Source organism: Gallinula chloropus (assembly GCF_964237585.1).
Source record: "Gallinula chloropus genome assembly, contig: HAP1_SCAFFOLD_153, whole genome shotgun sequence".
Classification (NCBI taxonomy): domain Eukaryota; kingdom Metazoa; phylum Chordata; class Aves; order Gruiformes; family Rallidae; genus Gallinula; species Gallinula chloropus.
In genome coordinates, this window is record NW_028168167.1 from 5,620 (window position 1) to 66,567 (window position 60,948).

The 60,948-nt window shown below is 38.3% G+C and overlaps 1 pseudogene across 1 annotated transcript; it reads left to right on the top strand.

Annotated features, from left to right (window-relative positions):
• The first annotated feature begins 10,280 nt into the window (after nt 1–10,280).
• LOC311204737 lies at nt 10,281–44,661 on the top strand (annotated as a pseudogene). Its single transcript has 3 exons — nt 10,281–10,536; nt 11,340–11,408; nt 44,033–44,661. The product of its transcript is annotated as an uncharacterized misc_RNA (transcript).
• The last annotated feature ends 16,287 nt before the right edge of the window (nt 44,662–60,948 follow it).

Here is a 60,948-nt window from a genome sequence, read left to right on the forward strand (position 1 = left end):
GAATGTATTAGAATTTTGGTCTTCCAACGCTGAATTAAAACTCAAAGTCACAAACCAAACTTAAAACTAGTACTAATTTATTATTTATGGTGCCTGAATTTTCCAAGATATATTCTGGTTTTGCACTGAGTTCAGCTGGAGACTGGAGAAGACTGGATGGGGAGAGGCATTACTTAAAGTTTCCTTTTCAGCACAGAGAACTACACTAAATTCAATAGCTTCATTTTTGCTTCCTATTTCCTTGAGACTAAGGAAACTGGAGCAAGAACAATTTGGAATAACAACTCAAAGCAATGCATACAAAGGTAATCTCTTCAGTCCAAGACCACAAAAACCAGAATTTTATGCTGATTCTTAATTTGATACGAAAGGGGACATATCATACTAATGAAATTGATTTATAGGTTTTCTTAACTCATATAAGCAGAAACTGTCATGTTTCCACTCAGGGTACACATTCTTTGTACAATTTTTGTTTTGGCAAAGATAGAATTAATTTTCTTCTTAGCAGTTGGTATAGTGTTGTGTTTTGGAATTAGGACGATAATGACGTTGGTAATAACTGATGTTTTAGTTGTTGCTGAACAGTGCAAAAAAGTAAAGGACTTTCCAGCTTCTTAGTGCCCTGCCTGAGAGGAGGTTGGCTGGTGCACAAGAAGGTATGAGGGACACCATTAAGACAGCCTACCTGAACTGGCCAAAGGGGTATTCCATACCATATGATGTCATAATGAAAAATAAAACTGGGGGGAATAGACTGGCAGGCAGCACCCACTGGTAGTAGTCTGGCTGGGCATCAATCAGCAGGTGGTGAACAACTTGTTTTCCAAGGTGTATCATATGTTTTGCATATTCTTTTACCATTGTTATAATCATTATCATTATAATTATTGATATTACTGGTTTCTTGCTGCTGTTGTTATCATTATTTCCCCCTTCTTTTCTGTCCTATCAAGCTGTCTTTATCTCAATACTTCAATTGTGCATGACTAACACATACCATTATACCAATTATGTGGTATAATATATATATACACATATATATGACCAACACATGGCAACATTGCAGACAGAAGACATATCCCTAATTTACAAAAGCTTACAGTGCCTGGATTGTACTGTTGCAGTGATTGTGCAATCCCTGATCCTTCAGTGACCCTCTTGTGGTTTACCAAAAACACATTAGGACATGGATGGCATTTTAAAAACACAGAAGGAACATAAATGTGATTGACAGTGAAGAGACAATGGTTCTAAATTGAAAGAAAGTAGGATTAGATTTGACACAGGAAAAAATTCTTAATGAGGGCGTTACGAGACTGGGAGCAGATCCCCAGAGAAACTGTGTATTCCCCATCCCTGGAAGTGTTCAAGGTTGGACAGGGCTTTAAGCAATGTAATCCAATGGAAAATGTCCCTGCTGTAGCAGGAGGATATGACTAGATGATCTTTAAAGGTCCCTTCCAACCCAAATCATTCTATGATTCTATAAAACTTCTTTTTAAGAAGAGAAAATTGGTTAAAATAGCTGAAAATTATACCAAGGAAACAGAAGGAAAGTATCTTCCACTCTGAAAAACGTTTTTTTCATTATATTACGATCTGTCATCATGTCATGAGCTTCCTCATGCATTGTTATCCTCTGTTTCAGCTCCAACCAAAACAATATTTAGCGTATAGCTAATGTTAGAGAAATTACAGTATTTTAATTAATGACACAATTCTATCTATTCTATTCCCCAACTCCCAAATGTACCTGTATTTCTTCCCCACACTTCTGGTCTTAAGCAAAGTTTTGTGGGGTCTATGTGCTATAACTCACAACATTACATCAAGTTTCGTACCCAGTTTTTCACACAAAGACAGAACTACTAAACGTATTCACATGCACGTGTCTTACTCTCTTTGCAGTTCCTTATTGTTCTGAATTGCGTGATTTATAAATATTTACAAGAAAAAAGAATATCTACTAATAACAAAGACATGCTAAACTTTGAAAGATTGCCTCTCAGATTCCAAACGTTACATCCACAGAAGATTTATTGGGATTTAGGTCTGACTTTTCATATGCTTATTAAAGATTTTTAGTTAAAGAAAAAAAAAAGCTAAACTTGCAAACTAGCAGATGCTCAAATAATTGTGAAATATTTTGCTATGAATAAAAGATTGCTACCACCTGTTTCAACATTTACATTTGCTTATAAGTAGAACGTCGTCTTTAACAACAGTTGGTAATATGTTAGGAGCAAGACTCCATGTCATCATATTTTTCCATAGGTGGTTGCCAGCCAACAAGACTAAACCAGCAAGCACTGCAAAGGTCAAAAACCAGTCTGCACTCATGTTGTACTTGATAATGTATTCAGTTTTGATAAAGCAGACAGAAGTGTTCAATAAGTACAGACCTCCAAAAAGATCTTAACGCCATGTGCTGCTAGTTGAAGACAGAATTTCCACTGTTCAACTAAAAACTTTGTAAACAAGAACAGGTTTTTTAATGAATAACTTGAAACCTAAAACCCAAACACTGAAACATAAGAACATTCTTACTAGTCTCTGTGTTTAGTTTAGTAATGGCCCAGCAAAACAATTGCTGCCAGCCTTGTTAATTATAACTACGTTACTAAACTTCAAGAACTTGACTATGAAGTGTATATCCTCTGATATACACATATGCATATAAATTCCTATGAGCCAGATAGAGCAAAGAGAAAATCTGAATTGCACAAAAATAATATAATAGAGGGTATTAATAAAACACAAAAGTAACTAAACATTGGCTAGCTTCTTTCTGTGTTCAAAAGCATAAAATTTATGAATGGTGCAATTGGGAAAAACGTGGAAAATATGTTTAGTAATCTTCTTAAATTTTACTAAAATGTTGTACATTTTATAAAAAATGAAGTCTTTTGCAGTATCTTTTTTATTTCTTAGTAAATTATCTTTAATGAATGCAGCAAACAGTAGTAAATGTTTTCAATGTAAGTTACTGTTTCCATCTACAGTTACGTAGGGAAATTTAAAGTACTTTAACTTCCCGAAATAAAGAACATTTTGTATGCAGAGCTGTTACTGAAATTACTGAACTCTTCCTCTTACAAAAGCTAGTTTCATATATAACTTTGTGAGGCAAAAGCCATTTAGAATGAAGATTTCCAATTTGCATTAAAGTCTCCAGACGAATTTATTAGGAATAAAAAAAAGGAGGGGGATAAATTATCAACATTTGTAAGCAGAATTTAATTAATTTTCACTGAAGATCTTAATGCCTGATGACAGGGAAGAGGGTGCATTCAATTACCAGTGACATATTTTCTGTATTCTACCCATTAATGTATGTAATTTTTGACAAATTGAAAATATTGTGATAAGCTTTTGAGTTTTCAGTGAAGATTTACTTCATTTTTTGGCAGATAAACATCCTAAAGATTGCATCTGCAGTACTCACATGTTAACCCTTCACAATTCTTATTTGCTATTTAAAGGATGTGTGAGAGATTAAAAAAAAGCAGACAAGCCTACTTGACCAAAAAAGGACTAAGGATTTTCTTTCCAAACAGCATCTGCATTGATCATAAAACCATACAAGGAAAAGCAGTTGAGGTATTCTTTCCTAACTATCCTTTCTGATGGTCCCAGACTAAAGATTAAAAATCCTGAATGAAACGGAATGGGAGTACTAAGCAAGGAAGACAGTACCTTCTTAGAGTAAGCTTCTATTATTTACAGAATTTAATGGTTACTGGGAAGGCATGGAAGAAAGGAGAGAGTGGGGGTTACAACCAAGTGCTGGGCAGGAGAAGAAAGTGCAGAGAGTGAGGAGGACAAAATGTTTTGGAGTGTTATTTAGCATAGGCAGAGCTTAGTGTTAGGAAAAAGACAATGGAAAAAGCTACCTGGCAACACAAGGTTCAAAGTGTGTATAATTATGACAGCAGTAAGCATTGATTGTTTTCCTCAGAATCAAAAAAACCTACTGATTTTTGCAATGGATGAAAATAATAAAAGCAAGCAAGTTCCTCCCTACAGATGAGCGAAAAGGTGTCACTTTTATCTGGAAGCTACTCCAGGTACTATTATTTCCTACTACCACTGGTTTCTGAGATCTTGAGGAGTTAACGTGTTGCAATTCTTACTTTCCAAGTCCTACCACTAGTGGATTTTTTTTTTCCCCTCTTGTGAATTCGTTTTGGTTTTTAAACTGGGAAAGGCTGGGAGCTCTGGATCTTTTCAGCCTGGAGAAGACAGAGGGGATCTGACTAATGCTTGTAACTATCTAAAGGGTTGATGTCTAGAGGATGGGGCTAGACTCTTCTTGGTGATATGCAGTGACAGGACAAGGGGCAGTAATGGGCACAAATGGGAACATAGGAAATCCTGTCTGAACAGGAGAAAATAATTCTCTACTTTGAGGGTAACAAAGCATTGGAACAGGAAATTCAAGACCCACCTGGACACAATCCTGTAAGTTCCATGATGAAATAGAGCACTTGTGACAATCTGAATTCTTCATATTATTTATATAATGCATTTATTATAGTGTATAGGTAAATATAAAATAAATTTATTTACTGAATTGGTTTGATTTTTGCTTTTTTGTTGGGGGGGGTGGGGAGGGGCAGGGAGAGGGTGGACTGAAATTCCAGAAGCTAATGACAATTGATTATTCTGTAGTCAGAAATTCATACACTGCTAAGGCCTTTTATCACAAGCTGAATACTATTAACATAATCGCAGTAAGTCGTTGTTATTCAGACAGTACCACATGCCCCAAAACAATGAGACATATAGTTCCCATGCTGATAGTTTCCTCCAACTCAGGAAAAGCTGACTTTATAAGAAAGATATTAAATTATATTCAATGACAACGTATACTGGATTGGGGCAGGTTGAAGACTGCAGTAAATGAATGGAAATCCAAAGTGAGGAAATAATTCCAAGTAGCTCCTAAAAGACAAAAAAAGGCTGACTAGCAGGGGTAGGAAAATGAAGTGAAAAATACAAGGTCCTGACATGACAGCACTGATTAGCTTCAAACAGCAAGGAACAGCAGAAACTAAGGGCAAAACAAAAAGAGAACCTGGGAAGTATTTCACAATGTAATGAATTGTTGCTTACCTGTATCCCCACATTTGCTGTAAATTAACACATTCTGTACTTGTTCATAATAACATTATGAACAGGATACGAGACATAAAGTGTCCACATATTTGTGTTTTAAAATGTCACAATAAGCCAGGACATCTTGTCTCTACATATAAGGAACCTCTGCCGCATGCTGGTGGTAAACAGCACTAAGTTTGGTGATTTTAAGTCAGCAGTACTCACTAAACGCACTTTCATATACAGTCAATGGAACAAAAGAGTCACCACCTGAATCTGTTAAATGAATATATAGATGCTCACCTGAAATTAATATGAATCACCATCTGGAGATGGATTTTTCTCTTCCAAACCTACACAGGAGATAAGTTCACTGGCTTCAGGTGTATAAATTGTAGCTGCTTACTTAGTGAATGTGAAACTTACTTACACCTTGCTAACAAGGAAAGATGGTAAAACCATGATCCACTGGTGTCACGTCCCACCAGCTGGGCACACCATAGAGATTTAGACCTGCCTGTCCCATCCCAGCAGATGGGTATGTGTAGAGTTAAACTCTTCTACCTGCCCATGGGGTAGTCTGTTAAAAGCCCATGGTGTGGCTGTTAAAAGCTAGTCTCTTTTAACAGCCACACCAGCAAGATTAGATTAGCTCCTGTCATCCTCTGTGTGGTACTCAGGGGTAACAACAATTATCCAGGAGCTCCAAGAAAAACACAACTTTACCTAAAAGTGAGTACAATTACAATGCTTTGCCAACAAAACTGCACTACATATTTGGAGTAAGGGATTACAGTTAGCTGAACTTCACAAAACTGGAAGCAGCATTTCTGTTATGTGCTGAGAATACGGTTATAAATTGAGAGAGGTGAGAGAGCTTGATAAAGTGAATGAAAGAAGATATCAGGACCCAGGGGCAGATCACCTACAAAGCTGTAGTCCTTGGGTGCAGGTGTCCCAAATCTGCATCTTTTACCCTCCCTGGCCCCACCCTTCTGGGGAGGCAGAGCATCTCTTGGGCAGACTCAGTGCTGAGCTGCAGACTGTTCTGGAAAGGAGTTGGTGGGGAAGGGAGGTCCCAAGTGGTTATCTGTCCCCCCCAACCGGACTGATGGAGTAATAACCCTATTCAGGGGCCTCACACTGGTTTTTGTAAGAAGGCTCGACGAGAATGCTGGATATTAAATTGACTGAATTCCAAAGAGCTTTTAAAAAGATGAGGAAACCAAAGCAGGAAGAAATACAGAAGTTTGACTGCTTGTGTCTGACTATGCTTTTTTTTTTTTTTAAACTTGTCCAAGGGCAATGATGTCAATGATTCACCTAACAGAACAGGTGGTCTGTAAGAACAGAGCACCTGGAAGTTTTTAGTACTAGAAAAACTGGGAGTCAATACAGACAAGGCCGTATCTCTTGTTAAAATGGGACAATCACAGGCTGGCTCACATCAGTAGATGAGAAACAGCTTAAATCATCAGCAATGATAGACAGTTGTGGGTGAATATTGGCAATTGAACTTCTGAGCTCTCAAGTACTAGCCTGCCACCTGCAACCAGGAAGGCTGTTGACTATGACTGGGTAAGCAACTGAGAAATTGTGTGAGAATCAGGTAAGTGAAAGCTCTACCCTCTTCTTTTTTTTTTTTTTTTTTTTAAATAAACCTGAGTATACAGATCCACTATAGCTTGTCATTACTTCTCATCTTTGAACTTGCATCCACGCTGCTTAGGACTACCTGCTTCTGGGCAAAATTTGGATAGAAAAGCAGTGGTTAATGCCATCCAAATTGGAGCCAAAGAGTATATCAACTCCTGAAGCTCAATTCCTGGTTGCTTTTCATTTAACAGTCTAAACATGCCCACCGGAACCACTTCCATACAATTATAAGAGGCTGACCTCTGATCTGCATGCAGACCTAGAAAGCCTGCTTGAATTCAGCAGATTATTCTTTTCTATCCCAGAACTATGCAACTCAACAGAACAACCTAATGAGTTTCTATTCAAGCATCTCCAAGAGGGCTGCAACAAATCCCATTACAGTTTGCAAACAGAATCTACATATTATCATGTTTGAAACATTTTGCTCATACCTTGTTCAGATAATACAAACCAGAGTCTTACACCTGCTGATAGCACACCTTCTTGTCCCATGTTTACAAGGTAGAGAAGAGCAAAATACCTGATTTGGAATACAGTTGTTTTATTTTACAATTACATGTTTATGCTTTGACACTGTATTATTTCAGGGCCAAAATAGAGTCTTGCCTGATAAGTCTGTTATATGTCCTTTCTTCTTGCAACAGAGGAAATCTGGAATAAAGCAATTGCCTTCATTGGAGACACACAGTTTTAAAATAGAATTTCATTGACAGCTTTGGACATTATAGGTCTGGAGGGAGGACTGAATGAATTACTAGTAGTTGAAAAAAAAAATACTTTTTCTTTCCTATAATAGCATCTAATCAGCATTTCTTATTATCTTAGGGTAGGATTTTTCATTTTAAAATGTAATTTTATTTCCTCCTTCTCACTCATTTCACAATATAAGCTGTCACAAAACATACTGTCCAGGCAAGTATGGGGTTGGGAGGAATAATTTCTCTTTAAGGTGGGGGGAATAGTATTTCCAGTTAGTATAATATAAACCATGCTGGGTTTTGATGAGCTTGCTGCTTTTCTATAAATGTATTTACCCATAAATGCTACTGCATGTAAACAAATTAAAACAAGCCTTATCTATTAATCAAGCTGAAATTCTACCACGTAGGCAGACATTTGATTCATAATGCAGAAGACATTCACTGTCCTCCCTTACCACATTTCCACTTACTAATGAAATACCACAGATGCAGTATCTCATACTGAATAGCCTCAAACTTATTTAAATTCCAATTTTTAATTTGTCAGCAATATTCCACGTTGAATTTACACTAATTTCCAAGAGCACTATGAAACTTAAATTAGATGAAACCAACCTACACCATTTTTTTCCCCTTGGAAACACGCTAGTAGGAAATTATGCTCTTTGTATATGACCCCAAGCATGGCAGGTTATATATTCCAACATACACCGTGAAATTCATTAATATGGGGAGTGTGTGAGGATTAATTTATCTTCTTATATTTTCTATCATTCCCAGTGGTATAATACTGTATCTTTTTTCATTCATGGGATTAAAAAAAAAATTGTAACCATCCTGTACAGTTTTATAACAGAAAGTTGAATGTAGAGACAAGTTGCACAGATAGCTTGAACTTAAAGTAAATACCGACAGCTAGGGAATGTCTTCTATCTAATTTTTCATTTATCTAATTGAAATGGCATCTCAAACTTTTTATATATAGCTGATATTGCTGTAATAAAAAAAAGTTTTCTTCAAAATATAATTTTGCAGTCAGGGAATGAATTTCCTCGATTTTAGTCCTGTCACATAATTTAAAAAATAAAGATAACCTATTTCCATTTTCCCCTAAGATTGCATAAGGTTTAAATGAAGCTGTCATGACAGAAATGTAAAATGTGAAGAATAGTCTAAAAGATTACAAAAAACTTTCACTTATGCTATGGCTCTGCTATCAAAGGCTATTTGTTCCAATTTTCATACTAGCAGATGATGCAGTGTATGTCACCATGACTAGAAAAAGAACAAAATAGATAGAGTGTATAGAAGAGGGAGAGGGAAAATATTGTACGAATGATCTAAAAAAAAAAACCCCAAACAAACCAACAAATAAACTATTAAAATATAATAGCCTCCCTAAAAAATTTACTTTGGTAGCTGCCCCCATATTTAAACAAATACAATAGCAGGGGAAGGGTGTGGTTCGACAGTTTATGAAATTTATTTCTCTCAAAACACAAGATTATATGTCTGACGTGTTTGGATTTGGGATGTTGTAATGATGGACAAATAGTACTGCTTATATTGTATTTTATATATTTTATATTGAAAATATATAAAATACCCGTGCACATTGTAGTAGATTTTGTTTTCAGGATGGACTATTGAGGTGTTTTAGCCCCGGCTAGAAGCCAAATGCCCACCAAAGGCGCTCTAGCTCTACCACCCCCCTTTTCAGCCGAAAAGGGGAGAAAAATATATATTGGGAGGCTTAGGATTCAGGATAAGGACAGAGAGGGATCACCCTGCAATTACTGTCACGGGCAAAACAGACTCAGCACAGAATAAAGCAAACTAATTTATTACGTTACCACTACACACCCAGTGAAACCAGAGTCGGGTAATGAGAAGTGCGGTCAGATCTTAAAGCACTTTCCCCCCATCCCTTCCCTTCTTAGCAGACTTAAACTTCATTCCCGATTTTACTCCCTTCTTCGCCCGCAACATGGCGCGGGGAGGGGCAGGGAATGGGGAGTGGGGTTCCAGTCAGTTCCTCACAAGCTACTTTCTTTCTCCAGATCTTAACACACCCTTCCCCTGCTGCATCGTGGGGTCCCACCCACGGAAGACAGTCCTCCACGAACTTCTCCAGCGTGAATCCTCTCTATCGGGGAGTCATCTCCTCACCCCTTGCCTCAGCGCAGCTCCCTTCCATGGGGGGCTGACTTTCGGGCCCAGACTCCTCCGGCCTGGTACCCAGGGAGTCACAAGTTCCCCGGCAAACCTGCTGCGGCATGGATCGATCTCTCCGCAGGCTCTGGATGATCTCTGCTCCCCCTCATTATCCATGGGCTGCAGGGAGACAGCCTGCTTCACCATGGTCTTATCCATGGGATGCAGGGGAATGTCTCTCTGGCGCCTCATTCTTCCCCTCCCCCCCCTCGCTTCTTCCCTGGCCTTGGTGTCTGTGCAGCTTCTTACATCTCCTCACTCCATTGTCTGGTGGCAAAATGCACCTGCTTTAAGTTTTTTTTTCTCTCCTAAATGTGATTCCCAGAGGTGCTGTGACCATCGCCGATGGGCTCGACCCTGGTCAGCACGGACTCTGGCCTTGAATCGAGGGCCTCCAGAGACCTTATGGCTGCTTTTAGCTTCTAGCACCCAGCTACGCAAAACTGCGACAACTATCTCAGCAAGGACTGCCAATCCCTGATGCCACTGTTGTTACAGGAAGACAACGGACAGCGGGGGGTTAGCGGCAAATATATATATATATACATATTTAAAACCCACGTGTAGATTCAATACGTTACTGCTGCAGGTTTCATGGATAAAATGGAGAAATGCACTACTACAGTTCACAAGCACGACTACGCTTATCACAACCGCAAGAGACTCAACACAATGCACTGCTGCCCACACAGCAGAGTCACGCCACGCGGTATCACCGCCCGCGGGCAAGTCACAAGGTTCCGCATTACAACCACTGCAGGTTCGTGGAACTCGCTACTACAACTCACAAGCGCACTAAGTACAGTCACCCCAGACTACAATCTTAAAGCATATCAAATTTTCACTTACCCCTCTGCAGGTAAGGGTTCTCGTTAGCCGAGCCAGAATACTGGCCAAGGGGGAAGAGTCTCCTCCCAGATTTGGAGAAGCCGCTCCCGCTTTAAAGACGGAATCTGAGGGGTTTTATTTGCTTTTACGTCTTTGCCCACGTGACAGTAGGCAGGACTGTTCCAGGACTGGACAGTAGCACCTTCTATGTTTGTCATTAGCAGTGTTCCCCCTTATCTTATGCCCTATCTTTTTGCATATCTTTGTATTGTCTGGGCCCATTGAAGCCAAATGGAGGCCCCCTGGCTTGCCTTTATATTACTGGTAGGCAGCTGAATAGCGGTGTGATTGCTACTCAGGGTTTACTGTTTGTTGAAGGCATTCGAGGCTCAACCCAGGTTTCAGGTTTTGCATTATGCAGCGCTGCCCTGTTTAGTCTCTGTAAGCAGAGTTGTTTAGTCTCTATAAGTTGTTTAGTCTCTGTAAGCAGAGACTGAACTACAGCAGAGACTAAACAACTCAAGTTTGAGCTATTTACACAACTGCAGAGATGGGGTCTCAAGGCAACCCAAGGCTGAGCCGCTTGAACACCCCCCACCCCCACCACCACTCCCCCACCCGAGTGTCCTGGTGCACTAGACATTACAGAAACCTGTTTGTGGACCTCTGAGCCAGACGTTACCACAGTACTGACACATGTGGCAGATGCAGCTGGTCCACAGGTCACAGCATTGCCCTAAATTTGTGAAATAACTTCAAGCAGTCTGTAACGCATACTCTTTATTGTGTACCTACCAGAACATTCCCAAGCCTAAGCTATCCTCTTTCTTACAGAGCCATTCTCCAAACTGAAGCCGTGCTTGAAGAAATCAAAACTCAATAACCAGGTTGGTTATGAAGCAGGTATTCTTTATTGCATTGCTGGGCACACAGGGGATCACTCCTCCTAATGTGTGCACCGTTCAAGGCAAAACTTCCTAATTTTATACAAAGTAGCTTTACATATTCATTACATTTCTTTAGAAAAGGTTTGGTTATACAAATTATTTCCAGTAAGTCCTTTACATTAAGTCCTCCCAAACAGAACATGCACAGTGACATTCAGGTGGTCTTCTGGTGATCTTCAGGGATGAAGGCTGGATGTCTTCCTCTCACTTAACTTTTTACCTCTTCTTTCAGGGCATGCTCTTTGTGTTTTTCTTCATGGTCTTACAAGCATCATCTTGTTAAAACTAGTTTCAACCTCAAGCAGGATGCACGTAAACAATTACAACATATTACCCTTTCTCCGATTGGTTACTAAATTACAATGGAGTTATCAGAAACATGCTATTCTACCAAGTTATGTTAGCTCATTACTTCCTTATCTCTAAGGTTGTTCCGCTTCTGCAGTTCAACTATGCAGCTCTTTTTATTAAAATTACACTAAGGATATATAAAATCACTTAATTTTATGCCAATTTCTTTATCTCAAAGCAACTCAGATAGTTTTCCAGGAAAACATTCTGGATCATGAAGTTGTTCTGAATCAGAAGTTCAAAGAGCAACAGCTGTCTCCTGAACTGTTACAGGCATGATTTAGCTACCCAAGTATTGCATACTGCACCATGTAAGAGTTTCTGGAGCATCTTGGTCATTGATATGAGACAGGTGGACACAGTACCTCAACTACAGCTTTGTGTCCTCCTGAGGCAGCATCTGTCATGGCAAATGAATCCTGTCTTTGGTATCTGAAGAGTGATTGTCCTGGTTCTAGCCAGGCCAGTGTTAACCTCCCCGGTCTTACAATTTATATAAAAACTACTTTTGTTTGTTTTTTTCTCCAATATACAGACATGAAACAGTAACTGAAGGCATAATTGTGGTTACTGTATAAGTGAAATTATTAAGTATTTACTTAGTCCAACTTTCAGGGGACTGTGTCTTCAGACAGTTCCTTAAGTTGTGTCTCTCTTGCCTGGGAGTTCAACAGCTGTAATTTACAGGAATACCTTACCTGAACTGTTGCATTATTAATTTCAGGTAGTTTATTAGAGCTGGTGTTCCCATGGAGACAGGGTTTTGATATTCATTGCACATTATACTGCTACTATTCTATGAACTCTGTGAAAATAATCAGTATTAATTATATGCATTTTCTATTCAAATTGCTTGATAAATGTGATATGATGGTGACACTATTCAATTTACAAGCAAGTATTAGCTACCTTTTTCCAGACTATGTTGCAATGACTACTTTCAAGCATTTAATATGTTGATCCATGAAGATCTTCAGGAAAAGAGGGAAAAATATGACCTTTGGAAGAAGGGGGAGGTGTCTTGGGCCGACTATAGGAATTTCGTGAGATCATGTAGGGAGAAAGTCAGAAGGACTAAAGCTGAACTGGAACTCAGACTGGCCAGTTCTGTAAAAGATAATAAAAAATCCTTCAATAGGTACATTAACAGTAAGAGAGTCAAGGAGAATCTCCAGCCCTTATTGGATGCTGAGGGAACGTTAGTGACAAGGGATAAGGACAAGGCTGAGGTCCTTAATTCCTTCTTTATCTCAGTCTTTAATAATACAGTTGGATATTCCCTGAGTACTCATCCTCAGGAACTGGCTGGCAGAGAGGGGAGGAATAGCAAAATTCCCATGGTTAAGGAGGAAATGATTAGCGACCTACTTGGCCAGTTAGATACCCACAAGTCAATGGAGCCAGTTGGGATTCACCCGAGGGTGCTGAGAGAACTGACAGATGTGCTTGCCAAACCCCTTTCCATCATCTATCAGCAATCCTGGCAGACTGGGGAAGTTCCACTCGACTGGAGGCTGGCAGATGTTACCCCCATATATAAGAACAGCCGGAAGGAGGATCCGGGGAACTACAGGCCTGTCAGTCTGACCTCAGTCCCGGGGAAGATCATGGAGAGGGTCATCTTGGGAGCTATCATGCAGCACATGTGTGATGGCCAGGGGATCAGGCCCAGTCAACATGGGTTTACAAAAGGTAGATCCTGTCAAACTAACCTGATCACCTTCTATGACAAGGTGACCCGCTTAATGGACAAGGGGAAGGCTGTGGATGTGGTCTACCTGGACTTCAGTAAAGCCCTTGACACGGTTTCTCACAGCATTGTGATTGAGAAACTGGCTGCCACGGGCCTTGACAGGTGGACCCTCAATTGGATTAAAAGCTGGCTGGCTGGATGGGCCCAAAGGGTGGTGGTGAATAGAACAAAATCCAGCTGGGGGTTGGTCACAAGTGGCGTCGCCCAGGGCTCAGTCCTGGGTCCAGTCTTGTTCAACATCTTTATCAATGACCTTGATGAAGGGATTGAATGCTCCCTCAGTAAGTTTGCAGATGACACTAAACTAGGAGGAAGTGTTGATCTGCCTGAGGGTAGGAAGGCTCTTCACAACGAGCTGAACAGACTGGACAAACGGGATGAAGTTTAACAAGGCCAAGTGTAGAGTGCTGCACATGGGACATAACAACCCCATGCAGCGCTACAGGCTTGGGGGAGACTGGCTGGAGAGCTGTCAGGCAGAGAAGGACCTGGGGGTGTTGGTCGACTGCAGGCTGAATATGAGCCAGCAGTGTGCCCGGGCAGCCAAGAAGGCCAATGGCATCTTGGCTTGTATCAAAACCAGTGTGGCCAGTAGGTGTAGGGAGGTAATTGTGCCCCTGTACTCGGCACTGGTGAGGCCACACCTTGAGTACTGTGTGCAGTTCTGGGCTCCTCACCATAAGAAGGACATTGAGGTCCTCAAGCGAGTGCAGAGAAGGGCAACGAGGCTGGTGAAGGTGCTGGAGGGGAAATCCTATGAGGAATGGTTGAGGGAGCTGGGGATGTTTAGCCTGGAGAAGAGGAGGCTGAGGGGAGACCTTATCACCACCTACAACTACATGAAGGCAGGTTGTAGAGCGGTGGGCGATGGTCTCTTCAGCCAGGTGACAGGAGATAGAACAAGGGGAAATGGCATGAAGTTGTGCCAGGGCAGGTTTAGATTGGATATTCGAAAAAACATTTTTGCTGAAAGAGTTGTCAGGGCCTGGAACAGACTGCCCAGGGAGGTGGTTGAGTCACCTTTCCTGGATGTGTTCAGAAAAAGGGTTGATGAGGTACTTAGGGATATGGTTAAGCATAGGATGGGAATGGTTGGACTTGATGATCTTCAAAGGTCTCTTCTGACCTTGTGATTCTGTGATTCTTTTGCTTTCTAAATGGCATAGTTAGTGTAAGAAAAGTTAATGTAGGAATACAACAGAAGTTCAAAAAATAAGAATGACCTCTCTACTGGCTATGTCTAAAACTACTTGTACTACAATGTTAATTTTCAGAGTTAAAATTTGCAATTACTTGATAACATCCAGAGGAGCAACAAATGCTTTAAATTGTTTGGGCTTTATTGAGGCTGTGAACTCCATGAACTATGAACTTCATGAAGAATGTCAGATTCATCTCTGCCTAAATGGAATTCGGCCATCAGGTTTCAATGGATGGAAATGCATAGGACATTACGTCAGTGACAACTTGAAATACAGAAAGAAAGGCACCACTGTTTTCCTTTTATTTATTTTGGTTTGGTTTTGATATATAGAGAAAACTCTTAATATATTAGAAAGTCAAAGCTTCACAGGCCTTCACTTGATATTTCTAGTAAAATACAGGACGTAAACATAGTGTTGGATAAAATTAGGCATCCTCATTCTGTAAAGATATTTCTTTGCATTCTTATATATACTAAGTTCTACCTTATTCTGTAACCAAGTAACCATATGAAAGTGGCCAAGACAGAAATCTTAAAAAGGAAGGTTGTTTTTCTAATTTGTTTAGGTACCACCTAACATGTTGCAGGTGCTATCGTGAAGGAAATACGTCTCGAACTGTGGTACAATTGACACTTCTAGCCAAGGGCTCAGAGGACATTAATCTCACATCTCTTCTTAAATTTATACAAAAGAAAATGCTAAAAGAAAAAAGAAAACAAATAATGTAGTACATAGAATGTTAGTATTGCCATCAGCTGAGGAACACGTTGCCATCATCAGGCCTTGCAAAGGGATGTGCTATTTCCTCTGTTGTATCATTCTTTTCTAGCTACATTTCCTGGACTGAGCAATGAAAGACTAAATAACACTGAAATTCATCGGTACTTTCATTCCATAAACATTAGTAACCAGTAAAGTCAGCTTAGAAATATGATTTATTCAGCAGTGACATTACTAAGGAGACTACAAACATTACTGTGAGTGAGAGGTTTTATGAAATGTTTTTCCATTGAACGCCAATCTCATTATGACTTCTGAAATTCAGTCAAAAATTACATTCTTCAGCACAAAGATGAAAATTTCCATCAGGATGCATCTTAAGCTGAGCAAAAGAAAATGTGGCTGGATTTCCCTTATGCTATAAAAATACACTCAATATTTTATTTACTTTTAAAAGGGAATTGGGAGAAAATCTCTTTCCCAGCATGAGTATTGCATTGGATAGGTTTCATAGAAATTAACTGGTAGCGTACCTAAAAAAAAAAATCATTATCAGTGTGTTTAGTATTAGCAATGAGAACTGCCTGCTTTAAATAGGCTGATATGCAGCTAAACAAGTTTATATTTTGATATCTGAAACAGGATTTACTCCCCCATAAGAAATACTTGCAAAAAACAATGAAAGCAAGAAACCCTAAAACTTCTGCAGAAATTACAACTGAAATATATCTGGAGGAAAAATGGATACCCTATTTTCACAGCACAGACCCAAACACCTACAATTTTCTTAGTTTTCATGGACGGGTAGTTTTTGCTCATTCAAAATCTTAAAAGGTTTTTTTAATATATGCATGTGTGTGTATATATATCACAGAATCAAAGAATCACAAGGTCGGAAGAGACCTTTGAAGATCATCAAGTCCAACCATTCCCATCCCTAAGTACCTCATCTCCCCTCTTTTGAAGCACATCCAGGGAAGGTGACTCCACCACCTCCCTGGATAGCCTGTTCCAGGCCCTGAAAAGTCTTTCAGCAAAAAATTTTTTTCTAATATCTAATCTAAACCTGCCCTGGCACAGCTTCATGCCATTTCCCCTTGTTCTATCTCCTGTCACCTGGCTGAAGAGACCATTGCCCAACTCTCTACAACCTGCCTTCATGTAGTTGTAGGTGGTGATAAGGTCTCCCCTCAGCCTCCTCTTCTCCAGGCTAAACATCCCCAGCTCCCTCAACCATTCCTCATAGGATTTTCCCTCCAGCCCCTTCACCAGCCTGGTTGCTCTTCTCTGCACTTACTTAACAACCTCAATGTCCTTCTTATGGTGAGGAGCCCAGACATACTTGTATGTGTGTGTGTCTGTGTGTGTGTGTGTGTGTGTGTGTGTGTGTGTGTATATATATATGTCTTTGCAACCACAAAAGTAGACATAAAGAAGAAAGACCATTAGACATCAGATCAGTGACGTTTTACCCACAGTGTCTCTGTTTCCTGTATATAGTATTTAATAGTATTTTTGGTATCACCTTCTACTGGGTAGAATAACACAAAGTTTGCCTGCTGCTTTTGTCTAAAAGGAGATTACTAAAAATATTTTTTTTTTAAATGAATATCTATTCCAGACATTATATTGAATAATTACAACTTAAATTAGTCTTGATTATCCTCAGCTTATAAATTAAAAATTGGCCTTGTCAAAAGAGCATTTGTAAAATTTAAGGTAACATTTCAAATTGCTTTGTTGAACTCTAAATCACCTAGTGAGACTTACTGAGATGTTTGCAGTCTAAATCTATGTGTGCCTAAGAGTCTGTGTGCATGTGTGTACAGACAGTGTTTATATCACTGATAAAATATTATATATGTACTTATTTAACTGCTAAAATACAGATGTAGACATCTGGCTTCTAACAAAAATTCTTTTATAGGTACAGAGCCTAAGGAGTAGAATATTACTCATTCGGCATCCACAATTGCTGGATATATTTACAGCTTGTGTATAGGATTAACTACTGCAGCATTTATGGTTAATGGCAGCGATTAAATTTAAGTCTTCTAAATGCAGAAAATCAAAGAACCAGTATAAACTATAAACAAACTCTTTCATCCTGGATGCCTCCACATATGGAGACTTTGCTTCTACTTCAGAATTTTCAGTACACTCATGTAAGAATTACACATTAATCAGAAGCCAACACAACTCAAATCTAAAATTTGATCATCAGGAATTTCAAATGTGTTTCAGCTCCAAATCATAAACAAATAGATTTAGTTCTGAAGTACATGTGTGTATGTCGGAGAAAGACAGGTATTGACCTATAACAGTCAGTTGATACCTAGGGAAGCATTTGACTGCACAGTTAACCACTCTCCAGAAGTAGTTCCTTCTTTTTCTCACCAGCTCCCTTTCTCAGTACTTAATATGGGTGAACTTTATGAATATTTGGTAGCTAAACTTCAGTTGAGTTTAATCATGAGCACACAGAAAATAAGCACGGTGAAGTAACATCTACATTGTCTGTGTCTTAACTTTAAGTGTTTTCTTCATTTGCCATAAGGTTAACTTTTATGTGATATTTTCAGAGCATTTGAATTTTTGTTTTGTTTTTCTTCAACTGAAAGTCTTTAAGCCAAAATGAAACCTCAACTTTATTTAAAATATATTGTTTCAGAGGACAAGTTTCTTGTATATCAGAAAATAGACAAATTATATATTTTCTTTCAAGCAACTTTTTTAGGAGACATTGCTGTTACTGAGATCTTTTATAAAAACTGAAAATACTGTGGTCCAATGAAAATCTATTCATCATTTCATCTGTAATTTTCTTTTTTTTTTGTGAATTCTGCTAAAAGGAATGCAATAGATGATGTAATTTTTTTCTTGTTTCAGTGATTTCCTCCATGTGCCACATTCACTAACTCCTTCTATGCTTCCTTATGTGGAAAATGCTGGGAAATGTTGCTTTTGCAAATTGAAAAGGGTTATTGCATTGATGACTTGAAAGGTGAAGGACTCAGGCTGCCTCATCATCAATCCTTTGTAGAGGAATTTAGGAAGATACGGAAGTTTTGCTGTTAATTGTGTTAAAAGAATTATGGCGCAACCTATCTCTCAATTAGAATACACAGCCCTGTTAATGGATGCAGATGAAATTTGTATCCATACATCGGACAATTCTATAAGTGGTTGAATTGTGACTCAGGTAATGAGGTGGAATGTAAGTTATCTGGCTCCACAAACAGGTTTCTGCCATGTTCAGGTTATCAGGTGATTTATTGGGGGGGGGGGGGGGGGTGGTGTGTGGTTTGACTCAATTTTGTATTACTTTGGGGCCTTGTTCCAGAGGAGATAGCTCATGGGAAAGGTGCTGCTGCATAATTAAAACTGAAGCCTGGATGGGGACTCTGGATTCCTTCAACAAACTTTAGGTCCTAATTAAGCCCCACTATTCAGACAACAAACGTGTGTCCCGGACAAAAGGAATATTTATAACTTGGTACCCTGACAGACATGAAAGCGCCTAAGTTGAGCTCATAAATTTTGAAAAACTTAATCCATAGGGAAACAGGGGAGGGAAACTTTTACTTCACGTGTTCTTGTGATACCTATGGTGTTAATTAATGTTCATCAAATGTTAACAGTTATTATTGATTATTGGAAATGTCAATTGTTTGAATGTTTTGATTGTAGCTATTGGACTATTGTGCACACACTTTTCTTTTCCTTCCTCCTTACTTTACCCCTGTCCTCTACCCATCATGGAGCACCATCTATAAGATGGCAATATTGAGCCACGGGGTGGTATGAAAAACTGTGTCCCTCAACAAATGCCTGTAGCAGTGGACTTATGACTCAACATTGCTGAAATATTGCACCTCTTGCTATTACTGCTATTTGTGATAAAGGGGGCTTGCTAATAAGATGCTTGTAAAGGGTTGAGGAGGACTCGCTAACAGGATGGTTTGAAGTGCCATAGTGGTTATGTCAGAGGTGACCACAAATAAACAATGTCTCAGTTGAACAACTCTAGTGTTTCTAGTGTAGTTAGTCCGGAGTGATTAGTGTTCTTGGAATAATTTAATGTGGACCAAGGACTGATAAGAAGGAAACATCCCAATTATAGTTGCCCACCTGGAACAACCACAACTACACATGTGCCAGGGGAAGGAGGTGAAAAGTTCAACCTGATGAAGACTTTGAGCCTTCATCACTGAGACCCCCAATGACCACTACCATGAGGCAGTGTGCAGATGCAATTGGGAGGAGTTTATGGAAATCACCTCTTGGAACTCATTTTAACACGAAGCGGGACAGGTTATGAATATGTATAGGTGTATGAGGTAACCTAATGATTTCGGACGGGGATATAGTATAAAAATGCTACAAACTCTGACCAAAGGGGTGTCTACTTTGTTAGGTCCCCTGCTCTTGCAAGAACGTATAATAAATTACTGCTTCACTAACGTGTCTACCACAAGTCCTTTCTTAGGACCACTGGCATTTCTAACACTTACCACTATTTTTTTTACATGAAAAATGCATAGGGCATGTTCTAATAAGGTCTTAAGTTTCGTGGAGAAGAGCACTGGAATAGGCTGCCCAGGGAGGTGGTAGAGTCTCCTTCACTGGAGATATTCAAGTCTCGTCTGGATGCCTATCTGAGTGATATGAGCTAGGGAGCTGCTTTGGCAGGGGGGTTGGACCCAATGATCTCTTGAGGTCCCTTCCAACCCCTACGATTCTGTGATTCTGTGATTTGAATGAACAACCTGTGAGTTACCTTGACTTCATTTGTTCCAGGATAAATCTATTGACTTGTGATTGTCAATCACAATTCTTCCACAACAAAATGTTTTCTAAAATTCTAAATATTTCCAATTAAAAAAACCCCAAACAGCCCTCAGTGTCTGTTTCAGACTCTGCTGGCTATTATTGTGCCTAAGTTTCTATATCTTAATACACTCTTCTATATTAGTTCCTATATTTTATTCTGGATTATTTTTTCCTCAAGAGAAAGCAAGCTGACTATTTTATCCTCCTGACTGACTATCTTATGGTTATGCTATAGTCCATTTAAAGCATGGATTTTAAGCCACACTAATGTGCAATTGCATAAATGCAAACACATGGAAATACTACCTCAAGAGCAATTTCAACTATTAATGCAAGGGAAGATTAAACACAGGGTATTTGGGTATGCAGTACTACAAGCCCAATTGAACAGACAATTGCCAATGAACCTTTAAAAGTAGTTCTAGCACACATATAAAATAATTGCATATACAATTTGGCTTTGTCTTGCATTGTGCTTCATGGATTTATTTTTAAATAATAATTTACTTCTTACAGTATTGCTTCTTTCTGAGAAAATCATAATTCTTTTGGGTTTTATTTGTTTCCATGTAATTGGATTTATGATTTCTTTCTTTTCAGTTCTAACATGACAGCATTTTTTTTCCCCAGATAAGAAAAAAAATACTACTAGGGAAGAATTTACTAAATAACTTTTATGTGTGTTTGTATTCATCAGTAACATTCTTGCAGTCTTCCAAAAAGAGTATATTTAGATAAAATTTCATAACTGGTCCATAAATAAATATATTTTTTAAACTTCTGTATTTTTTCTAAATATGTATTTTGTTTCTATCAGAACACATATGCAAAGGCATAGGAGTAAGAGAAACTAGAAGACTTTTGATACAAAATAATTTTGAAAACATACAGGTATCATCACTAGACAGTGTGGGCTCTTGACAACAAGTACTTTTGGTCCTAAAGCACTGAGCAAGCTGGGGAAAGCAGTTTCAACAAGTGTCTTTTTGTGCTTGACAAGAGAAAGGCACTAATCTGTACCCAACTTTCTATTTTGCCCAATCCACTGCCTAATGGAGGTGTATGAGCGGTTACAGAGCTGGTAGACTAAATTTAGCTCTTCAGAGTTGGCCTTAATTTGAAATTTTCCATGGCCTGAGCTTGCCTTTAACAAATACCAGTGAGTGACTCAAATTACACTACTTTGATCTTTTAATTTAGCGGATACACCTTGGATAGATGCATATGTAGCTCACTCAATATGCATTAAACAATGCAGGGAAAAATAATGACTGAGCATTCTTCACCCCTCTCTCTTTCATCCATGGCTCTCACAGCATGTCTGCCAATGTCGGATGATAGAAGTGAGGCTTCAGATCTATTCAGCCTTCCAGTTAGATCAGGACTGTGTCTATTCCAGGTTGTGCAATCTGAAAAAAAACAATGCATCCTGAGGTCTTGTTTAAACACGAACAAATTAATCACCTACCTCTTTAAGTAGGAAATGTTCCATTCAAAATTGCCACTGACAAATGGGTTTCGGGAAGCTTGATGGTAGTTTGTGTTGTTTTTTATTTCTTGCTATTTGTGGTAAAGGAAGACAGGGTGAGTTAATTTGGGAAAGAATGGATGGGAGAGATGAGATGCAGCTAATTTAGAAGCTCTGTAAAACTGTTTCTTTTCCTTGTACCACTTATGACAGGAAAGCAAATGCATACTTATAATAACTCTGTTGGCATCAGAGGAATTATACTGTGGAATAATTTGACCTTCAAAAACCAGATTTCCATCTCCTTACACCTTTCTGAAGTCACAGAAATACACTCTGAATAAACACAATAATTCTGGTATTTTTTTGGCTTGTATCTAATTCCCATGTAGAATTAAGTTATTAATTGGTGAAGTTATTAAAATGTGTGATGACCGTACTACCTCAAATCAATCCCCTCATTACTACATCACAATGAATAGTGTTTAAAATATTGTACCTCTTTGATATTGATTAAATATTGGCAAGGCATTATATGAGATTAAATAAATGCACTTTAAAGGCATTTGTCACATTGTCATGTGGTTAGTTCCACTTTTATTAAAATACAAGTTTCAAATATGCATAAAGATGTTTCAATTTGCCTTTATTATTATTTATTTATTGTTATTTATTACAATTTACTTGGTTGAAATGTAACATTTTATTTGGATTATTGTTTACTTTACATTAAGGTCAAAAAGTTCTTGGAGGCCATGTAGGATATTGCTATCTTTTTTCAGGCACCAATAGATACCTGTTATTCCTCAGCTGAATCCCAGCCTGACACTAGTGCTGATATTCCCAGAGGAACCCAGCTAGCTTTTCAGTTGAAGAGTCAGTAGGATGTCAATTCAACTACCTACACACCAGTGTCTAGTGTTATTCGAGACTCCTCTATAAACCTCCTGTGACCTCCAGGAGTTGCATCAGTAAGGTAAAAATCTCTCCAGGGCCCTGCATTCTCTCTGCCACTTCCATGCCAATGTGTGGGATTAGCTCTAGAGCACCTTGAATGTCACTGAAGAAAAGATTGTTTACAAGGCTAAAGATCTAGTTCAAGGTTTGAAATCCCAGTGGTTTCTGAGCAGCCTCAACTATTCGGTGACAACCACTTACCATTTAACTAAAAAATTCTCTGGTCAAGTAGGGAACCTCTATTTGATGTTTATTGAGACAACAAACTACATATTGTGCTCTAAACTTGATATAGTGGCAGATATTTGGCATTTCTCTTCTTCTGTCGTCCGTCTAGGTTCTTCTCTGTTTAATCTCTTGGGGTGATTCCATTTAGTGTCATCAGAGACTGCCTAACATGCATTGACAAGTTGGATACAATTTATTTGCCTCTCTGTAGGTATTTAGAGCAATATAAGATACTCTGATGTATCGTGGTATTTCACCTGACTGCCAGCTTCCACTCTGGTAGTTTTTAGTCTTTCATATGTCTGGGATGGTATCAAAACAGTTCCTTTTGTATAATAAAACAAATTCCAGAAAAAATGGGGATTTCATATCTACCTGAGTTCTGGATTTTTTTTTTTCCCCCTGCTGCCTAAGACTGCAGCATAGCCAGGGTTTTTTTTTTCAGTTGTCTATGGAAACAGGACAAGGGCCAATGGCTTCAAGTTGAAGCATAGGAAGTTCCGTGCCAATATGTGGAAGAACTTTTTCACAGTGAGAGTGACAGAGCCCTGGAATAGGCTGCCCGGGGGGTTGTGGAGTCTCCATCTCTGGAGATATTCAAGACCCATCTGGACGCCTACGTGTGCAATATGCCCTAGGGAGCTGCTTTGGCAGGGGGGTTGAACCCGACGATCTCTGGAGGATCCTTACAACCCCTACCATTCTGGTACTAGATAGTACATATCAGGGACTAGATAGTGATAATAAAGTCTACCATTGTGATCCACTCACTTTTTACACTAATTGTTCACAGTAGGTAAATATCTGGGCTGCAAATTATGAAAACAGCATAAGACATTAATATTTTGTTTAGTAGCTTTTGATTCTTGGGGGTTGCTAACAGAAGACTTACCTATGTAAAATATTTTACAATATTTAAAAAAAAATCTACCTGTAAGAAAATTTTAGTTATTCACTTTTCTGAACCCTCCAAAATAGTAAATTGAGGAATTAAAATAAGCATGGAAGGAATAGATGTCCAAAATTCTGACTAAAGGTCATGTCTTATTCAGCCACTCTGAAATAACAAGAATAAATGCATTATGCAATTTGTAGATAATATGTCTTTACATTTCTTGCATTACATGAAAGTTATATTACAAAGTATTCATATTTTGGCAAAACGCATCCAAATGATGGATAGAAACGATTTCTCACCAATTAGTGATTCTGCTTTGCAGCCACTGTTCCAGTGATCTGCCTTCCAAAGTTATTTTGGAGGAATATAAAGATTAAAAACCCCAAACTCAAACTATTAAAATGTAAGCTATTTATTTATTCCTGTCCTTTGTAAAATTAAGATAATGCAGCTATATAAATATCTATCACTTGAACAGAAGAAATTGTTGTGCAAGGCTATTTATAAGCAATGAATCCAGTGCATTCACAGAGCTACATAATATTATAGATTCATGCTACTACACGGCTATTTTGATTTTGCAAATTATTATTTAATTTTTCCTCAAAAGTGTCAAAACCCACATCTTTTATACCTCGAAAGCATATTTAGAATGTGAGGCATTCCACTGCATTTAAGCACTTCACAATTCCGTACCACGGTACGAGAAAATCTCTGCTTAATTATCCCATTTAACTTGTGTAGTAATTGCATTTTACAGTATGTGTAGCACACTCATTGTTAACATGAAAAAAAAATAGTCACCAAACTCTAAATAAGTTCTGTTAAACGTTTAAGCTTACATTGGGTATTCAGATGATTGGTAAGTTATCCAGATGTTTATATTTCAGTCATAATTGCGGCCACATGGGCTGTGTTTGGTTTTTAGGGAACTAGCAGCCCAGAATCCATATCCAGTACAAACTACAAATGAAGTCAAGCTATATCCTGATGTTTTAGGAGGTTTTATGGGGTTTCTTCTATATCTAATTCCTTTAAGATCATTGCCCAGAGGCAAATGGACCCTTATCATGCTTTTTGTGCTATACCATAATTTTAAAAGCATTAAATAGGGGTGGGAAAAAAAGTGCATTTATTTTTACTGCATGCATCATTGCTTAATACATTTTCATTCTTAGGGACCTATAAAATGCTAGGCTGCTGTAAACAAATATAATAACAGTTTGAAGAGGAAAGCAGATTCATGTTATTTTATGCTGTTTCATTTACAAGTGCACAGATTCTGTGTATATGTATACATCACACATTTTAATACATTCAAGGAGACAATTGACTCAGTGAGGCAGCATCATGAGACAACTTTTAGCTGCTAAAAGGAATAATAGCTGACAAGGACTGCTACTGAAAGATCCAATAGGTCAAACAATTTTAAAAAAGTAATATAAATATATTTTTTGAAAAATAATATATATATAAAAAGAAAAAAATCAGACACCAAAGAACATGTTGTAAATAATAATAGTTGATAAAAGACAGCTTCTGGCCTTTTGGGAAGAATGGAAGGGGAATGGAGGAAGATAAAGGCATTCACTGCTTATGCTTCTGATAACAGCAGAGAGTAAAGTGAGACTGTCAGTACACTGTTTGCAGTAAATAAATATAACCATGTTGGCAGCAGTCAGGCTAAGTTTGATATGTTAAGTCATTTTAGAGGAGACTGCCACTGAGATTTCCAACCTGCTCTTATGCTTTAAATGGCTGATATAACATTTGTTAACATATTCAAACTTTGGCAGGCTTTTCCAAACCAAAGAAAGCTTGTGAAACTTTAGAATATTACCTGTCACTGCTTGAATGCATTTCACTGCTTGAATGCATTCCACAGATTTTTAAACTTCTTTATGTTAATTCCATGTCTGCAACTCAAGATTATTTCACAAGGCAAAGCAGGGGAACAATTACACGTAGTCATATAACACCACTGAAATGACTGAAATGTGCTTAACACACCTGTGGGACTGGCAGATATGACACAAGACCTGCAGGACAACTGGGCCATCTGTGGGTGGCAAGTATCTGCCACATGTGTTAACATGCCGTATCTCAAGTATCACCATGTTCAGCCACTGTAATTACACAACTGCACTCTTAGTAAGAATCAGGTAGGTAGCAGATGTTACTCTAAGATAGACCCTGAAATCTCCCTAAAGATTACGTTTTTCTATCCACACAAATAGTGACTATGCTGGGTTGGCTCTGTGTTTGTACCTTATGTGCACAAGCAGAGCCAGAAGTTAAGCATGCTGAAGTGTAGCACTAAGAGCTGGTTATGCCCAGACAAGGTGTTTTCTGTCTACAAGGACCTCATAGGAAGATGTTTCTTTAAAAAACTCTTTGGACTTTGGCTCTAAAGCCTGTAAGGCACCCTTTCAGACAGGGACAAGGTACTGATGAAGGTGTGACTTATTCCATTGCACTGTTATTTAGGGGTGATATCACTGAAGGTTGTAAGGTTACACAAATCCAAACCATTGGCAGAAGAAAAAAAGAAATAGGTCAAATGAATTGTGTAAAAGTAGTAGTTTTATTGTAATTACCTTTCTTCCATTTTCTGAGTTAAATATTTCTTAAAAAATTGCACATGGATGATTTCAGCAAGACTGCATTCATTCCCATGTACTCCTTCACTGAAGGAGTAAATGAATTTATTACTATTTTTTTCCATGTTCAGAACTATATTGATCAGGTTATGTAAAAGGAAAAATATGACCCCAAAATAACTAATTGGTTATATATTGTGTCACTCTGATAACTAATATTTTCAAGAAAAAAGTACTCACATATCAACAGAATGTATAACATTTTCAACTGGCAGTAGACCTATTTTGGGATCCAAGCACTTTCTGTCATCTAGATAATGTTATAATTCAGTCTTGATAATCAGACGTAGTCTATTCTTCCCCAGATACTAATGTCATCAATTTGGTATCTCCTAGTTTTCCCAGGAGAGTTAGAGTAATGGCTTTGAAGATTGAATTTGACTGAGAAGTTTAGAGTAACAAAAAGAACACAAAGAAAATCAGAAGTTTGGAGATATGTTTTATAGCTATCCTAAATGAGTTAATGATATTTTTATCCTTCGAGGGGGGGCATTATTTACACTAACCTAAGCCAGGACCAATCTCAAAAATTATCACGCAGTTCCCACTTAGTAAATCATAAGGAAAACTTCTTTAAGAGCAGGACCTCAGTCTGAAAGAATAAGGAAAACAACTCTTCAGTAGAGTATTATACCATTCTTTGTCATAACTTAACTTTTGCCTAGCTGCAAAGTCTCAAGTCACAAGAGACATTGGCATGGAGTTGAATTTACAAATCTGTGTCATTCACTTTGCAGCCCTGTAATATAAAACGAAAAAAGTTGATACCTATTGTAATCCATAAAGTCTAACTCGATGAGTTTGAAACCAAAACAAAACACAGGGAATATTTTAAGAACCTATCCTCAAGTGAATGTTAGTACTCAAGGAAACTCTTAGTTGCACCTGTGATAGCAAACTAAGCTAGCCTCAAGGCAATGTAGCATAGAACAACCTATGTTGGTAGTCTTAAACTCTCTGATTTTCCAAAACGAGAACTAATGCTGAAGTTGTTCCGTGCCCCATGTCTACTTCTGAAATAGGCCCATGATCAAAATCCATGTGAAAGACCCTTCTAAAAGTACCTCAGGAGAGATGATCAAATTTCAGCGCTTGAATTAATTCCTTGCTACTGTTTAATTAATGATTACAGAAATACCATAGTTACTAAAATACTAAAGTTCAATGCTTTTAGTTTCAATACAAGGTAATAGTATGAACTCATCTATAACAGTGCATCCTTCCTGGTCTGGAAATAAGCACGTTGTATTTTTGCATGGCTGGATTCTGGTGAGGAAGGGGGGCTGCAGGGGTGTCTTCTGCAAGAAGCACCTAGAAGCTCTCTGCAGGCCCGACAGAGCAAACACCAGCCGGCTCAAGGCCGAAGTCATTATTGATCAAGGCAGAACCAATAAACGATAGTCATAGTGCCACTGTGAATCACATTTAAGAAATAAAAAAACACTAGCAGCTGCTTTTTGCCACCAAAGAAGGGAGTGAGAAGATGTAAGAAACTGTGCAGACGCCAAGGCCAGTGAAGTGGGGGTGGGAGAAGGCGCCTAAAGATCTGGTTGTACTACTCATTATCTGGTTTCACCTCGTGTGTAGTGCAGTGTAATAAATTAGATAGTTTTGTTTCCTTTATTCCATGTTGAGTCTGTTTTGTCCTTGACACTAACTGCGGAATGATCTCTCCCTGTCCTTATCCTGACTCCTAAGCCTCTCAATATATGTATTTTCTCACCTGTTCAGCTGAAAAGGGGAGTGATAGAGCGACTCTCATGTGTGTTTGGCCTCCAGCCAGGGTCAAACCACCACAGGCATCATGCTTTTTTCAGTCCTTTCTCACAGTGTAATGACTGAGGCTGCTGCAGCCCCTGTTGTTGCCAGCACCTTGGGCACCTGCACTGGTGCAGTAGTAAGCACCCGTTCCTCCACTTCCAGTGCACACACAGCAATGCACTAGTGCATGTGACAGAATGGTATATGAGATGATCCTTCACAGGAAAGGGCTGCAAACATATTAGGCCTATAGGAGTGGACAGAGGAAACACACAGGAACATTTTAAATGCAGACTATGTTTTCCATAATTGTAAAATAAATAAAAAAAAAAAAGGTGTGTAAGAACAAAACATCCCAAAAGTTCATATTAGCTGTTTCATCTTTCTCTCCTATGAGACATGCTGGGTGGCTGGCAATATCCTCAGAAATATCCCACTGAATATACTTAAGCATCCCAGAGACAGAGGAAACAGTCTGTTGTGGTTGTGAGCCTGACACAGGAGCAGGAAAAGAAAAGAAGCAGAATTTGTATGGTCTTTTCATTTTCACGTTTCATTGCATTACACTTCCTGCTATAGTTAAATCACATTCCCAGCCAAACAGAATTGACTGATGGCCCTGCCTGTGGCAGGGGTTGGAAATCTGTGATCCTTGGGCTCGTTTTCAACCCAGACCATTTCTATGATTCTGTGATTCTATGATTGTATGTGAAGCATCTGAACACATACACAGTTACTTGTTCTGCACTTTTAAAAAACAATATAAACAATTCTGGAAACCAAGTTGTTTTAATAATATCCTCACACTTCAGAAGGTTTTTGTATGTAGCATCTGTATGTTTCTAAAATTTCCAATACAAACTACAGATTTAGTAATGTATCTGTGTTGTTATTAACCGCTTAAAACTCTTTTCAAAAATGACCTAAAGCCTTTCTTAGATATTTGTTATTATATTGAAGCTGTGTTGTTTATTCAGGAGTAGACTTCTTAGATGCCTACAGCCCTTAACACATTAGGACAACTAAAGAAGTGCTCTAGAACACAACGCTTGCTAAAGGTTGCCTTCTCTTCAGCAGCAATAAAGAGAAACTGTATAAAAAATACAAAGGACTCAGGAGAATAAAGGTGACAGGTTAGCTATTAAATTATTTAGATGTACAGCTCTGACTTGTCCAAGTATACAGTTGCAGACCTGAAAAAATAAATCAGTACAGAAAAAAAATCTCAAAAAGGTAAGTCCTTTATAACAAAGAGTAAGTAAGAACTAGATTTTTTTTTTTTTGAGTGCTATGGAAGAAGAGACCCTTAACTAAAGGAAAGGGGCCTTGCATGTTTTTCTTTGATTTTGTTTGTTTATCAAGGAAGGAAACAGGAATAGAGAAGGTCCACTTCAATGATTTCAGGGTCCAAAAGTACTTTCAAAATGTACAAGTCATAGAATGTCAATGGTACTGAAAGATTTTGCAAAATCCTGACAGCTCATAAATTGCTGCTGGTTTTAATATAAAGCAACCTACCTTATGGAGGGATTCAATACTACTTTTCCTATAATTTTATTTGAAGTATTGATAAATTAGAAGGTCCAGTTTCAAGACTAAACTTTCTGTGCTTTAAATAGTTTGAATTGTAAGCCAGCCATTTCCCTATGTTTCATCAAATTAAAAAACTTCTCTTTTTTTTTTTTTTTTTGTAGAAAACCTTCATCCACAAACTTTCTACTGTATACTGTCTTTATACAGGATATAAATTTGGTGTCCTGTATACAACCAAGTCTGTATTTTCTTGGTCCCATGACTAAGTGTCATCTGAAGAAATGTTCAGTGAAAGACTCATTTCAGCAAGCAGAAAGTCTGATACTGATTTTTATACCAAGTAGAGGAGAACATTCTGGACAGTTAGGGCAAGATTCCAAGCATATGCCTAAAAATGAGCATGTCAGTTCAGGCTTACATATTCAAAGGTGAACAATTAATGAGGAACAATTGGTGCAGTCTAATTCAGATGCCAAATTTTAGATTAAATTAATTACATCTTGTAAATACTCATTTTATTGTAATAGGATTCTGCATGTAACTGATCCAAATGTAGGGTATCTATCTGACTTCAAGTTCTGTCATGCTGTTTGCTTGGGAAGAAAGAAGCAAATTAAGAAATACTTCCCGCTCTAAGTGTGGAAAACTGTTAATGATTCCTAGAAAACTTATGTGTCTTGTTAAGGAAGGATTATTAAGTGAGGATTTTGATTTCAGGTGCATATTTGAGCGCAGGATCTTATGCTATTACTAAGAATGATGAGGAGAGTTACAGTTGCAGCCTGTCACTGATTGAACAGGTAGGAGTGGAGGCATGACATGCTTCAGGATGTTAATTCTTCCATCATATTTATGTCGGATCAAGTTAGGAAGAGGCTGTAAAAATGTCTTTTCTCTGTCAGTTGCTGATTTGGTATGTTCCAGCAAATTAGGTCTTTTTTCTCTTAAATGACCTGTGTGCCCATGCCTATGAATTTCACAAAGTCATTTTCAAAGGAAATGAAAAATGCTATCAACACTTAATTTCTTGATCTTTTATTACATTTCATCTTATAGAAAAGATGTAATAAAAGAAACTTTTACATTTGAGATGGATGTGGAGATGTTCTCTGGCAGCTGCTTTCCACCTTAGTCTTACATGATGCTGGATTCAAACTACTTCTTTTACCTGGAAAAGAGATACCTGAATCTTAGCTAGTCAGCTTTGACTAATGAACAAAAGTAAGAACATCTAGATGACAGTAGTGATTCATTTTATTTCTCCTAGATGCCTATATTAATAGCAGATGTACCTCCCCCTGGATATATGTGTTTCCCTAAAGTGACTATGAAGAAAGTCTGAAGTTACTTATTTGTATTTAAATGCCTAGCTATTAGACATCAGAATTTAGGTGGGATGAATTTCGCCCCATGTATAATGAAAACAAAAAACATCTGACATAAACCCACCTAATTTGTCATCTATAATCATGTCTATATAATACATGGTATGTACATATAGTCTGTATATATACAATAGTATATATACAAATATAGTATATATATATACAAATAGTATATATATATAGTATATATAATACAAATAGTATATATACAATAGTATATATGCAAACATATATATATGGTTATTTGATATATAGTTTACAGTTAGCAACTAGGAAGATAGATTTATTATCTGTTATTATTTAGGAATTTTATGAAGATAAATAGATCTTTTCAATAATTAGTCATGTTAAAGCACAGCTAAATTCTTGTAATATTCCTTGCTCTAAAACAGATGCCATGATGTGGTTTTCCAACAGATTAACACCTGTCCCATATATCCAGTGGCTTTAAAATACCTGTTTTTTACAGCTGTGATTACTCATGGTTGCATTCATGTAGTTAGTGTTTTTCAATGGAGAAAATTGGCTTGTAGAAGGAGACACTACTGAACAGACTCTGAGGATGTGCTGGCATATATAGGTGTTAGCTTATGTGGTAAGGTCTTGTCTGCATGCCTTCAATAGAGGACAGAAAGACAATAGAGCAGGGGAGTTCAAATAATACTCTGCCCTGGCTACTCTCTGCTCCATCACAGAAGCTATCAGCTCATCATCGCCATGGTGTACAGCAGCACCATGGCATGAACCCAATTTAAGGACTCAGAGGAAGGAACACCTTGTCTGACCCTGTCCTGGGGCTGTCCCAGGAGACCCTCAGGCTCTGAGTTCATGTGTGAAACCTACCAAGATTAGATGATGTTGGAGCTCCTTTTGGACTGTGGTGGTTTTCTGCCCTGGGAGTCTGGGACACATTATGCCTGTGGGGTAAAAGGAGTGCACAGAACTTGTTTGGGGAAGTTTTGAGGAGGAACCAAAGGAAGGAAAATGGATTTAGGTGATTTGGGGAAGAACAATGCATAAGGGCCCAATCATGTCAATAGTTTGTTAGCCAGTGCACTTATTTGACCACGCTCTGTGCCCTGACAGTTCAGTCTGCAGGGAGGGAGGGAGGGAAGGAGGGAGGAAGAAACTTTCAACAATGCATTAGACTGTTATTTCTTTTACTGCTGTTAATATTGTCCATGGTTTGTTCTCTTAGAACAGTCTTTTTAGGAAGCCATTGCCACCATTGTTTGAAATATCTTAATTGCTTTCAGCACCTGAAATAAAATTCTGTGTTTCTTCCTCCATCTCATGCAGCTGAGAAGGCATGGGATGAAAACTCCATAGTTATTGCCAGTGGAGTCACTGATCTCCAATGTCATGTTTCAAGGGAGGAAAAACAGTACTGAATGAAGCAATGCACTATTAGAAAATGAATCAGCATTCAGGAACACTCCTCACCACTATAAACTCAAATAACTGATATCCATAAAAAAGAGAATGAACAAGATCTGTATTTCTAGTGTTTCTAAACAAAACACAAGCAAAATAGCTGATTGGAGATTTAATTTTGAATTTACAAACTGTGGTCACTAAATATTTCACATTTTTATGGTTTACAGCTGTGTTTAAATAAATCTATCTAATTATGTTGAAAGCTGCATTGTAATCACAGGCTAATCCCATTTGCCTGCCCAGAACATGATAACAACAAACTCCATTGGGTTATTAAGATTTACAAATGAAATGAGTTTTGCATTTATCCTAAGGTTCCTTTTTTTTTTCTTTTTTTTTCCTAAATGCAATTGGGTTTCTGCTTCAAAAAAAATCATGTTTATGACCTTAAAGCAAAAGTAAGAAAGACAGATAAGTCAATTCTTGACACTTTCCCACAAAGACCAGACCATCTGGACACTTAGTATTTGTAACAGGTGCTTCTGGGACTTAGAGCCTAATTCTGGCCCAAATTCTGTTCTGTATGGGTGACTCCATCACTGTGTGCAACTGCACATTGCATTAATTGAAGAGACTCAAAAAGGCCAAGTACAGTAATTAGTCAGTTGGTCATGCAGAAAAGAGACTAGTGGCTTAGTGCCACCAAATGTTGAGTGCACAGATGTACAGCACCATCAACTTTTGCTCTCTGCGGTACTCTGCTAATCTCTGGCAGGTAGAGCAAAGATCTATCTTAGTCCAGGTTTTCAGTCTCCTGGAAGTAACAACATACATTTTATATCCACTTGGGAGAGAAAATCATGAGTTTGAATGACCTAAAAAAGAAGCCACATCAGCATAAAATTGTCAGAATACTTAAAGTGCCAGATGGGCCAAATATGCTAGTTAGCTATTAGGTTCCAGTCTGAGTTTTTAGGTTTATCCAACAGCAACTGGCATATGTAATAGAAGCTGTGAAATGTGTGTGATCTCAGTTTTAGAAGCTCACTATGCTGTTTCTCTTTGCATGTACCTAATTTTTTGTAACCCTAGCTGTTCTAAGGTAGCAGTCAGAGATTGATCAGAATTGTTAGATAGTGTCACTTGTAAAGTCAAGAATATGCCTACTGTGCTACTGATTTCTACCAAGCAGTATAGATAAGTGTGAGTAGTGGGGGCACTCAAAAAGCATAATAAGTGAAACTGGTTTGTATTTGAGGTTTTGCCTGTCTTACAGCAGGAACATAAATGGTTTGTCAGCATCGTTCATGGATTCCATGTATGCTATTGTCCTATACATCCACTCAGAGAGGGTTTCATAAAAACTCTGGATTATTGCATTTCATTGTAATGTAAAATTTCTAGAATAAACCTTTAGATTGAGAAACATAATTCTTACTTTCTCTTCAGAACAACCAGAACTAAGAACAAGTGAATTGTAATCATAGCTTGCTTAGGACATTATTTTCACTATTATATTAGGTCTTGCACACGTTATTCCCTTAAAATCAGCATCTACACCTTACATTGAAGTGATATGCTACCATTGCCTTCATACACACTGCTTTCTACAAGAATTACATAGAAGTGTAAAATATAGTGTCTGAAATATTATTTTTTAAAATGGTGTTTTTTAATGGAGTAAATTATTATTGGTGTAATTATTGTTGCATTGCTTTGCCCCCATCTATGGACTAGGTTCATAAAATCCTCTTTTCCGAGCTCACGTTATCCTTTCTGCTCCTATGCAGGGTCCTGAGAAATCAAGGGTGTAAGACCCATTAGATCTTAAGGAGGAAATATTGCCTTCTTCTTTGTTATTCATGGAAATTAACAGCTTTTTGCTGCTACTTACATTCCTAAATTAGGAAAATAAGTGACCTACATGTTAAAATAACCAATGCTACTTAAAACTTTACATTCTAGCACAAAACCACCTACAACAGGTGCTGACCTACCTGAACGATTTTTACTTAATCACAATGACATTTTTAAAGAAGCAGAAGGGAAAATTAACCGGCCTGTAATGTTTAGACTTATAGTGGTGACAAGCATGGAAGAAATAAGATTTAGATTGTTTCTAAGGAACTGAAGTGAGAAAAAGGACTGGGAAAGATACGTGAACCCAAGATACTGATCTTGTTTGATATTATCAATTTCAGTATTACTCATCTGCTTTGCTTATTTAATTTGCGTGAGCAGACAGGGGAATCAAATATCCTGGAGAAAACGATTCAGAGGGCTGATCATCCTGCAAAATTTTCAGTGGGAGTTGTGTATATTCATCTCTTGGGCTTACTGAGCATTTAATATGCCATGTCTCAGCTCCCTATCTAATTAACATACAGAACAGAGCTGAGAGACAGCACAAAGAGATTATGTGATGTGTTCAGTGATTTAAACAAAACTACCAAATCTCATTTTAAGCTCACTGGACTTGCAAGTGCCTCGTCCACCTATTGTTTTTAATAACCTGAGGATGTAGTGTATGACTAAAATAAACATATTGGTGTTTTTGATCGGATCACAAATATTTGAAACAGATTTATACTTTAGCTGGAACACAGTAGACTTCTGCCCCCAAAATATTCATAAAGAGTGCACAAGTTTATGGTCTAATCTAAGATGTGGATGTGCATTATGTAACTAATTATTTCATTCAAAACAAAGCAAAATTGTTGCCATAGAATGCATGGATTTTCTTTGAGTCGGGAAACAGGAATGCTGTCTGTGGCACAATGAAGATTGCAGGCTGCCTACCATCATCTTCTTTTTATAATATAATTCTGATTTTCCATGTGCATTTGCTAGATTTATTCAAACATTAGTAATTCCAAATACTAATCCTTGTTCAATTTTAATAGTATAGAGACCATGTATTGTTTCGCCTATATAATCATAGAATCATAGAATTGTAGGGGTTGGAAGGGACCTCAAGAGATCATCGGGTCCAACCCCCCTGCCAAAGCAGCTCCCTAGGACATATCACTCAGATAGGCGTCCAGACGGGTCTTGAATATCTCCAGAGATGGAGACTCCACCACCTCCCTGGGCAGCCTATTCCAGGGCATTGTCACCCTCACTGTGAAAAAGTTCTTCCGCATGTTGGTGCGGAGCTTCCTGTGCTCCAACTTGCAGTCATTGCCCCTTGTCCTATCCCCACAGACCACTGAAAAGGGGCTGGCTGATTCCCCCTGCATCCCCTGCTTAAGATAATTATAGACTTTAATTAGGTCCCCCCTTAGTCTTCTCTTCTCAAGGCTGAAGAGTCCCAACTTACTCAGCCTATCCTATGTAATTCAGAAATAACTCCAAATATGGTTACCTCAAATTTGCATGGAGTTACTTAGGAGTAAAAGTTCACTTTCACAGTCTATGCAAGAAAATATTTCATGGCAGCCATCAATACCAGCACTGTGATTCGTTCAGCCATCTGTACAGCGATGTTTTGAATGAACATGATGGATGAAGAAACATGGAAAAAATGTTGAGCAATGCAAAGATCATCTTGCTAGAGAATCCTAACCCTACCAGTAACTATGCTTACCAATTTCAACTTTTCTCATCGCCATAACCATTCATGGTTATGTCACTGCTGCTATGCATTTTGCAGATGGCATTGTAATAAGTAATTGTTCTCAAACCTTCTATGACTGTAAATAAGCAACTAGGGCAAAGGGGAACCATTGTTCCATCACTAGTAACACCCTGAAAGAACTTCAGATCTTGCTGAGTTGGTGCCTGTGGTAGACTATGGCTGTGAATAGGTAACCAGGTCAAAAGGGGAACCATTGTTTTATCACTAGCAACATCCTGATAGGATTAAATGAGTTAACCAAATAAGACACAGAACACAACGTAGAGGAAGACTACGGGGGACCAGGACGACCCCCACTACCAGCTTACACAGCTACAGAAAAACACCGGAATATGCCACGTGTACCCGGAACTACGGGACTATAAAAAGGGGACTCCAGAAGGGTGAGGTGCGTGCCGTTTGCAGGAGCAAGGGTCTCCTCCGGACGCCCAGCGCTGATATTTGCCTATATCTTGCGGGCTTGCTTAATTAATAAATTGTTGTTTGGCTTTATCAACTGGAGTATGTCTCAAATTTATAACAATTTGGTGCCGTGACTCGGATGCAACTCACGAGATGGGACTCTTGGTCTTATCAGGGAGGCGCCCCGCCTGTTGTTTGGCGGCCTTGGTAGCCCATTTCCCATCTCAATTGCACCGACGAACCCAAATTCCAAGATATTAGGCAAGGGAGGCCGGCAGACCCTATAAACTTTGTGCACAAAGGTCCGGACGAAGACGCAGGACGCGTGAGTATCTGGGGGGGAAATCCGTTCGGTCTGGGTCGGGGATCCTGGAAGCGCGGCGAGTGTGTGTGTGCATGAGAGGGGGACCGGCAGCTCGCATTCCCCAGGCGAGTGCGGACCCTCAGTAGTGCGGTTCTCATTGCCCGCGAGGGCGTGAGCCACGAACCAGGGGAAGCGAGTGAATATATTGTTGACTGAGTGCGCTCCAGACGATGGGACAGAAGAGCAAGCTGTCTGATCCCATGGGTAGCCCAAGGGTAGTGCTACACGGTAAGCCGCCAGACAGTCCTTTGGGGTTAATGATTGCCCACTGAGGGGACTAGCTGTCTAGGCGATGAAAGAATAAAGAGTGTATGATATGGGTAACGTAAACTGTGTAACTACAGTGTGACCTCCTGAGAGTGAATAGGGGAAATTTGGATACTACAGTGTGGCCCTCTCAGGATGTATTGCCCCTGTGAAGTTTGTACGTAATTACAGGATGGCCGCCTCTAAGGCAGTCAGTATCTCTAATGATGCTTCTTCCCTGGCCTGGGGGATAGATAAGTTTTGCAATCTTGAGATGCACTGATCTTGTCCCTTACCCCAGGGACAGGATTGGGTGAAAAACTGCTGGCTCCATTAAATTATCTGGGCTGGCAGAATCAGTGCAAAAAGGCTGTGTGTATTCAAGCATGTATGAGCCATGGGGGCAGGGCATTCCCCTTGCTGCTCCGGTATATCCGGTCCACCTTAAAACACTGATTAGGGGTCTTCCTGATAGCTTGAAAATCTATGTGCAAAGCCTAAAGGAAAAGATTCTGCGAGCAATTGATCACAATACTTGCTACCCCAACTAGCAGAAACAGCCTGTTTTAACATGGGAGATTTAAGAAACCTAATCATAGAAGGTATAAAGGAGGCTGCTCCTAAGTCTCAAAACTTTACTAAAGCCTTTGAGATTGATCAGGAAAAAGATGAGACACCCTCAGTGTTTTTACAGCAACTGAGAGATCAAATGAGAAAATATTCGGGTATGAATCCTGAAGATCCTGTAGCACAAGGTCTTCTGAAAGTTTATTTTGTGACTAAAGCATGACCTGATATTAGGCGAAAGGTACAGAAGATAGATGGTTGGAGTGAAAGATCTTTGGAAGATTTACTAAGAGAGGCTCAGAAAGTGTTTGTGAAAAGAGAGTAAGAAAAGCAGAAGCAGAAAGCAAAAATGATGGTATCTGCTGTTGATGAGGTAGTAAAGAAAAGAACAGAGCCAGTCTCACCTAGAGATAGAGGGAAAAGCTGGACAAAAGGAAGTGGGAGGGGTGTGAGAAACATGAATGAAGGAGGAATTGGCGGAGGTAGGAGAAAACTTTGGCAATCCCTATGGGCTGGTTTTCTCTCAGCAGGATGTTACGGGTGTAGCAAACAGGGACATCTTAAGTGAGAATGTCCTGAGCTAAGAAAAGAAGAAAGGGTAATTCCCTTCATGTCCTTTGAACATGAATAAGGAAGTCAGGAGTTTATTAATTTAAGGTCCTACCAAGAATCCTTGATAAAATTGAAGGTGGGACCCCAGGAGGAGGACGTTGTCTCCCTGGTTGAGCTTCTAGGACTTCCTTAAATTTTATACAGACCAAAGTATAACTGTATCAGGGTAAAAGGGAAAGGATTCCCAGTCCCCATGTTTGAAAATACCACTTTAAGATTAGGTGATGAGAAAATTTGTGGGCAGTTTATATATCCCTGATTCCGGAACTAATTTATTGGGAAGAGATTCGATAATACAATTAGGATTGGAATTGAAAACCCAGGATGACCAAATTGTGGTATCCATGACTTTACTAACAGAGGAAGATGAAAACCAAATTGATCCAATAGCATGGGTGCGAGAGGGTAATCGAGGTGGATTAAACATTACCACTTTAAAGATTAAACTTAAAAGGGACAATGACATTATTTGCCAAAACCAGTATGCTATTTCATTGGAAGGCTGTAAAAGTCTCCAACCATTTATAGAGAGTTTAATTAAGGATAAGCTTCTGAAACCATGTATGTCTCCTTTTAATACCCCAATCTTATCAGTAAAAAAAAAAAACAAAAACCACCCAAAAACAAACAAACAAACAAAACCCCCGATGGGTCATATCCTTTGGTACAGGATTTAAGACAGTTAAACCAAATAGTTCAAGTGCGTCACCCAGTAGTTCCTAAACCTTACACTCTATTGAGTAAAACACCAGATGACCACAGATGGTTTAGTATGATTGATTTAAAGGATGCTTTCTGGACCTGTCCACTGGACCCTGATAGTAGAGACATGTTTGCTTTTGAATGGGAAGATCCTTTCACAGGACAAAAGCAACAATTTATTTAGATGGACAGTTTTACCTCAGGGATTCACTGAATCACCAAATTTATTTGGACAAGCATTGAAACAAGTATTAGAAAAGTTTAAAGTCCCAACTGAAGTCACCCTTCTACAATATGTAGATGATCTTTTAATCTCAGGGAAAAATAAGAGAATCGTAAAGGAAACAGCAAATGCTTTGCTAAATTTCCTAGGGAAACAGGGACTAAAAGTATCAAAAAAACCAAACTGCAGTACATGGAAAAGAAAGTTAAATATTTAGGACATCTAATCAGTGAAGGGAGACAGAAAATAAACCCTGAGAAGATGAGTAGTTGAGTTACTTCTCCCGAAAACTAAGAAAGAGCTGTGAAAATTTTTGGGATTGACAGACTATTGTCGCCTATGGATTGAATCATTTGTACTAAAAACAAAGGGATTATATTTTAAATTGTTAGAAGAGCCTAATGACTTGGTATGGAGTAATGAAGAAAAAGAATTAATACAAGGATTAAAACAAAACTTGATCACTACTCCTGTGTTGGCACTGCCCTCCCTTAACAAACCATTCCACTTGTTTGCTACCATAGATAAGGAAACAGCCCTGGGGGGGAGGTTACTCAAAAGTGGGGAGGCAAACGACAGCTAATTGCCTATTTATCTAAACTGCTGGACCCAATATCCCGAGGGTGACCTGAATGTGTACAGGCAATAGCAGCCACAGCCCTCTTGGTGGTAGAAAGCAGAAAGCTAACTTTTGGAAGAGCACTTATAGTAAGCACTCCACATCAAGTAAGGACAATTCTGACTCAAAAGGCAGGAAGAGGTCTCACTGATTCTAGGATTTTAAAGTATGAGGCAATTTTAATGGAAAAAGATGATTTAGTTATAACTGCTGAATCATGCCTCAATCCTGCCACCTTTTTATCAAAAGGGGAGACTAATAACCAAGAACTTGAGCATAACTGCTTAGACATAATAGAATATCATACTAAAGTGTGACCTGACTTGAGGGACATGCCCTTGCCAACAGGTCTCCGTTTATTTACCCACTGGGTAGTACAGGCACTAGTGGACCACTTTGGAACCAAGTATATGTGTATTGAAATTTATAAAATCGCCAAAAGGATGGTGGGAAAGTGCCTGACATGCCAGAAGGTCAATAAACAACAACTCAGAAAAAAAGATACCGGGGGGGAGGGACCCTTTCTTGCGTTGTTTACCACAGATACTGCGGTTTGAACGGCCGAAAGAGGTTGGACGCACACGAGCAGAATAAAGACCAGTTCGAGAATCTCGGTGGGAAACTACAAACAATCCTGACAACTTAAACGCCACCTTTCGAAGAACCAGCGAGTAAAACTGTCTATGAATGACAATTTATTTTGTTCAAATGTTGGATGTATATGTTATACTTTCTTTTGTTTTGAGTGTCGAGTGTGTAAAGACAATTGGTGGGTACAGTATAGAGAAAGAGAATATACCCCAGACATTTGTGAAAAATGTTACTGGGCAGAAAGAAAACTAACCAAATTAACCCTTAAATTAGCAGTAAAAATCGGAGAGATTATCCAAGGGTCTGAAGAGTGGTGGAGGATATATACAAAAGGGATAAATCCCAAATTAGGTTGTACATATCCTAATGAATATAAACAAGGTAGCTCAAAAATAATTCGGGTAGTGTGCCGGTCCCAGGTGAAACATCTGGATTGTTCAGCCCTGGAAGTGAAACATAAAAATTGGGAAGCCTATAACACTCGTAAGCTGAGGACAGGAAGAACCCCTGAAGACTATGACTGCTGCCGAGAAGATGGAACACTTTGCTGCTCCAAGCAACGGAGTAGGCAAAGGAGGCAGAGGCGTAAGGAAATCGTGGGGTATTAAGCCCTCCAGTCCTATCACGAGGTGGCTCCATACACCAAGGCTGAAAAAGGCACCAGATACCCAAGAACCAGAAAATACCAAACAAAAACGATTGAGTCCAAGCATCACCACTCTAGAATAGTTATTATGAACCCACCAATTGCCTTAAATAAAGGGGGGCTAATAATTGTATTTTTATAGATTTATTTAAATTTTGTATTTTGTTATTTGGGGACTGGGACCGCATTAGATCCAAGGCAAAACGTATTGGGTTACATTATCTCAAGCTTTGAATGCTACTACTTTTTGTGCTAGTCTTGCCACACCAAGTACTCCATTTATCACGTGCTTGGTAGGAGTGCCACTGAATAGTTCCACCTGGAAAGTTTTTGAGGTTGCAATGAGTAAAATAGCAAGATGTCCTTATATTTATAATGCCAGTGAGGGCATGACAAGGTATGATTCTTGGGATGATAGAGTCCCAATTGGTTCAGAACCACAGGAACTGGAATTAATGGGCTCTTTGAATACCAGCTATTGTATATACATAGATGCTGCCAAGTACCCATGTAACGAAGGTGATCACGTTAATGTTTCTTGAATGATGACCCAAAATTGATTTAGAAAAAGAAGAGGCATCGATGCTATTATCTCAAAAAGCTGTTAGTCGGTTTGAGAAACAAATTGGTCAAAATTGAAAGGGGGGATTGTAATAAGTAATTGTTCTCAAACCTTCTATGACTGTAAATAAGCAACTAGGGCAAAGGGGAACCATTGTTCCATCACTAGTAACACCCTGAAAGAACTTCAGATCTTGCTGAGTTGGTGCCTGTGGTAGACTATGGCTGTGAATAGGTAACCAGGTCAAAAGGGGAACCATTGTTTTATCACTAGCAACATCCTGATAGGATTAAATGAGTTAACCAAATAAGACACAGAACACAACGTAGAGGAAGACTACGGGGGACCAGGACGACCCCCACTACCAGCTTACACAGCTACAGAAAAACACCGGAATATGCCACGTGTACCCGGAACTACGGGACTATAAAAAGGGGACTCCAGAAGGGTGAGGTGCGTGCCGTTTGCAGGAGCAAGGGTCTCCTCCGGACGCCCAGCGCTGATATTTGCCTATATCTTGCGGGCTTGCTTAATTAATAAATTGTTGTTTGGCTTTATCAACTGGAGTATGTCTCAAATTTATAACAGCATCACTGAAGATAGCCTCACCTGACAGCTCTACCATGAGATGCCAGATGGCAGACTGATTCAAGGATAACACTACAGTAAGTACTGTATGATTTCCTTAATTTATCATAATTTTCCTGCTCGATACTCCACAGATATAATTTTTCTGAACATCTGGAAGTTTCATTGTATAGAAATACTTGTGTATGTATTTAACTGTATATGAGTTATATGATTAAGTGGCATAGTAGCTAATTATTTGGTGCTTCCTAGGACACACCAGGCATATATCCAAAACATGCCTGATACTACAATATTATCCTGTATAGAAATTAAGCTTGTAAAAGGCCTACTTAGCCTTTACTCCAATCTAAACAATCGTAACATTCTCCCAGTGGAGTAGAATAAGGAATAAACAACAACAAAAATGGTTTAATTGCATGTTATCTTAGTTCTGTAATCAAGTCTGAAGAGAGGAGTTCAGCAACTCTACCTCTGAAAGGGTTATAGATATTTTTTCTCTTTATATATCTGCATCTATAAAATATATATATATCTATAAAATTAATCTTTATTTACCCTAAGTATAAGGTAAGCTTAAATTCAAGCCCAATCCTGGTCTGCATCAAGATAGTAAAATAGAAAATGTATTAACAGAAAGTTCAAACGTAGGTAAAGTGACAGTACAAAAAAAAAAAAAAAAAAAAAGGCAAAAACCCTACACCTAAAGATATAAATTAACAACCTGGATTCCTCCACAAATGCATATCACCTTGCTATATGTCCATGAGAAAAATTGACAAACTTTTAAGACCCTGTAAGTAAATACCCCTTCACTCTTGTACATTATAATTAAGCCAACCTTGTGAAATATAATTTGCTGTATATTGATTCCGTGAAAAGCCGAAATCAAAACTCAGTAGCCTTGGTGACTATTAAGCAGGTATTCTTTATTGCAGCGCTGAGCAGGAGAGGGAATCGCTCCTCCAAATGTGCGCACCGTAAAGGATCAGTTACACAGCTTTTATACAAGCCAAATGCGCAAATTCATGATATATGCACATTCATGGAGTTTTCAAGGAATGGTCAATTTTTCCATTATGAGAGCTCATTATCACCCAGCCACCTACCCCACGCTGATAATATCTTGGTGGCTTCAGAGACATTTAGTGTCTATGTACTTCATTTACTCGTCTTCATTACAGGTCCTTAGGTGAGCTTTAGCTTTTGTCTTGCTAACAAAGTCAGGCAGCTGGTTCTGTAGACTTGAGGCAGATTTGAGGCGCCTTCCTGTTCTTCTTTCCCTCTTCATCTTTATCACCTCCTTCTCAGAGACAAGTTGTTTCTCCTGAGGTATCACAATGCACACAATGTGCTAACATTGTGGTCCTTTAGGCAAAGCTTTGCACATCCTTTATATAGTTTATTGCTGACCAACTAGTATTTATCGTGTCCCTGCTTCAACATACTTCATTCGGTACATGCAAAAATATACAATACTTGTCAAATATAGCTATTGTTTAACCTTATTTTATTTCACGTTTACTGCTATGTTTGTTTACTTACATATATGTAATTCTGAGTGGGGTTTTATGGACACATAATCTCTAATCTCAGTTCCATGATTACTGATTATGAAAGGTGGAATCACCTATCTGGACAGCCCCTGAGTGGTGCAGATACGTGACAAAATGTCTCATTCAAAGGATTAAGATAATTTAAGGAATATCAACAATTTATCTCTGCCACCACCATCTGCCATTTCCTCTGACATATTTAACCACTCTGGAGAGAGAATCGGGCCCTTCAAGAAGGCAATCAAAACCTTCAGCAAAAGAACAGAGCTTTTCATTTAGTGAACAAAGTCTATTATCAGGAGAATCAAAGTATCTAAATACAGAAAAAAGTCCTTTGGGAAGAGAATAAAATCCTTCAAGAGAAGCATAGGGACTCTTCAGAGAAAACAAAGCACCTTGAGAAACAGCAAAAGGCCGTACAACAACAAAATAAAGCCCTCAGAGAAGAGATTAAGGCTCTCAAAGAGCAAGAAAGAGCATTTGCGATGGAGGAAAAAGCTCTTCAGCAAGAAATTTTAGCTTTATTGGAAGAAAATAAGGCCTTCAAGGAGAAGCTTAAGGCTCTTGAAAAGGACACCAAGGCCATTCAGTAAGAGGAGAAAGCTCTTTGTGAGGAAAAAATTGTCCTCACTGAGGAGAAATTTGCTCTCCAAGAGGAAAACGGGGCCCTTCAGGATGAGAAAACAGCCCTACAAAGCCAGGAGAAAGCTCTCCAAGAGCACAAAGTCCTCTCAATGGTATAAGATACTTGAAGAGGAGGAATAAAGCAATATAATAAAGAATCAAAGGCTTAGAGAGATTTAGCATAATGAGCAAAGGGTTTGCAACGACAGTAATTTTTTCACTGTTAGCCAGATATCATGGTCAAATCTTCATAACATTACATCAGCAGCAACTAATGGATAAAACCAGGGGAAATTTAGACTTACTGCAAAAACCTAGGAAGTTTGAAAGCACTGAAAGATATGTGTTGGTTTCTTGGATCCCTGAAGCCCAATAAATTACTGCTACCAATACATTATGCATATTCGCAGGTGTCTGCTTTACTGAGATATTGAATACCACAGAAAATAAGTTTCATATTATAGTATTTCAAAGTGTAGATAACCACTTTTTTTTTTTTTTTTACTAGAGAATTTCAGAGGATATTAATAAAAAATTTTACTATTGTATGGTAAAACCACTGCCCTTGTGGTGTACAAAGATATTGATTCAGTAGCTTGGAACTGGAAAACCATAACAGAATAAAAACAGCATATTAACACTACTTTTGGTGCATAGGAAACCAGGGACAAGATCTGTGTGCGTGCTGTCAGTTGCCTCTATCTGCACCTAGCCATAAGTAGAGTGACACATTGAATATTTGACACGTAACCTTGAGTTCAGGCCTCCAGAAGAGGTTCACCTAGGATGTCACATTAACAAAGAAATTCTTTATTAAAATAGATAATACTTATAGAAACAAAAGGACTAGAAAATAAAGTTCTCTAGTTCTCTTGCAGTCGAGCAAGGACAGTTGTAACTAACTTTAGGTATTTTCCTGTACAGATGGTTTTCTGGTGACAACCTCGATATATTTTGTCTTCCTTTTAGAGGTTTAGATTCAGATCCTTCCTTTGGACTCAGGTACTTTGCATGTTGGAATCATTCTCAGCAGAAGTCTGTCATACTGGAATGAACTGGAAGAGGCTGCCCAGGGAGGTAGTGGAGTCTCCATCTCTGGAGGTATTCAAGATCCGTCTGGACACCTATATCTGTGCAATATGTCCTAGGGAGCTGCTTTGGCAGGGGCGTTGGACCCGATGATCTCTCAAGATCCCTTCCAACCCTTAAGATTCTATGATTCTATGGTACAGATCCCATTTATTGTCACTTAGACAGAACTAAGAAGAGATGAACAGTGGACTACTGTTCAGTACTTGAATCTTTTTTTCTGAGTGCAGGCTAAATCACATGACTACCTTTGTAAATATCATATAATAATTGTTCAGTATTGTTGGTTGAAGCCTAAGTTAGGAAGCCTAAGGACTGATCCTATGACACATGGAGGAGTTTATGATTGTACTGGAAAGAATTTTAGAATTTTCAAGGACAGCCAAATAATTGTTTTCTGGACAAGGAATCAGGGCAGTTGGTGTAGTTAAGACATGCATTCTGAGTCAAATGTTAGACGCATCTGAGTTAGACAGCCCTGTTTCACATATAATTTAGGTGGTAGCCTATGCTTTGGCTGTCAGACAGGACATGTGAGGTGAGAACTATGACACAGATATGACAAAGTTAGCTGTCATGCAGGAGAAAGTCCTTACCTTTTTTCTTTGCTACCTGTGTGGTGACCCGCTGATGAAGAACCACCATTTCCCCCCACTGTGACTCCTTGCTGTGTGCACCAGGAGACACTCACAGAACTTGCACCTAAACTCAGGGTTTCCCCTATCTCTGAAGAGGAAGGAATTCTTCATATATTCTGAGACTCTGATATTCTGATATATTCCAACTTCTGTTGAAGAATATGATGCTGCTCTCTTAGAGATGCTTTCCCTAATCTTTTTCTTCCCTTGGCTCCCTTGGAATTTTATTACGTTTAGTCAGAATTAGATACTATGATAATAACTTGGCAAGATTATGTGCTAGTGATGGTAATATTCCTTTTGGAAAAATGCTGTATTCTAATTACATTAGTGGTTATTTCAATTCTGAGCTTGGCTATTTATATAATGAAGAAATATGGTGCTTTAATTTTTCTTTATTGCATTAATATGATTAAATTTACTTACATACAAATAAATTAATTATTCCATAAATACATTATGTTTAAAACATTACAGAATTATTGTGTGTAATTAGATACTTCAAGTATGATTAACAGTGTTTCAAAGTATTTTAAATTAGCTGTTTATTTCTTGTGAAAAATTAAACACCACTGTGGCACTAGGAGAGATAATAAAGCTTCAGCTAACTGTATATAAGCAGCCATACACTGACTATTGTGTACTGCTGAAGGTCTTGGGCTGTGATCAGCTGAATGAAGTCCTGTTGGAGGCCAGTCACCAGCAGTGTGCACCAGGGATCAATATTGGGACCAACATTGCTTAACACCTTTATTAATGACTCAGAGAACTGGAACAGCATGCACCCCCAACAGGTTTACAGACGACAAAAAACCAGGAGGAGTGGATGATGCAACTGATGGGTGTGCTGCCATTCAGAGGGACAGGCTGGAGACTTGGGCAGACAGAAATTTTCTGAATCTGAGCAAAAGGAAATTCATGTTTCCCCGGGGAATGTCCTGTGTAGAAATAAACTTATGTATCAGTAAATGCTTGTTCGTGACTACTGGGAAAGCAGCTTTGTAGAAAAGTACCTCGGATGACTGGCAGACTCCTAGTTGAATAGGAGATTGCAATGTGCCCTCGTGGCATAAAAGGCTAAGGGTATCCTGGACAGCATAATTCAATCAATCAATTAACAAAAATACCTTATTTGGGAAGGGAGGAGGCAGTAAAGAATTTGGAGACATACTGTTATTATCCGGTGTAAAGACAAGACAATGGACAGAAATTAAAATACAGGAAATTCCAGGTAAACATGAGAAGAATAATAGCAAAAAAACAAAACCAAAGGGTTTTTTTTATTCTGAGGGTTCCAAACTTTGAATAGATTTTCCAGTGAGTCTGCAGAGTCTCTATCCTTGAAAATATTTAAAACCTGCCTAGACATTAGTTTTAGGAGACCTGCTCCAACTGATCCTTCTTTGAGCAGGTAGTGGACTACATGATCACCAGATGTTCTGTCCAGTCTCAACCATTCTGTCATTCTTTGACAACATACCAGACATCAAGTTCATTGATGAACACAAATTACCTTCCATTTTTAACCTTACATCAAGTTTTCTTTTTCTTCTGTAGGGTTTCTTTAAACTTGAAAGAAGCTAAGAACAGTCTCATGAACATCAGACATGGTTTTGCAGTGCAATACAGACAATATATTTACAGAAAAGAGGGTATTACTATCACTGTCACTATTACTATTACTATTGATATTGCTATTGCTATTAGTGTAATAATAATCATCATGATTCAGTTCAAGTCAAGGTTAGGAAAAAAGCCCAAAAAACTTTTTCTGAAGATTATTTCCTTTGGGCACTTAGTATCTATTTGACCAAATGAGATCAGACTAAATTTCAAACCACAAAATTAAAAAAAAAAGCACAAAAAAGGGTAAATATTACTAAAAACCTGCAAATAAAATTATAACGTGTAAGGTGTTAGTCTTAAGACCTCTTGAAAATAAATCCTTCTAACACACTTTTTTATCCTGTATTTCTTATCATTCTATCCCTCTTATCCTTTTCTACATTATCCTTTAAACATGGTTAAGAGTGTAAGACAGCGATTTACCAGCATAAATTGAATCTGCCCTAGATGCTTTCAAAATCTGTGAAATCTCCAAACCTGAAGGTAAACCTCACTTACATATTCCTGTTGCCACACTGACAGAAAACAGCAGTTACAGTGAATGTAGCTGCAGAGTAACAGCATTGAAATTTCCTTTTCCAGGCAGGTAAATTCACTACTTTGGCTTTTCCCAAACTGTAATTCTGGTAATGAGATACCCAGGAAGGAATGCAGTACTGTGGCTGGGATCACACCAGACTCCTAGCCAAAAGGAGTACACTCTTCATACTCTGTAGTGAGGTGGTTCTTTCCAAAATGAATGGCATTTTTTGGCTATCGCATCATATCATGGTTTGATATCACATTTAATGCCCGTCTTCGACCATCATAACATCCTTTTGGTTTCTGTCCTCTGTATGGTGTTGGTATTTCAGATTATTCTGCTTTTGTTAATTCACACCAGCTCAGCATGTAACTGATTTTGCTGTTTTCTACCCTAATCTCTCTGGGATGCCTTTTATTACTCTTCTGTCCTTGTCATTAATCCTCTCAATGAATTTACCGTCTCTTCCAAATTATTAATGTAGAGGTTAGATAGAAGGCTGAACCTAAAACACACCGATATTCTACGATATTTCTCCATATCTGAAAAAAATGACATAAATTAATTGTCACATGCATAATTTTCATGCAGCTTGTAATTCACATGATAATGGCCCTGGCTGAAAAACTTTTCTATGCTGTTTTTTGTATATGAAACCAAAATTTGCGTATGTTTCATCTACTGTTCTCTTTTCTTTCCTTTGGACTATTTCCATAGCACCACAATATATCTCTGTGATCACTCCGCATGTGTAACCTCAAGCAACCTACTACTGTTGTTTCCAGATTAGGATACACGTAGGCACATGTCTCAGAGTAAGGCAGCAGGCTCTGGATCTGCCTCTCAGCTGGTAGCTCCTACCTCCCAGGTGAGAATGGCTCCAGCCAAGATGTTTTTGTTTTGTTCCAGAGAAGATTTTTGGGCAGGGAGGCACAGTCTCAGTTGCATGGCTGTGCTTTTGGTGGCCACATACTAGCCGAGCCTGCTGTGCAGTTACGTGAGGGCTCCACGTCTGCTCACCTGCCTGATTTTATGTTGAAGCAGAGATGTTTGAGCAGCCAGCAGTGATCTCATCTGGGGGAAGTGGAAATAACAGCAGCATGTTTTATAATCCTATTCATACTAAATAAATACCAATATACAATTCAGCTCATTTTCACATGATAGAGATCTTTTGAATGTGGGGACCCAAGAGCACTCAGGATCCTAGGAAAGGAAGATTATTCCCAGGATTTAGGACTGTCCTTGTTGCTCATATACACAAATACAGACTTATGCAGTACCAGTGGCCTAACAATCTTCAGAATCTATAAACTTCTAGTGTCAGTGCTAACAGGAACAGCTGTTTGTACAAATATTTAATGTCATTTGGTTACAGTATTTTATGCTCACAAATCGGTCAGGATGCTTTTTGGATATAAGTATCTTCCCCTCAGGTATCCCCCTACAATATCTATAGTGTCTCTCTTTGTAATGTACTTTATAAACCCTTTTTATTGCCTGTGAAATTCCCTGACTTGTATGAACATACTGTGTTTATTTGTTTTCACCTCTCCTTTTTATGTTCTTCTAAGTGTCATGGACTGTCTCGAAGAGCTAAGATAGCAGTTTTAAGTTCTTTGTCTCCTCCTGTGTGGTAGTCTGCAGTGAATAATTATCATTATTGTATTTATCCATTATTTGCAAATAACTTTATGAAAAACCCCTTACTGTCACAGCAGTCTTCCCGTCTAAAACTGTGGCACTGGCACTTTGTTTTGACATATGATGTTCCTCTGCAATATCATAGAATCATAGTCATGGAATGGGCTGGGTTGGAAGGGACCCCAAGGATCATGGAGTTCCAACCCCCTTTCCACAGCCTCCAGGCCTGGATCTACACAAGGCTACCCAGGGCCCCATCCAACCTGGCCTTGAACACCTCCAGGGATGGGGCATCCACCACCTCTCTGGGCAGCCTGTTCCAGCACCTTACCACTCTCTCTGTAAAGAACTTCTCCCTAGTATCTAAGATAAAGCTTCCCTCCCTTAGCTTTAAACCATTCCCCCTTGTCCTGCCATTGCCTACCCTTTTAAAAATTTGATTCCCCTCCTGTCTGTATGCTCCCTTCAGGTACTGAAAGGCTGCAATGAGGTCCCCCCGCAGCCTTTCCTTGTTCTCCAGGCTGAACAAGCCCATCTCCCTCAGCTTCTCTTTGTAGGGGAGATGCTCCAGACCTCTAATCATCTTTGTGGCCTCCTCTGAACCCTCTCCAACAGTTCCACAACTTTCTTGTATTGCGGGTCCCAGATCTGGACACAGTACTCCAGATGGGGCCTCACGAGGGCAGAGAGGGACAATGACTTCCCCGTCCCTGCTGGCCACCCCTCTTCTGCTGGAGCCCAGGATACCATTGGCCTTCTGAGCTGCAAGAGCACACTGCTGGCTCATGTTAAGTTTCTCACCCACCAGAACATCCAGGTCCTTCTCAGCAGGGCTAGTCTCAAGGACCTCTTCTCCCAGTCTGTATCTATGTCTGGGCTTCCTCTGGCCCAAGTGCAACACCTTACACTTTGCAGTGTTGAACCTCATTAGGTTCACCTGGGCCCACCTTTCAAGCCTGTCAAGCTCCATCTGGATGGCATCTTCTTTTTTCACCTCTACACTTGAAAGGACACCTTGGATTTTTATTTCACTTACAAGATTCACTCCAGTCTGTTTCATCTGTGCCAACCATTTCAGAATTAATAAACGCACTTCATTTGTCTCATCTGTTTCTTACAGAATTTATAAACATTTTACATGTTTCTGTGTAATTTCATCTTCCTCCATACTTTCTTTTGTGAGAGTCTTCTACTGGATGCAATAGGCTTCCCTGTAAATGTCAGATCTGATTTTAGGACTACCACCCCACTTTATTCCTATATATATTTTTAACCACACAAAAACAAACCAAATGAAACCAAACCAAAGAACATTATTAGAAACCTCAAACTAGCACCAGTTTCTTTTCTTATCATTTGCTTAAGTTGAAGCCTAAATAAAGCAAATGGTTTCTTACTCATCCATAGATTTGTTGCCTACTTTGTTCAGCGCTCCTCTCCCCCTTTTCTTACCAGCTCCTAATACTGGAAGGCAAGCTTGCAATCATTACTATTGGTCTATTCTCAGAGCTCTCCTTAAGGTCTTGAACTTATTCAGGTTATACTCCACATGTGTGTCTGAGTTGTTCTGGAAAGCCCCTGATATTATTTAGGAAACCTCATATTTTTATTATACCATCTTTAGTTGGGTATGTAGAGGTAGATTGTGCTACCCTTTCCTGTATGAACTCCTAATCAATTTATTTTCTAAAGGGCCAACAAAAGGATTAGATGTCTCTGTTCTCTTTCTGCATTTGGCCTTAAATTATTCTTTGGACTTCTATTGTCTCACAAGATTATGTCAGTATAATTACATTTTCAGTGACAAAATGCTTATTGGAGTTACCAATTTTAAAATGTTCTATATGTGATACCTTAATTTTCCCTTTTTTACATCTCTTTAGTTCTTGACTCACTACCTGTGCCTCTTGGTCATCATCATGACGTTTGCCTGGTTTGGCTTCCTTTGTCTTTCCTTCATACTTCAACTGTCTTACAGGTCTGAATCACTCTACTCTCAAAGGAAACTGAACAACAGATAGAGGTGAGGTTAATATCCATGCCATTTAACTTCATCTCAGGAAAAAGTTAGATATTTAGCCTAACTAAACTGTCTTACCTACCTCTGTCATTAACACAAAGAGAATGACACTTCCAGCCTGTAATATAATCTACACAAGTTTCTAACCTAGGTAGAATAAATCAGATTCTGAGGAGATTTTCTCTGGAGATCTTCAGCTCTTTCCTTTATTCTTGTGAGAGAACGGATACTGACTTTAACTAGATGCCTCCCATACAGATATCTGAATTTAGAAGAGGCAACACTTATGCTTCCCATTTTCCCTAAAATCTGACACTCAACAAAACTCACCCTATATAACAAGACACAAATACGTTCTTTCATGCATTTGAAATCTACTGCCTGTTGTTTGACAAAGGTTTTTAAAAAAGGTAGATGTTTGTGATGCCGTCTGCCAGCTGAACATCACCATTCATTAATTCACCTTTGGAGTTCTCATTCTTTTGCTCACTTCCAACCTCCCTCGCCTGTCTCTTGAAAACAGGGTATCTGGCAACAGAGTGCAAACATGAAATCTTGAAGAAGTCATGAAATAACATAGTGGGTGAACCAAAGTATGGAACAGAAAGGTACATAATACACATTCTGCTTTCTTTTGTTAGGGATAAATCACAGTTACTGAGTTTTGCATCATTTGTGGTTATGGTAATATTATGTAGACTTGAAAAAACAACGGCTTTAGGCAGCATGTGGAGCCACAGTTCCTGGCAGTTTGGGGTTTGATTGCTCTTAGATGCTAGCTGTGATGGATTAGATATGGACAGCAATGGTGTAATTTACCTGAGTGGGAGAAATGAGTTTCAGCATCTTGGAACAGAGAGGTCTTAAAGCACTCTACATTCTGAACAACTGTTTTAACAGTCTGCTTATACGTGGGTAACAGTTTTTAAATGAAAATTGCAATTCAGTTGTCCTTAGGTGCTTTTCAATGTGTATAACCATCTGGGAGTTAGACCCTACCAGCAACCATGAACCACATAAAGGAAAAAACTCACAGTGATCAAGCGTCACAGACATGGGAAAGAAAGTCCTCACTTGTCATGATCACAGGCCTTACAGAGGTTACAGAATGAACAGCACCAGATATGGACACAAATTCTTCGCTCTTTCTCTTTACAGTGGATCTCCTCTAGAGCACTAAACATGGTGCCACTGGTGGAGCAATGCAGGTGTTTAAGAAAGGACTGCACGGTAATGCAGACATCTGTTTGGTTGGGTCTCATGAAGATCCATATAAGCTGCTTGGAACGCACAGCCAAGCCTTGAGCAAACATTACCCTGATGCAGGCAAGTGACATCTAGAGATTCAGTACATTGGACTGAGAAATATCCTTACCTCAGCAGCATTTGTTTATAACTCAGGCATAATGTATGATGCAGTTTCTGAGCCGTGTGATTTATCCAAACATCTAAAAGAAAGACATAACTTTGCCAGAAGCTTATTCTGGGGTGTCAAAGCAGATTTGTTTTTCTTTCATCAATGGCTGACAATCCTGGCTCCTTTGCTGAAGAGGCTGTCAGTGCTTTTCAGAACATGTGCTTAAAAAAAAATAAAATCTCTGCACTAGGGGAAATATCTTAAAAGCAGTTGTGGAGAATTTTCTCAGAGTCTTGAAAATAACATATATTGTGAAACACTGTTCACAAGGGCATTGAAAATCAGTGCTGCTCTGTATAGTGTTTCTTGCAGAAAATCACACAATGTGATTACATACCTCTTGATAGGAGGTGTCAGCTCCTGTGTTACGGCCAAATTCTAACCTGGATAATTACCTTGTGCTTATCTAAATTCCCCTCACAATTTCAACTGAATAAGAGCTATTGTTTTAGTTCACACCCTAAAATGCTGAAGTGCAGCATTACTGTACTTCTAACCAGAGAGGGCTGCATTTTGGTCATTAGTTTTGTAAGAATTTTCACTTTCAGAGAGTGTTGGGCAAATTGTCATTGCATAGAAACTTGTCCTAGAATTTTTTTCTAACATCAGAAATGGGAAGACTTGTAGCTAAAGGAAGCCACTATTAGGTAGAAAGCCTAAAAGGTTTGATGTCACTCAAGAAAAAAGAATTACATGCACACACACATCTAAGTCATAATTAATGTAATATATATCAGCATATATTCCATACACACTCAGAATTGATCTTATTAAAAAATCTTTTCTGAAGCAGAGTAAAAAGTATGAAAGAAATGTCCATGATTTCTCCCTCTCTCCATATTTACAGTTTATGTTTGAATAATTTGTAAAGCCCTTCAGAGCCTTCTGCTGCTATACAATTGGCTAAATCAGAGCTGAACAGACAAAACAGGCAAGACCTATGCTTCATCAGCAGTCACGTCAATTAAAGCTTATATACTGTTGGGCTTAATCTAGAACTTCCTAAACTCAGCAGACATTTATGTTTATTAATTTGAATGCCAAGGCTACTGAGACACGTTTGTTCTCCTTCACCTTTATTTTTTAAAGAGAAAATATACTTCACAGAAGCTCCATTTGTGGTCATCACTTCAGTAAATGTAAGCATAAATCCTTCAGGCAAATGAGAAAGTTGATTTCTGAATGCAATTATTTTACTCTCATTAGGAAAAAAAAAAAAGGAAAAATGAGAAACAAAATCAGATAGTAAGCAACCTTATTTTTTCTAGTCACATCATGTACCCCGTGTTACGTCTTTTTCAGTCGGCCTGGTCTTCTGATATCTGGCAATAAATTCCCATTTATACATACTTCTGTGCTTTATCCCCTATCTTACAAATTCACAGTTAGTTTTCCTGTTCCAGTTCAGAAAGACCAGAGGTTAACAGATGAAAAAGATGTAGGGTAAAAAAGGCCATCAATCATGTAAATGAAAATCCTTACGGAAAAGGGTGGGCTTAAGGATGCAGAAGTAGCCTTTGCCTTGGCATTTCAGTGCTCTACTTTGGTTTTAGCCACTGCTTTCACATATTTTTGAACTATTGCTGTCTAGAGTCCTAGCTCTTAACCATTTTAATACAACCAGCTATTGAACTGATTTTAGTATCAAGCACAACATTTAAAGCATAAGAACAGGTGGGACATAGCACCAAGAATGTTCTAGAGAGTACAGTTTTCAGCTCAACAACTCATGTAAATGAAAAAGGGGGGGAAAAAGCATAAAAACACCACCTAGGCTTTCATTTAAGGCAAGTAGTCCAGATCTGGGCACCAAAAATTCTGGAAATTAAAGTCATGTTCTATCTGCTAGAAGGTACTAATTATAAACCAGATAACTTTAGTCATTTTAACACAATAGGAACAACTCCCAGAATTATGAGCTTAACCTGTAAAAGGACTGCTTCAGAGTTCAAAACACATGAACTTTCATCCTCACATAAGTTGTGGACACCACTGTTCTGGGACAGAATTTATCTTATGTGAACTTCATTTAGCTTAACTACATTACCCAAATCAAATTAAGTCAAGTCCCCAAAGACAAATTTAAAATTTTACACATATTCCTCACTTGACTTTGTTACACAGTTGAGTTTGTTAGTAATTAAATGCTGACAGGAACATCCAATTTAAACGCAAAGGACCAGAGTGTAAGTAACTACTGAATATGCAAAAAGAGGAAAACAAAGGGGGAAAAATACTATTTGGATAAATTTTTATACATCAATGTAGTAACAAATGAGCTAATCTATGAAGGCCATAGCCCTTTGACTCTTGCATAAATTAATAAACCTTTAATGATGTTTTGTGATCTCATATCACAAGCCCCCTTGTTTCTACGGAAAAAAGCCAACTGCGAGTGGTAGGTTTAGTTTCCAGGACACTTCTCCCTGAGATCATAGAATCGTAGAATTGTAGGGGTTGGAAGGGACCTTGAGAGATCACCGGGTCCAACCCCCCTGCCAAAGCAGGTTCCCTATCTCATATCACTCAGATAGGCATCCAGACGAGACTTGAATACCTCCAGAGCAGGAGACTCCACCACCTCCCTGGGCAGCCTGTCCCAGGGCTCTGTCACCCTCACTGTGAAAAAGTTTTTCCGCATGTTGGTGCGGAACTTCCTGTGCTCCAATTTGCAGCCATTGCCCCTTGTCCTATCTCCACAGATGACATGGCAATGCAGCCATGGAAAGGAACTTCTTGTCTATATGTAGTTTATTCTTAAAGGCTAATACAGAAGAGAGAAAGCAAAATGTCTTTCCAAAATACATGCCTACTGAGATTGTTCACAATCTGAATTGACCTATTTGTTTTTCCAGTACTAAAGGTCTTTTGGACATTTTCTGACCAAAGTGTAAATTTCTACAACGGAGTTTTGTTCCTCAAATCCTTTAAAAATAACAAAAATAACCCTCCCTGCTAGTCCCAATATTCCTATCTGGTCATTGGTTAGGTTCCAGACTCTTTTCCTTCACACACCTCACTGTGTGTAAAGAGACAAAGTTAACGATATTGCTACTAGGCCAAGTCAGGCGAATAATTTTATCTACATTCAGTTCGCCAGCTGTAACATATTTCTTTGCCTTACTGGGAATATTATAAGGATAAATTAATTTAAAATCTGCGAGATGCTGAGAATGCACAGCAATGAGTTCCAAAGAGAAAACAATTAAATAAAGCAGCTGAGTGTGTAAACCACCGCTGACCAGTGTTTCTTACACCACTCCACTACTGCCCCCGGACAGAAAATACAACTGGACAACAGGCAAAGAATTATATGTGCTATATACCCTTTGCTGTGCTTTACATTAAAACTCTTAAGCAAGTGTTCTCATTCCCACAGTCTCCATACGGTCAAAATGGTTTTGCACAATTCTTAATATCAATTTCCTAACCAATGCAACCTGCTTGTCTATCCCAGAATGATGGGTGGGTTGTGATTTAGTAGTTATGGGTTTCAGCAGCACCTAAGTAAAACACTGTTTGTTGTTTATAGTTACTTTTCTGTTAAATGGAAAATTACACTCTCCAAAAAAAAGACTAAGTTATTGGCATTATTCCAACATGGTACTGACTGACAAATGCCAATTTACTTGTCATCATATTCAGCATGCCAGTATTAACATTTTCCTAACTGATTTAGAGTTTTTCTCACATACCAAATTTTAATAGCACCTCCTTAGGGTTATGAACATGTATTTACTATGTGATAGGTTGAAAAAATAAAAGAAAATCCACGTTTATTCATTATCGTATATATAATTTACGTTGGGTAAACTGGAAAATGCTTTCAAGAATCAACTAACATGAAAAGCATATTTGATAAACATGAATCTTTTTTATAATTTATATTCTCTTTTTCCAGGTTTCTGCAATATGTTCTGACTTATATTAGGGTACATTATGATTTAAATATAAAGATTTTTTTAAAAATTAATCATAAATACTACACAAAGTGAGATCTAAAAGATCCTAAAAAGACAAGAGGACAATTAAATATATAACTGGAAAATGTGCAGAATCGTAGCTGTAAGCACAGAGAATCGAAAGCAGATATACTCTATTTCTGAGTTTCAGCAGTGGAAAAAAGGATTGGATGTGCACTCATATATTAACCTTTCTAACCTGTCAAAATCACACACTCAGTACACCAGACCCAGCAAGCAGTTACAGCCAAAACCTAACTGCCAATTTCTTTTGATTTAAGAATAGAAATATAGAGGTCTCTTTTTAAATTTTATTTTTTCTTTAATGTGGAGAAATACACAACAGGTTTTAAAACTGAGGAAACCATAAAAGCAAAGGAAGAACAAAAGGACTTGCAGAAAGTGTATGCACTTGCATATTATCATTCTCTTGAGTGCTTCATAACTTGCAGTGGCTGAAATACTGATATTTGATTCATGCCTGGGAAGGGAATGAACACTTTCTTGTGTTTAGCTGGGTTTAGCAGTAATAACACACTGAGGTCTGTGGGCTTTACTTCAGCTTAGTGGAACACTTTGAATTAGCCACTGTCAAAACCACTTGATTGGCTGCTCAGTGTACCCTCGTACACAGCAGTGTGCAACCAGCCAATCACAATGCAGAATATTAACAAGGTCATGGTAGTGTAAGACACTCCTATAACTCAGAGATTACAAAAGACATTAAAATTCTGATACCCCATTCATAAGGAAAAGATTGTAATGAGAACAGAGAATGGCACAACATTAATTCATTGTGTGACAAAGAATATAATGAGAATGGGAAATAGTACAAACATAACTCATTCTTGTTACAGCTTTAAGATTGTAATGTCATGGTTCATATCACATACTTAGGAAGAAAGGTATGGCAGGAGAAGAGTTGCGATATTAAGCATAGTTAATCTGAATGCACTACACATTATTATATATGCAATATAATAAAAATTTGAAACATTAGTTAGAAATGGTTTGTTAAAATTGTTATAATTTCCCCATAAATTTTTGTTAACATTTTATTAATGCTGTTGATATGAAGGGTTGCAGTGTATATGTATACTTATTAACAGAACTGTCCTCACAATGTTTTTACTCATGTATATCTTTAGAAATCAATTACAATTAAAAATAAACAAATTGAGGACAGTATCTGTGCCTTTCCTGATACACATTACGAATCTGCCAAGACAGAGGCAGTGATGTTTAGTCATTTTTTCTGCCACAGTGAAATGAAATAAAATCATGAAAAAGTGATGCATTTACCTCCTGAAATTATGGAATAATTTTCGTTATTGCTCATCTACTACTCAGCAATGTGCAATATCCTACCTAATGTAATTGAAGCATTTAACTGATAAGACATTAAAAATCTTTGACCACCTCAGAGTCTGCCAAAGCCCAAAACAACCTCTTTTATTCATCAGGCTCTATGCAAGATCACCAAATCAATGCATTTTATTTTTCTTTTAAAGGTAAGTCATTAACTTTGTGGTCATTTCTGTTAAATAAAACCAGAACCATTCTCAAAGACACTCCCAGTGTATTAAATTTCAATAAAGCAATAGTATCAGATGTTATCTGCTTACTTGCTTTGACACTGTTGTCTGGTTCTATGTATTGTCTCTGACCTTTGACTGGGCACATCCAAGACCAGCAGCGAGGACTTCAGCACAACTTTTGTAAAGTTTGTTTGATCTAAATTGAGCTCCAAATGTTTGTAGGGTTTCAAAAGATCACTTTCAAAGATCCATACCTAGTGCAGGGAATGAAGAACAACCTGTAACTGCTGTATACTTTTGCAATGCACAGGCTGTATTGAGTACATTCAAGATTAAATAACAACAATAATATTAACAACAATATTTCTTGGTTAGCCTTATATAAAGGTTTCTCAGAAGAAACTAAAAGAATTACCTTCTAGGTTATAGAGTAGATACTGCACTTGGAGCATCAGTGGGAAATCACTGCCATCTGAAGGATCTTGGTATCATAACCAAACACATAACCTTAAAAGCATAGCAGAATTCCAGAAACTTTATCCAAGAGCATGCTTCATAAGAGACCTGACAAATCTTTAATAATCTAAGATCTCTTAAATTTTCCAACTCCACCCCTGTGTACAAGTGTGTTGCTCTTGCTTTGGTTCTGTATTGTCATGGAATATGTAACTCCTTGCATGTTTGCAGAGATTGCATTTTACCAATTCTTATTTGTCAGCATTCATACTCCAAACATCTTAGTTCTACATTCAAATACGGTTTTGGCCCCTTGACTATCCAATGGAAACTTCCATTCCACTTATTTACATATGAACGTATAATGTCAAGGGAAAGGTAGATGATTATTTGGTTTTATCACATAAATCAACTGCCAACAGGCAACTGAAAAGCAGATTTGTAACTTAAAGATGATATTTACATCGAAGGTCAGACAGGCAGCATTTTTAAGTGGTTCTAGAGGTGCTCTAGAACAGCTTCACCCTTCTTCCTTAACAGAGAAACTCCATTTCCCCACTGCTTCTATACATCGCAGAACCAAAGACAAACAGATGTTGGAAGACGAATGTAGAGGAAATATCAAAAATAATTTAATCTTGAATTAGAAAAAAAATACAATGAAAAGAACAGGTCTTAAATTGAAAGAAAATCTACATGTTTTCTGCTAAAAAGATTTTGAAATTAATCAAAATCTAAATAGGATTGTTCATTGTTCATTCAATATTCATAATATTTCAATTAGATTTATTGTGATGAAAATAAAAGCTGCTTTCTTTTTCTGTCCTTCAATGTGAAAGCTATGATATTAACAATATTGTAAAATTATGGATTAGACTTAGACCATTGATTTGCCCAGAAGACAATTGTTTCTCAAGAATCATAGTTCTATTTTCAGAATATTGGTTAAAATGTAAAGGAAATTGCTTTTGTGTGGTTACTGCTTTTTCTAGTCTAGGTGGATTAATTTGATCCTATATTTGTATGAATAAGTACGTTCCAAAAAGTGGAAAATATGTTTTTATAGTGTTAGTTACATTTTAGTATCCGCATTACATCCGGGTGCGTTGTCAAAACGAGACAGGTGTAAAGACCAGGAGCAAAGGAAAAAATGTGATTGTCTGAAGGATGTTATGACAGTTCTGTATGCATAATACATGCATCCCAGGAGGCAATTCTGCATCTGTTACATATATTTATGTATTTTTACTTGTACTTTTGGAGATATTTAAGATTTATGTTGATAGATTCTTTCCCCTTAAAGACAATGAAGGAAAACATGTAACAAGGGTACAATTTTGTTAGGCAGTGAAAAGAGGAGGGGGTGAAAGTTGTACACGTGGTAGGCTCTGTGAAGGTTAAGAAATTTCTATTCTCAACATTTAGTAGCCTTTCTGTAGTGGCTTTCAAAATGCTTTCAAAAGAAGCCTCTAATATATTTGATCTATGTGCAGCTAAAGTATGTTTCTGTTCATT